This window comes from Pseudonaja textilis, chromosome 1 (genome assembly GCF_049901715.1).
Source record: "Pseudonaja textilis isolate UNSWEBS1 chromosome 1, rPseTex1.2, whole genome shotgun sequence".
NCBI classification, from domain to species: domain Eukaryota; kingdom Metazoa; phylum Chordata; class Lepidosauria; order Squamata; family Elapidae; genus Pseudonaja; species Pseudonaja textilis.
The window spans coordinates 284709099-284770046 of NC_141990.1; the positions used below are offsets into that span (position 1 = coordinate 284709099).

At 38.0% G+C, this 60948-nt stretch overlaps 2 protein-coding genes across 2 annotated transcripts; one reads left to right on the plus strand and one right to left on the minus strand.

Annotated features, from left to right (window-relative positions):
- Positions 1–41038: 41038 nt before the first annotated feature.
- ISCA2 (iron-sulfur cluster assembly 2) lies at positions 41039–47191 on the minus strand. Its single transcript, XM_087921948.1, has 4 exons — positions 47115–47191; positions 43733–43898; positions 42105–42220; positions 41039–41491 (listed from the first exon to the last, which is right to left on the minus strand). Exons 1-4 carry the CDS (start codon positions 47180–47182, stop codon positions 41317–41319), a joined length of 525 nt encoding a protein of 174 aa, XP_087778074.1. The 5' UTR covers positions 47183–47191; the 3' UTR covers positions 41039–41316.
- A 4555-nt stretch (positions 47192–51746) lies between these two features.
- On the plus strand, positions 51747–60631 carry NPC2 (NPC intracellular cholesterol transporter 2). Its single transcript, XM_026711704.2, has 4 exons — positions 51747–51875; positions 58312–58419; positions 59028–59200; positions 59896–60631. Exons 1-4 carry the CDS (start codon positions 51782–51784, stop codon positions 59980–59982), a joined length of 462 nt encoding a protein of 153 aa, XP_026567489.1. The 5' UTR covers positions 51747–51781; the 3' UTR covers positions 59983–60631.
- The last annotated feature ends 317 nt before the right edge of the window (positions 60632–60948 follow it).

Here is a 60948-nt window from a genome sequence, read left to right on the forward strand (position 1 = left end):
CCTCACAAAAGTTCACATTTGCCTTATGGTAAGAATTCCTTCAAGAATGCCATTCTATTTGAATCATAGTGGGGACAATCTATGCAGAGTCTTCAACAACTATATGACAGACATTTGAGTAATATGTTTCCTAAGCTATCTGAAGTGCAACATAATGACTGAATGCAAAGCAAAAAATTGAAGATAGTAAGAGCTTAGGTATATACCGTAAAGTATTTATTATGATAAGGCATTCAGCCTAATTATCAAATATTATGATCAATGTCCCTGAAATGTGAAGAAGCATAGTTGCTTTTCCAATGCTCAAGTATAAATTGATTGAATGGCTCACTCCCCTTTTTTATTGGCTATATGTTCTCAGGATATTTCTGCATAGGATGTAGATAAGTTCAAATACATTTACTGTGCATTAATTAATCTATAATAATCTTATCTTCTCAGAATCATTCATATGATTCAGAACAAAACATTGTATGCAGGTATCACTGAAATGTTATTGTTATCCTGTTTTCAATTTACATATCCTCTGCTTATGTGAAAATAGACTTGATTATTAAGGAAAGGGCTTATTAAAATGTATTCAGTGACTTTGAATGTATGTCAAAATGTATTTAACATATCTAACAACATGGTATCATTCAAAAACGGTACAAAGCTATCATTCTGCCTTTTGATTCTTAAGATGCAATGCATAGCCAAGGGATGCTTGATCTTCAGAGCCCAAAGGATTACCTGAAGTGCCTCCAGTTGTCTGTGTGCCTTGAACCACCAAAAAAATAATTTCTCTGGGTGCTGGAATAAAGAGCATGGAAGCGCATTAGTCACACACTTTTCCAGAGCCATAGTCCTTACATTTCATCATTAATACCTGCTTGTTGCTATGGAAACTATTAAGACAGGAAAAGGGAACTGAATGTCTTCAACAGGATGGATATAGTGTTGCTTCATGACACCATATTGATTTTTGCCATGCAAAATTGCAGAGAATTACACTATGCTTATATTGTTCTTGTTTTCATGGATGCCCTTTGTGACTGGAAGACTGTTGACCTTGAATTTTAGCCTGTTTATGTAAACAGAGGAGCAATATATCTGAATGGAAATAGGTGATTGTGAAAAAAAAATGAGCTTATGTACAGATAACTAAGAATTAACATAGAATATGAACCTCCATGCCTAGTTGGTCCACAAATGGTATAATGGAATAACTTTGTTCTGGTGTCATCTTTTCTTTATGAAGATTAAATTTAAAAAGACACAGACATGTCACCACTTACACTCTTTCTTTTTCTTCCTTTAAAACAGTGGTCACCAACTGGTGGGCTGCGGCCCACTGGTGGGCCATGAGAAAATTTTGGTGGTCTGCAGAGAAATCTCACCCCCAGAGCAACCCCACAAAGCAATTAATCCAGGCTGCGCAGAAACACAAGGCTGCCAAGCCCACATGGCCCACGGGAAGCCCCACCCGCCCACTCACTCCTTACCCAGCAAACTTGCCTGCTAAATTGCTATTTTTCCTTTTTTCGACCATCAGCTGTTCTGCTGTGCTGGGAGATTTAGATTAGCTAGGAAGCAGGAAATGGTTGGATTTCTTGCTTTCTAGCTAGTCTTTAGATCTTCAGCTCTGCTTTTAAGCATAGCCGAACCTCCCTTAGGACTGTAGGTTCTATTATTCAGTGCAGACTCATGGCAAGCAAATTTGAGAGACTGAGCTAGCCGATGGCAGATAGATAGATCACTGAATGATTCTGTGAGCAACTCAATCTGCCTGCCTGCTTTGCCTGACTTGGGGTAAAAGTTGCTCTTTTTATTAAAAAAAATCAATATTTATATAAATATTTATAATATTTACATACAAGCCATGCCCAGCCAGTCACATGACCAGCAAGCCACACCCACAGGCCATGCCCACAGAACCGGTTAGTGGTCCCTGGGATTTAAACTTATGAGTGTGGTGGTCCCTGAGGTCCAAAAGGTTGACGACACCTGCTAACATCAAACAAATGCCTAATGTGACATCCCCGATGACTGGTTATCAAAAGGTAACAGGAGGAAACATGAAATACCAGCAGACTTCACATATTGTGCTAATTTATGTACAGGATTTAATGATCTAACTGAGTCAAAAACTCACAGCCTAAGGCTCCACAGGAGCTCCGTTTGAGTTGCTCAAGTCATTTAAAAGTTTGCCAGCAAATAATAAATTTTAAAATGACAGAACAGAAAAGTTATAGACGGATAGTCCTCCTGTATACTGAATTTAATCATTCGTGTAAGTTTAATTACATTTATGCAAATTACACTAAACAGTCTATTGTTTTGTTACAACTAGTCAACTGAATCGAGATTTCTTTTAGTGTGGCCCCCAACATATCATCCAAAGTCCAAAGAAAATGCTTTCCCCTCCACCTCTCCTCTACAATGGCAGGCTGCATTAAACATAAGCTATCCCCGAAGCAAACAATTACCTTATGACTTGAGCCCTGCTTAGAGATTCACACAATTTCATAGAGTGCTCAAATACAGCCAGAATAAGAGCATGCATGCTGGCTTGCCTCTTTGTTGTGTTCACCAACTTCTGAAAAGAAGCTGTGCTTGTCTTGAATGCATCTACTGCTTCCAGCACACTTCAGAAAGCGGCTTCATTTGGGTCGTAGTTCACATGTAAAACTGTATGCCCATTCAGGACAATGCAAGTAAGGCCATGTGAACAATCTCATTGCTTACCCTGTTTAAGCCCTCTGCATCTTCAGGCAAATACTTGAGTAGGGCTTTAGTATATGCAATGGTACGTAGGAATGACCTTGGGAGATGAGGTGGGAGTAAGGTGGAGAAAGATGTTCCTAGGGAACAGTCAGGTAAAAGAGAGCATAGCTCACAGCTGCATAACAGACAGAGAAAGAAACTCAAAAAGGAACCTCCCTAGCTTCTCAGCCTGTAAAAGAAGCGGCAGGAAATTTGTACTTCAGTATCAGACTCGCAAGATTCTGTACTGTTACAATGAAGTAGAATTAGCTTACTTGTTTCCTGTCTGATCTATCCGGGAAGGCTGACAGTATGTTACGTGTCAAACCTGATCAACTGTTCTGTTATTGTACTTTCGAGCGAGAGTGAAACTATTGATTGAACAAGGACTTAGTTATGTTTGGAACTGTATAGTAATAAACGGTGCAAGCATCCTTGCCTGTGCTTGATGTCTCTGCTTGATTACATGTCACAATGCAACTTCAGGGAAAAAAGACTCATCTTATTCATTCCGTGGGATAAATATTCCCTTTAATATAACCTTTAGGCAGGACTAACAGTTTTACTGAATCAGCTTAAAGATCTGTCTCAGCCTGCTAGTGGCCAAAGATTTTGAGATTTACCATTCTCATAATCTTCAATTAACAAATTTTGAGCGTGGTACTTCTAAAATGTCTGGAGGACATGGGAAAGAATCATTGCCTAGAGCAGTTAGCCAAGTATTTATGATAAGCCCATAATATCACACTTGCCAACTGTCCCAAGTGAATGATATCCACAACTAGGGTTGGGTCATTTTAACAGAAAATTTCAATTTGGGAACCTCTGCAAGAAATTTCCAGGCTAGGACCCTCTCTCATACTCTTCCCCAACCTCCCCCTCCACCTAGCAGAAGAGAAGAAGTAGAAAGGACATTGTAGCCCCAATGGAAGCTTCTATTTATCTACATAGTTTAGAAACATGCTGCTGTGACCACTTGGCATGTCCCTTCCAATTTTGTGGGAAGGGTCTTCCCACAGTCTTCTCAGGTGGTTGCTAACAGTTATATATAACTGTATATAGTTATAACTCCTATAGGAGGTCTCACATGGGAAATCTAACAGGGGCTACAAAGAGCGGTGTAGTTTGCTAGTAGTTAAGCAAGCAGGGCCATCTTTGGGAAGTCTTCAGAGTCAATTAACTCAACAGGTTGATTTATTTACACCTTTTTATCTGAAATGATGAATGGAAGTAGTCTTTTGCTTATTAAAAAAGAGTACAGGATTTTATGCTGAAAGCCAATTTAGGAGGCATAAAGTTACAGGCAGTCCTTGAGTTATGACCACAATTGGGATTGGGATTGTGGTCAGTAAGTGATGTGGTCATAAAGTGCAATGTCACACGAGCGCGTTGCTTAGTGATAGCAATCCAGGCCATTCCTTCAGCTTAACCCCAATACACATGGGTTGTTAAGAGAGAAGGGAAGGGAGGGAAGGGAGGGAAGTGAAGGGAGCGCAGGGTGCCACAGGCAGGTGGGAGAGGTTCTAGAAAGTCCATTGCAGGCCATGCACTAATGGGGAGGGGTGCTGAAATGCCACACGAATTCAGGAGACCGTGGAAAGAGCACATGGGCTGTGTGTCTGAGACGCAGGGGGGCTAAGAAAGAGGGCACTGGTAAATACATGCCTGTTGTGCGAGCACAGAGAGGCCAAGGAGAGAAGGATGCTGGTGGGTGCATGCTTGTGTATGAGGAAGGGAGCCATGGAAGAAGGGCACTGGTAGAGGCAAGTGAGCGAAGAGGGAAGAAAGGCACGGTGCGAGTGATTGAGACACTTACCTGAGCAAACTGTGACCTTCTCTTGCAGCTTCCCCATTGACTTTGCTTGTGAGAAGCCAGCACATTGACCACGTGAGGTAGTGCAACAGCTAGAAATTCAAGAACAGGTCATAAGTTTCTTCAATGTCACTGTAACTTCAATCATAGAACAAATGGTCTGTTGATGAAGATTCCCAGTCATTGGGTAGAGTTATCTGGAAGATGAGTCATGGCCATTGAACTCCTTTTTCTTTTTGGTTTGAAACATTTCACTGTTTATCCAAGTAGCTTCTTCAGCCTGGGCAAATTGTTAGGAGGACCCCATATACTGTATGTCCTTCAGGGTGGCTTCATTTCTCACACACCTATTCAGATAAGATGAGAAATGAAACCATCCTGGAGGACATATATGAGGTTGTTCCTAACCAAGTTGCCTAGACTGAAAAAGCAACTTGGGTAAACAGAGAAACATTTCAAACCAAAAAGAAAATGAAGTCCAGTTGTCATGACTCAACCTGCAGTGAACAAATGGTTATTACTGGAGAACTACCGTAATAGAAAATATTATTTATTTCAAACTTAACAAATCCCAGATATAATATATAGAATCATTTTTTAAATCAGATGTTATATTTTTTAAATAACTGCTCATACGCTCAACTCCTTGCTTAGCCAAAATAAGATTTATTTTCAAAATTGTACTGCTGCACTCTGCCAATCAGCTTTCCAAGTAAAAACACTGTGAAACAATAATTCTTTCTATTCTGTGGAGGGCAGGGAATTTTTAAATCATTCAGAAAAGGAAGCATATTTGCCTTTGAAAAATATCTGCTTATGCCTTCTTAAAGTCAAGTGGTGGAATTCATAATCTAAAGGGGCACAAGGATATTTTCAGGCAGAGGATATAAAATCATTTAAAATATTTCAGGGTACAATACTGATGAGTTTTTGGCCAAATTCTCACAATAGAATGATAGTGTAGTAAAAGGAAAACTACTTGTTCAGATTGTTGTTTTTCTGCAGCACAATTGACCATTTGCAGTGAATGACTAGTTTCAGTAAAGCAATAGGCAGGCCATTTTCTGAGAATAACTAGCTAAAAAGATGCATGTAAAAGACACATAAAGGCTAGAAAGTCACCTTATTGACTGTATTGGTCTGGGCTTCAGGACAAATTACTCCCATGTGGAAAAGGTTGCTTCAATTCCACTCATTATTTAGATGTTTTTGTTTTGAGCTAAGGAAAAGACTACAGTACTTCCACAGTGGTGAACGTTGCTTCTGCCCCAGTTAGCTGATTTTTTTTAATGTGTTTCAGTTTGAATTTAAGGAAGACAGAAAATGGATTGGATGACAGAAAAGGCCTTTTAAAAAAAAATCAAGAAGATTCTCCATTTGGTCTTAGAGAGCAGAGGGGCTCTATCGATATAAGCAATCTCTAAGTCTTCCCACTCACTAGAGAACAGCCTAATGCTGGGATCGATTGAGGGAAAAACAAGGGGGTAACAGACAATGAGGTGGCGGGATGGAGTCACTGAAGCAGTCTGTGTGAGCTTAAATGGACTTCAGGAGGTGGTAGAGGACAGGAAGGCCTGGAGGAACATTGTCCATGGGGTCGCGATGGGTCAGACACAACTTCATGACTAACAACAACAAAAACAAGTCTTCCCCCTTTTATTTGCTTCTTTCTGTTTGCTTTTTAAAAAGAGAAACAACAGTTTTTCTCCTTATAACTAGAGAAGATTGCAACACCAAAAAAAAAATAAAGAAATAAACCTCCATATCATTTTGCTCTCATCTGTTAAGGAAAGAACTCTTCTTATTTGGGCGGAAACTGTTAGTAACCCCTCTCTAAAAATAATAATTAAAAGTGAAAACAAACTTTTAAAAGAAATAATAAAAATCATTAATAAAGAATGATGCCCCCACCACTTTGGGGAGTGAAATCTTCAGTATGCCACACAAACTCTAGTGTGAGCATTGAGTCAGAAGAAGTTGCCTATCCTTAATATTATGGAATTGAGCTATCAAATATTTTAAAAATCAAAACCAAGACTTCAAAACTATATTTAGAAATAAATGGGAATGCAGCCCAAGTAGGATAGTTCTAATATGATTTTAGAGTTGACCACCAGAATATTTCTCTACTGCTTCATTGTAGAAAAAAAATCTATAGACATAATCCCAGTTAGAATATATTGTAATAACAAATTCAGACAAATATAAAAATTACATCATCGTGGATAAAGCTGTCTACTGTGCATGCAGATATGTCCAGAAGTACCTTCAAATGGAAGTTCTACTCTTTCCAAAACAAATTTTTATATTGCCATCTATTTCCTGACCCCATCCATCTTCTCTAAATTCAGTCTCATTTATTGCCTCTTGTACAGTCCATTACCATCTTCAGGCATATTTTCAGAACATCAACAGCTTCCCCTGTAAGACATGATAGGGGAAAAAAAGAAATAGACTTGTCCAAATCTGCTTATTAGTTGCTTCCTCCCCAAAGTTCCATGTACATGTTAAATAAATCAAGTTATTATGAATCCCATAAGCCTATCACCAGGAGATTGGATCTCTTAACATCCATCCCACTTGGAAATTGATCTTGGGGGAAAAACTGGAAACATTATAAGATAATATCTGCAAAGTTTATTTCACCCAGATGGAAATTGTGATCACTAGTATTGAATACCACCTAGAGATCCAAGGGAATCAATCACTACATTATTGTATTTAAATAAGGCAGCCAAGAATAATAGAAGAACTTTATTGTCATTGTACAAGTACAACAAAACTGTGGATGCACCCCGGCAACTGTTCACAATACAATAAAACCAAAGCACTTAAAAATGAAGATAAGAAAAATAGAGTACCCTCATCTCCATTTGCAATTAGAGAGTACAATATCAACGAATATACACAAAATATACATTCAACACTGACTGTAATGCTTAGCCGAGTATAATACACAAGAGATGGATTGTACTGTAATATGTTATTATACATCTGAATGGGGTATTGAGATTTCATATCTTAATAAGGTAGTGACTTTGTGTTTATTTGCGGTTCAGATGGCCCAGGGAAAGAAACTATTTGTTAGTCTAGTGGTGTGGAATTTTATTGACCTAAAATGCCATCCAGATGGCAGCAGGTCAAAAAGATAATTGCCAGGGTATGAGGGGTCTTCTATGATGGCCTTGATTCAGCTTTGGCAGCGGGACCTGGCTAAGTCCCTCCAGGGAGAGCAGAGGGCAACCAATGATCTTTTGAGCTGTGTTTATCACCCTCTATACAGTTTTCCTGTCCTCAGCTGAGGAGCCTGCATACCACACACCCAGACAGTATGTCAGAGTGCTCTATACAGAGCTTAACAGCTTCTTATCCAGATTGTTTTTCCTGAGAACCCACAGGAAGTGCAGCCGCTGCTGAGCCTTCTTCACTATGGCCTTGGTGTTAGGGAACCAAGAGATATCAGCTGAAATATGGATGCCAAGGAATCTGATCGTAGGGACAGTTTCCACTCGTTCTCTGTTGACGATGAGTGGGGCATGGTCCTGTCCATGTTTCCTGAAGTCCATAATCTTTGGTTTTATGGACATTCAGTGACAGATTGTTCTGTGAACACCAGATAGTCAGGTTCTCTACTTCTGCCCTATATGCTGTCTCATCCTCTCCAGAGATGAGACCAATCACGGTCGTGTCATCCGCAAACTTTATGATAGTGTTTGTTGCATGGCTTGGTGAGCAGTTAAAGGTGTACACGGCATATAGCAGGGGCCTCAAGACACAGCCCTGGGGGGAACCAGTACTGAGTGTAATAGTGGAAGAAAGGTGGGGGCCAAGTCTAACAGACTGTGGTCTGTTTGTCAAAAAGTTCTTAATCCAGGAGCACGTGGGGGTGGGGTCCTGGAGATTATACAGTTACTAGTATATCTGGGATGATAGTGCTAAACGCAGGGCTATAGTCCACAAAGAGCATCCTCACATAGCTCTGTTTGTTCTCCAGATGACTCAGCGCTCTATGAAGCGTGATGGCCACAGCATCCTCTGTAGATCGGTTTGCTCTATAAGCAAACTGATGCTGATCAAAGGAGGGCCAGAGGCAGTCTCTGATGTGCTGTGAAACTAGTCACTCAAAAACCTTCATAATGGAGCTTGTTAATGCTATGGGCCTATAGTCATTGAGAGTGTTTATATTTGTTTTTTGGGGAACGGGGATGATGGTTGCAGCCTTTGGACATTGTGGGATGATGGCATGTGTTAAAGATAGATTGAACAGCTCTGTAAGTATTTCTGCCAACTGGTCAGCACACACTTTAACTACTGCACCAGGAATGCCATCAGGCCCTGCAGCTTTCCTGGGATTTACTGCTCTCAGTGTTTTTCTCACCTCATGCACCTGAAGAGAGAGAGGTGCAGCATCGTGGTCTTTGTGAGGCAGTATGTCCAGGTTCTTGGTGGTCTCAAAGCGTGCAAAAAAGCTGTTTAGCTCCTCTGCCAGAGTGCTACTGCTCTCGCTGTTTGTTGGGCCCTGGCCTTTATAGTTGGTCAGGGCCTGTATCCCCCTCCACATCTGCCGTGGGTCACTGTCAGTAAAGTGGCCCTTGACCTTCCTCCTATACATCTCCTTAGCATGTTTGATGGCCCTTCTCAGCTCAGCTCTGACAGTGCTGTACTGTGAGGTGTCACCTGCTCTAAAAGCCAGGTCACGGGCCCTGATCAGAGTCTGGGCTTCACTGGTCTTCCAGGGTTTCCTGTTTGGGAAGGTTCGTATGCGTTTGTCCACAGTGACATTTTCTACACAGGTCTTCATGTAGAAAAGCACAGTCTCTGTGTATAACTCAAAGTCCTGCTGTTTGAAGATGCTCCAATCTGTGCAGGCAAAACAGTCCTGAAGCTGAGAGAGGGCATTTTCAGGCAAACATCTAATAGTTTGACTGCTAGGTTTTGTTCTCTTCCTAAGGGGAGTGTAGGCTGGTAGTAAAAGCAGGGTGAAATGGTCTGATTGTCCTAAGTGGGGAAGAGGTTTTGCTTTATAAGTATGCTTAATATTTGAATACACATGATCAAGTGTGTTTTTCCCCCTGGTTGGGCACTTAACATGTTGGTAAAGTTTGGGGAGCACAGTTTTCAGGCATGCTCTGTTGAAATCCCCAGCAATGATGTGAACGCCCTCAAACACGTCATGGAATTCTTCCATCAGGTCTTTTTCCCAGTCAGTCATGGTGGTGGTGTTGATTCCTGTCATCTTGATCCCGAGCGGTTCGAACCATTCTAAACCGAGCAGGCTGGGCCGATCTCTGTCAACGATGGTTAATGGCAGGATCTTGGTGTGCCTTTTAAAACTTACTTTGAATTGTCCTAGCCCTACTACCGATATTTTGTTACCCTGGTAGTCCTTGATGATTAAGCTTTGCTTCTCAAGTTCTCTGCGTTGTATATCGGGAATTAAGCTTTTTATTGTGTTCCATGACACCATTGATAAATACGAACCGTCTCGCACGGCTCGCCTTCAATCAGGACGTTGATTCTAACCTTCTTAGTGTTTGTTGTTCTGGCCATCCCAATTGTGATAGTTTGGTGCGTTTTTTCCTTTTCATCTTTCTGTTGACCTTTTCCATCACGGTTCCAACAGCTTCCGGTTGTCCTTTCTTTGTTTCTGGAGGGGGTACTGCCCTGTCCCCTTGAATTATAGCTCTTTTTGTTTCGGCATACCCTTGCGATGTGTCCCCGTTTTTCACAATGCCGGCAGGTGGCATCCAGGAATTGACACTCAGATCTCGGGTGGTTTCCGCCGCAACCCGCACATTGGAATTAGGATCTCCTGCTTCGTCTCTCTCTCTGGTTCCTTTCTGAATAGAGTCTGTTCACTTCCTCGTTTTTGTCATCTGAATCAGTTGATGATTCAATGTCCTCATGGTGAGAGGACGTGGCAGTGTGCTTTTGGGTTCCCTCTGTCTTCTTCTCTTTGTTTGTGCTCGGGCTGCCCGCCATATTCATCTGCTTCATTTTTGCTGCAGATTTCTTTGCGGCTTCAGCAGCAGTTGCTTCAGCAATGGCTTCGTTGACGGTGATGTTTGGTCGGTTTAGTAGTTTGCTCTGTGAAGTTGCATCTCTTAGTCCAAGGACTAAGCGATCCCTCATGGCTTCGTCCATGTTGAGGAATTCGCATGCCCCCCCAATGTCTCTTAATGCTGCTACAAAGTCTCCAATGCTCTCACCTTCTAGTTGGTCGTGCTTGTAAAACTCGTGTCTTCTAATTAGGTTGGATACGGCCGGTGCGTAATGGTTCCTCAACATCCAATTCAGGTCTGGCCATGCCATCTGTTTAACATCATTTGGTCTTGCTAACACTTTGGTCATTTTAAAAACAGTCGGACCGCAATGCGTTAGGAATACGGCTCTCTTCCTTTGGTCGGTGATTCCTTGCAGCTCGTTGCTTTCTAAAAACATCAGGACTCTGTCAATGTACGACTCCCAGTCTTCTTCAGCTGGGTTGAATGATGCAGGTGGTGAATTGTTGCCGGCCATCTCGTTGGTCCTTCGGCTGTTGTTGCCACATGATTATGGTCTTTGTCTCTTTTATCCCACCCTCGTTGCCAGTGTTCTGTCACCAGTAAAGAGACTCGCAGACCGGAGTTGAATTCAGCTCTTTAATAATAACAGTAACTTCTTTATAGCGGCTGCTCCATGGCTCGCAACCAATGACATTTAGTTAAACTTCCCGCTGCTATTGGTGGCCAATCGGGTACTAATGTTACTAACTAATTGTATCATTGCTTCTGTTAACCAATAGGAACATCGCCCTAGAAGTCTCTATTTAAATACACTACAGATGGTAACTACTGTTAGCTCCCGTGGCAGATAAAACGGTCTACACTGAACAGTCATGGCCTCTAAATCTGGTGAGCAATGGCTGTTATCTCTTAACAATATAACACCAGTAGTGAAGCTCCTGATATCCTGGTGACAGATCTTACCATGTTCTCTAACTCCTGCTTCATTTTCCTATTACTTTTAGAGTCCTCATTTATGACTATGCCCTTGTTTTTGTTGAGTTATTATATTAATATCTTTCTTCTGAGAGCTCAAGCCAGCACATTTCATTCTCATGTCATCACTGTGAATTAGGCAAGGTTGAGGGATGGTGACATTGAACCAGACACTAAGTTCTATGGCAAAATGGGATTTGAACAATGGTGGGATTCAAATTTTTTGCTACCGGTTCTGTGGGAGTGGTTTGGTGGGTATGGCAGGGGAAGGATACTGCAAAATCTCCATTCCCTCCGCACCCCATTAACCTGCTTTCCAGCTCCGTTCTCCTGTGCAGGGTAACAAAAGAAGACCCAGCTGATCAGCTGGGACTTGGGAGGCAGAGAAGAGATGGGGATGGGACCAGTCAGAGGTGGTATTTGCCGGTTCTCCGAACTACTCAAAATTTCCGCTACCGGTTCTCCAGAACCGGTCAGAACCTGCTGAATACCACCTCTGGATTTGAACCTGAATCTTCCTGGTCTCTATTTCTTTAATCTGCTAAAGTTTCCTTATTGTCTTTAAAACACATAAATGGTTCTTATGTAAATAAATACTTCAAGAAATATCCAAGTGCAAAATTAATAGAGATGCATTTTTAATAACTGCAACCAACTATGTAAGTACTAGTTTCTGAAGATTCATCAAAAGTTATGTGAAAACACTGCAAGATCTATGGGCTATTAAGTATGCTGTTAAGTAATATAGGCTATATTTTGTTTTTGTTAGTTTGGTTTTATGGTTGAAGCATTGATAATTCTTAAAAACTGTTTTTTTTAAATAGTCATTTATAATGCAGAGTATTATTCTAATGTTTTGAATTGCAAAAGTTATGTTTAGTGGTAAGACTAAACTTTCTGGTTTTCCTTCAGGAATTCTTTTTTCCAGAGCTATTCAACTATTATTTTCAAGACTAAGAATGCTGATACTTCAGAAAAATCCAGCCTTAAAGCTGAAAGTAAGTCAGCTGCAATTATTTTTCCTACTGTTTCAGCAGAACATATATGTTTATCTAGAGACTTTTCCTAGACTGGGCTCATTATGATGGAGATTAAACTGTATTATATATGGAAAACATTCGAGTAGTCCCATAATATTTAAACTAAGCCTGTTCTTGTCCCAGTACATCCTCTATAATGATCCAAGTGATTATCTAAGGATACATTCAGATAAGAAGGATAAATGGTGCAGCAGTTAAGGCACTAATCTAAAAAATGGGAGACTGTGAATTCCCACTTTAGGTAAGAAAACTGGGTGAGTCATGGCCAGTCATGCTTTATCAATCCAATTCACTTCACAAGGTTGTTGTTATGAAACTAGGAGGAGGAATGAAAATTAGGTAGATTTGCCAAGTTAAATTATTTATAAAAATAATAAAGGTGGCATATAAATCTACCAGTCAATCAATTTTATACTTTCAACTGGGGAGTTACAATCCATTGTTTGTTATCTTTTGCGGAATAGGGAATTATTCATTGTATATAAACAGAAGTGCAGACTTTTCAAAGAATATGTGGAAATCCATTTTTAGAGCAGATGTGCCATGACTATCATAAAAACTTGCCAAGAAGCAAAAAGTAGAAAATAATTTAATTTTCTTTTTGAATAGAGCTGTTATGGGTGAATGCTCACATGCTGCAAAACCTAATACTAATTATCAGCTACAAATGATCCGTCTGACTCTTTCTCTCTCTTTTATAAATTGCATACAAGCATTGTGGGCAAGAGAACCAACTTACTTTCCTGCAAATAATGACACCCCCTCCCCTTGCCTTTTAAAGATATTGGCTGTTGGTTTCAGGTTATTTCATCTATCCTATGACATATATTAGAAGCCAGTTCTATCAGAAGTTCAGTGTAGGCACTTTAAATATTTTTTCTGTCCTTAACATTTGTGGGATGTGTTTGTATGCAAAGATTTGTGAGGTCTTCAAAAAAGGAGCTAAGAAAAGCCTACTGCTGATTCAGAGAATGTGGTCTTTAAAAAAGCAAAGTATATGAAGATCAAATTAATCCAGTGCTCTGTCCTCAACCATTGTCCATAACATAAAATGGCCAATAGGATAGTTTTCCCAAATAAGATCCCCTGGAGGTGATAACAAGGAGATAGAATAGAGGCAAACCACCAGAGCAGATCAATACCTTGTTAAATAAATGATAATGACATCTTATTTATAATTTTAGCTGGTAATTTATCATCTATTCTAACTTCCCTGTTTGACAGCAGCAACTATCAATCTGAAAGTTGGAAAGTAATAAGGAGATGAGTATCTTGTTCGATGTCACAAAGAGATGCTGAAAGAATTAATAGCTGGTGTGGTCCCTCTGCTGCATGCAAGGCAACCAAGAAGTTAAGAAAAGGATATGATTTGGGTGGTAAGCATCGCAGAAGAGGGCAGATAGAATTATGTAAGAAGAAGAACAAGAAATCAAGGAGACAAATGACAGATTCATTCATTCAATATATTTCTTTTTTTTAATCACTAAACTAATGATAAAGTAAAGTAAAGTAACTGCTGGGATTTTTTTTTAATTTTATGTTGTCCCTTTCTATCTCAGCTAGAACCAATTAAGCAGCACCTCACAGGAAAAGAAAAGATACGGCATGTCAAAGACTACAATTTGAGAGTATTTCACTCTTCTCTACATCCATAAGTTTATGGTTCTGCTCTTGCTAACTCACCACTTCCCCTGTCTTGGAACCTTGCCTCTTTTTGGTTTATGGGCACATTTGAAATGTCCAGGAAATATAATGGATCTCATTAGAAAATGGTTTCCTCAAGGGGCTGTCTACTCATAATGAGAGTGAATGTTATCAGTGCCAAACATTCACTGTACAGAGAGACAAAAAAAGGGGGGGGGAGGGAGGGAAGAAAGGAAGGAAGAATGGAAAATTAAGAACCTGCATGCTTGAAAAATCTGATTTGAAAAATAAATCTGATTTGATTAAGCAATTTAAATTAATTCTGAAATTTGAGCTAATACAGATATCTGGATTGCCAGATCTTATTAACATCATTTCTTTTTTTCAGGCAGGGGTATACTTCTTACAGTCCCCAAATTCTTTGGTGGGGTCCCAGGGCTCTTTCAAAATTGAGCACCAAATTACTAAATGCGTTAGCTAGATTTCATACTGACTGGATTCAATTCAATTTAGTTTAATTTAAATATTATTGTTTTTATGGCTCCACCTTTTTTGAATTACATCATTCTACTTGGCATTCTACTCAAGAGCCAAGTCTCTACCCTTATTCTAAAAGTAAATTGTGCTTCTCTGTTGCAGAATCAGCCTCCCAACCCCAACTTCTTATTCCATAAGTACAGAATGGGACAACTTGCCATGGACAACCCACTGCGACCATCTCACCTAGCTGTAGCCATCTTGCCACAGCAACTCACCATGGGGCAACTTATTGCAGGACAATTCCATGTGGGATAACTCATGATGAATATTATCTGCCACTGTTTCTTTGACAAAAATGGAAATGATGTAGAAGAAACAGTGACACATAACATTTATCATGTTGAGTTATCCCATGTGGATTGCCCCACTGTGAGTTGTCCTGCAGCAAGTTGACTGTGGTAGGATGGCTGTGGTGAGTTGCCCTATACCCCTGCAAAGAGAATCATTCTCCAATCTTCTCCACTTTAGGGCTGGTCTCCTTCCTTCATTCCTTCATTATGCTCAGTTACCAAAGCCCTCCCCAAATTTGAATTCTTATCAGAAAGTAACAAACTGGTTTCTTGCCCTTTGTCTTTGACAAGAACACTCTGAAGTGAAGATTTGACCACTATCCTCTGGAACCCTTAGATATTTCAAGAATAAAAGCAGGTTAATGCTGAAACGGAGCACATTTCAGGCAGTAGAGAGAAAAAGCAAGTTGATTTGAGACATCACCTTGCTCATCTCATCCAAAAAAGGAAGCTCTTTCAGGCAAAATGAAGCATGTCAGCTGGAGAGCTGTGAATTGTACATTACTGCCACAAAATCCATTTAGCTTGAAAATGCTTCCTTGAAGTTGTAATTAGCTCCTGGTTTTCAATCTGAATGAAATAAATGCAAATGGATGGATATTGTGCACATTATTGGAATGCAGAATAAGTTTCTTTGTCGGACAATTAGAATGTTTCATGAGAAGATCACATGCTGCTTTGAAGGCACAGAAAAAAGAATGAAAAGAATTTTCAGCATTAAAGCCTTTCCCATAATGTATTTATTCATTGGATTAGCTTCCGGCATTTCTGTCCAAAATAGAGAGTTAATCAAGAAATGCAGGTAACAAAATTAAAATATGTAGGCAAGTTAAAATAACACCACCTGATTGTTATTAAATACAGCAACAGCTGTTTTTACATGCTAGTTGCTTTTCTGAGCAAAAACAGGTGGACAGAAAATGTAATAACTGAGTGGGAGAAAGCCTAGCCCGCCTGAATGGGAGGTCCGCAACTAGTTCAACATTGTCCTCAAACGTGCTTCAGGCAATGGCAAGACTGACCAAGAACATCTTTCTCTAAACGGTATTGCTTGATGTTTCCCATTACAAAATGAAGCTCAGCGGGTATTCTGCTTTTGTCACAAAAGGAGTTGAGCTCATACTTCTGAGATCAAGAATTCATTTCACTTAAAGAAGAGGCTAAATCGCAAAGCTTGGCTGTGTCGCTGTCTCTTCAGCACACACAAACATTCACACATGTACACATGGAATTATGAACCAAAACAAAGGGAGAAAGAGGAGAGGGGGTGGGAACAGCAATAAGAAAGGGGGTGTCAGTCTTAAGAAGAGGGAGATAATTGGATGCAAGGAACTTGCACTACATTTATCAGCCATAATGCCATCGCTTAGCTGCTGCTCAAGGGCTTGAGTTCTCGCATTTAACATTATAAGGATATAAATTAAGCTGACACTATACTATCATTACCAAGCCCACTTATAATCTATTTATATTCAACCAGTTTTCCATTGGGCCATGAGCGAGCCTTTGATCATTTTTCAGGAAGAGGTTTTGTATCTTACATAGTGGAATGCCCCATCCTGTTAGACCAACCCCCCACCCCCCCCCCCCCCCCCCCCCCCCCTGTGAAAAATATGAAAAAAAAAAAATGTGTGTGTGAGAGAGAGAGTGAAAGAGAGAGAGTGTGTGTTACTTAATAACCTCTAAATGGGAAGACTTACTGAAGCATATTTGTTCCTATCAATTTAAAATGAGTAAGTTGCAGCAGTTTGCTTCAAACTTAAGATAAACAAGTGTTTCTCCCCTCCCCTGCTCCCAAATACATACCCTCCATACAAATGCTTTGTTCAGGAACTGAGGAGTGTAGGGTTATGCTACATGCACATTCTGATCAGTGAAAAGTTTCAGAGGTGCCAGGACTTACTTAGAGATCATGCTTCACAAAGGGAATCATGAGAGACTTATTGCATTTTTGTGATCAAAACACTTTTTTTGCACTTGTATTCAGACTGAGTAGAAGCTGGGATGTACAGCTTTAGCACACTAACAAATTCCAGTTCTTTTTCAGATATCTGGGGAATCCAATATATCCTTGAATTTCTTGCAGAGTGAAATGCAAGGCTTGGCTTCTATTTCAAACCAAATGGCTCCATAAACTATTTTCTTGCTGTAGAATAAGAGGTGAATAAGTTCTTTGCCCTGTTTTCTTGACTATTTAATATGGCTTATATGCTTTATTTCCACAAATGTACAAAGGCAGAATAGAATAGAATACTTTATTGGCCAAGTATGATTGGACACACAAGGAATTTGTCTTGGTGTAAATACTCTCAGTATACATAAAGAAAAGATACATTCGTTAAGAGTCAAGAATCATAATGTACAACACTTAATGATAGTCATAGGGTACAATCAACAATCAAATCATACTAGGAAACAGTCAGTATAAATCGTAAGGATACAAGCAACAAAGTTACAGTCCTACAATCACAAGTGGGAGGGGATGGGTGATAAGAGTGATGAGAAGATTAACAGTAATGGTAGTGCACACTTTGTAAATAATTGAGTATTATAAATAATAATAAATAATAGAGTATTATAAACACTGTATATATTAATCAAAACAATATTTAAAAGATGTTAGCAATATTTAAAAATGGACTAACCATTTCAAAAGGACAGATTATAAAGATGGGCCTTAACTTTGCTCCCAGACAACAAACAGAATGGAACCAATCTTAATTTCAAAGAAAGAAAGTCATTTGGAAACAATACAGGAAAAAAAAATTTTTTTTCAATACCCTGGAAAAAGGGGTTTGTGACCAAATCTTAAAATTTGGATGGAATATGATAAGACAGATAAACTCTCAGGAGCTTTCCCCACTGCTGAGTTGAAGGGCTCTTGAAAATATAATGGAATGACATTTGTCATCCCAAAGGTTGACAAAGACACCCTCTTAAATGGGATGCTGAAATGGGGGTTGTGAGCTTTTCTGTACTTGTGTATGATATCACAACACAACTACAAAATGGGTGGAGTTTTCATCACAACCTGACAATACAAATTTCATTATTTGGTCCCTTCCAAACTCCCTCCATAAACCCTCCTGCCTGGGGTGGGATTCTACTGGTTCGGACCTGTTCTATAGAACTGGTTGTTATGATTCTGCCCAGTTCAGAAAACCGGCAAATCATGCCCCTGGTTGGCCCCGCCCCGCCCCTCTCCACCCACCCCTCCCCTCCCTGCCCAGTCAGTTCTTATCATGTATACTTGACATTGCTGACTGTGTCCCTGTCGCCCAGTACTCCTTAAGGTATTTCTTCCCCCCCGACAATCAGCTGTTCCAATGATCAGCTGTGCTGGGATCCCCCTCGCTGTCTTACTACTTCACCCATGAGGCTTCCCTGAGGCCCAGGAAGACACAAAGGGGCATGTGGGGGATGCTGCCCCCTAGCACTCCAATTTTTGCTTTCCTGGGCCCTAGGGAAGCTTCCCGGGAGCAAAAATGCCCTCAACAGACTTGCCTGAGGCCCAGAAGCCCCAAAAATGGACCGTAGGGAGGTGCTGTGCCCCTCCTATGCTCCATTTTTTTCCTTCCTGGGCCCCAGGGAAGCCTTCTGGGAGCAAAAATGCCCCCCCAGGAGGCTTGCCTGAGGCCCAGGAGGCAAAAAAAACAACAAAAAAACAGGGGTGTGTGCTGGAAAAAAAGAAGCCATGCCCACCCAGTCACATGGCCATGCCCACCTAGCTACACCCACAGAACTGGTTGTTAAAAAATTTGAATCCCACCCCTGCTGCTATCCCTAATGCCTCCAAAGAAGACAATGTAGTCACCTGGCTTCTTTTCCAACCCAAGAAGTGACAATGTCTAGCAATTTTGATATTCCTTGAGGCTATTCTTAGATCAGTGATTAGGATTTTTTTGGATTTGTCATGCTAAAAATTCAGAAAACACCTAATTTGACTACTGGCACTTCACATATACACTGACCCTCCCTCCTTCCAGATAAGTTTAAGTAACCTGTGTCACCTATGCCATAGGTTCACCATTACCATCTTAGATGGCATCAGAATAAATCCAACATCAGACTTCTCCAGCTAAGGGCAAATGAAACCTGTTTCACTCATGGCTTGAGGATAAAATAAAAGCAACGAATGCAGCAGAAGGAAGCTATTGCTGTGCTTGTGCAATAGTTACGTGAAAAGGGGAATATGCCCACACAAAGGCCATCCTAATTTATATGAAGTTAAAATCAAAAGTGTGTACTGATTGCAAAATGATATAATCACATTATTTGGTAACATACAGATTTCACTAAGTGTTAGTCTGGGCCCTTTTCAGTGACAGTCCTTTGCAGTGGTTCTAAAATCAAGGAGCATCCGGAAACAGCAAACCCATTTTTTTTACAAGGAATCCAAGGTTAAATCTATAATCTCTAAACCAGGCTTTCTGGCTAATATATTCATGTAATGCTGCATTCAGTCTCAATTTGTTCACCTTAATCTTGCCTGTTATTCAACCCTGGCAATATTTAAGTGCTTTCTTAGTGTAAGAGAAAAGAACAATAGAAATGAATATTATAAGTATATTTATGGTATCTCACTCTGAAGCTGTAAATTATCCTTATCTTTTAGTACTTTATGCATATTAGTTAATATTGGAAACTGGTTGTGCTACTGCTGGAAAAAAGAACTGGAACCATTGCAACTCAGTAAAATCAAGATAGAAGATGCAATCCCACTAAGAGGGATACCACGACTTACACTAAATTGATAGTATAGACACAGAAATATATAACTGAACTTAGACAGCATTCTATCCATGCAATTCCAATGTAGGTTATCCTTCAAGGCAACTTAAACAAATTCAACCCAAGATCTCTCAAGCTGCAACTATCTCAATCACATTGGCCATGAAGCCAGCATATAATTTCCAAGGTCTGCTGCTTCAATGAATTGACTTTTAAAAAATGAAAATTTTGCTACGGCCTTCTTTAAGCAAGAGGAAACATAGGCATCCCATGTGTCACAAAAGTACAACCTTTTATAGGCAACCTGTCCACAACTTCAAACATCCCCCAGCCAATCAGTAGGTTGTAAGGAACAAATGATTAATTTTCCACAACTAATGAAGGAACTAAGGAAACCATTATCTTGTACAAGAAAGTTGGAAGGAAAGGGGGTGAAGCTTTCTTTTTTTTTCATCCTTATAAACGTTCAAATGTGGTGATCAACGACAATAAAAAAAGGGTGATCTAGGATCAGGTTTATGGACTTCATTGCTTTCCTCATCTTCTACCAATCCTGTTTAAGATCTGCAATATGAAGAATCTAACCTCAGCAGAGTATTTTAGGTCTTTGCACAACTTAATCAGCCAGCAAAGGCCAGCAAAAGAGGTGATAGTTCTACCTGCAAAATCCTGAACTTAGAAATAAAAGTTATTATTTGAAGCCATTGTTAATTCACTTCCTATACCTATAGCTACTGTAAGCTGAGCAAGCACCTCTTGTATTGCATTAAGTGGAGACAAAGGATTCCTTTGTCAGTCCTTCCTCAAACTTTAATTGTACTGCATCAAATGAATCCTATTTTTAACTCAGTCAGCCTTTAACACAGTGTGTGACCCTTCTCACTTTATTTTCAGTATTACCAGTGCTGTTTTTGCCTTAGAAAGGTTTCATATATTTCTTTCACTGTGCTGGTTCTATTTCTGGCCTCAGTTTTTTATCTGGGAATATAGGGCAATGGCGATAATACAAAAATATTTAACACAAAGATATGCCACACAAACCTCTTATTTTCCCTCTCTCCCAAACAAATGCAAAAAGAATACAGGGAGATAATTTCGGTTTTCAAAGGGTAGTATATCACTTTGGTTGTTTTTTTTTCTTTGTTTCCAGGGACAGCTGCAGAAATTTCTCTCTAAATCCCCCTTTCCTTCTACGCATTATTAACATTTCCCTGGTTTTCAATATGATGATTTTACAACAGGCATTAATCTCTTTTATTCAATTTTTTTTTTAAAGAGGCAGAAGAAAAAGGGAGCAGGGGATGAATTTTGCCTCTGAATTTCCTGGGCATGATAGTTTATTGTGCTATCAGCATCAGAGGTATCCCAGGAAACAGACTTGTAAAACCAAACCTGCTTAATTTTATGGAAATTTCTATGCAAACATTCTGAAAAGGCTAACAACACAGAAATGCAGAGCTGGAAAAGTCTGTTTAAATCACTAAGTCCAAACTAAGAATTCCACAACTGATCTCTTGCCATTTCCAGTTTCCATATACCCAATCATATATTTATTTCTAAAGCAGCTCTTCCACATTTACAATATGGTCTCTGCTAAAGTATTCATGCCCACGTATCACTTAAAAATCCTTGCACCAAAACCCCAAACTTCTCAATATTTCCTCAAACCATTTATTCCAAAATGACAGCTGAGGAGAATTATTCCACATTAGGGCAATCTGTCCGTAAAATGAAGGAACTGCTTTTATCCCACACATTTTAGATGTGAAAACATCTAGCGCATTTGGAAAAAATGCTAGAAAAAATGTTTAAAAGTTGTACACTGGTTTGCTGAATCTCAGGGTTCAGTATGACAATTCAGAATATTGGGAAGGATTGGGCCTCAAGCAAAGGATAGAGAATGGGGGGAGAGGCAGGAGGGAACTTCCTTCTGGTTGGTGTGACCATCTTCCATGGTTACTTATATGATCCAACGAATTGGCATCAATTAAATTAATGCTACTTAAGTGACTCATGAAGCAGGTCTTTTCTGCTATGGCACCAACATTCTAGAGTGACTCCTGCCCCCAAGATTGAAACCAACCCCACCCTGATCTTATTTAGACAAGTTGTTAAGGCCTGGCTTTTTCCCCATTAATGTGGGTCGATTATCTGATTTGTGAAATGATTATTGTTTTCTCCAGATGTTATTTTTGTAGATTGTTTTAATTGTTATAATCTTGTAAAGTGTATGTCACTAGAGCTATACTGAAGTTGGGTGGCCTATAAATAAATTAAATTTCTGAAGGCACTAGGCCAGGTAACATTAGGATATTTGCTATTCTACAATGGTCTATGTTAGAGGCTCTCATAATCTTAAAAGAATATTTCTTAAAAACATAAAATCATATAATCCATTTTGTAAACTTATTAATACAAAAATATTAGTAGCCTACTCAGATCAGTTACATTGTGGCTTCAGTTTTGGCATACAGAAATTCTTAGCTCAGTGATGTGTTGATTTTCATCTATGAGCTGACTCTCTATCAATGTCAATGAAACACTGATCAATACTATTTCATGTGGCCAGAATTTAAGAATACATTTAAAAATTGTCTTGAGTAGCTTTTTATGTAATAGAATATGTTTGTGTTTTCTTTTTGGGTATATGTGTGCTTTCAATTTTCCTTTTTATATATTAAAGCAAATCCAAATAAATTAATAATTGGCAAATGAAATTAAAAAGAAACAATATTTAGCTTCGTACATCCTTGAATTTAAAAACTCCTATATCATTTCTAATCATTTTTACTATGTCCTCTGTGTGAGTGGCATTGTATCATATTTCAAATCAGTCTTCCTTGTGTGTATCAGGTTAATAGCTACCATTATCCTCTGCCACCAGAGCCAATAAACTAATTAACTAACATTGTGGGTAATTATTTGAGATTGTAATTCATTGGATTATACAACAGGTTGACACAGGTACATTTAGTTATTTGAGAGAAGGGACACCTTATTCCCCATTACTTAAAAGTATGGGACAGCTTTCGGTTAAGTATCTGGAAAAGGACTGAGGTGAAAATTTCATTTCAATCTTGCTTTACTTGACATTTCATAATTGATTAGATGCTGATGCTGTATAGCATGAGTGTCAGTTTGTTTTAAGAATCATCCAGCTGCCCTTTTATCCTTCTGTTTCTAAAATTCACATCCCACTATAAAATTCTCCAGCTGGTTCTGTTTCCCTAAAGAGCAGTTTTGTGCTCGGTTGAGTGATAAGAGCTTCCCATTTGTTTCTGTGCATAATCCTGAAAACTGGTTGCAATATTTCTAAGTTTAATTTCACATTTTACGGAACTTGCTTCTGTGATTGATTTCATTACACAGGAGAAACAGAAAATACAGAACACAATGATAGAGCTTATCATGTGCTCGTTACTCAAATATGTCATTATCAGACTTCCAGTTTGAAGGGCTTTGGCGACAGACAGGAATCCGCGATTGTGCACAGTTTCTGCCTGGGCTCGCCACTGGAGTACCCCGAGCCAGCTGGTTTCAGGGCTAAGCCACCCTGTAGAGGTGGTGAAGGTGGGGGAGACCGCCAGCAGGGTCGAGGAGAGCCACATCTCTCCTCCTCAGCTGGCCGTTACTCCCTTTCCCGAAGGCGGTAGGAGTGGTGGTCAGAAATGGCCACCTCAAAAAAGAACTCAACCGGAAAAGAATATGCAGGAGGAAGATAAGAAGTGAAAGTTTTGGTTGACTGGGCTAAGTTGAAAAAGCAACAACTAAGGTACCCTGGAATTTAAAAATTACAAGAAATAACATCGCTCCCAAAGAAGAGTCGGAAGCAGTGAAAGAAAGTGAAAAGGGAAAGGTTTGGCTGTTTTTTTCTTCTTCTCTCTCCTTCCTTATATTGACAACTAAGAGACCTAAATAAGAAATTGGAAAAATCCGCTTTGGCATCAATAGGCAATTAAGCTGAAAATATAACTAAATGCCAAAGGGACAATAAATATTTCTGGACATTAAAACCTTTTTCTTCTATAAGCAGGAAGGGAGAGAAAAAAAATAAGGGCAGGATCTGGAAGAGGGAGGAGACTGCCTGGACTTTAAAAGAATCTAAAGTAAAATTTCAATAGGACTTCTAAAAGATACATTTTAACTGAAACTTTGCAACTAAATAGTAACCCCAGGAAGAGAAAGTGGGGAAAAAAAAGAAAGAGCAAAAAGAAACAGCTTGTGTGTATTTGGAATACTTGGTGACTTTTGGATTTTGGGTTATTATATTTGAATGATTAAAATCAATCGGGTGGTTGTTTAAAAATTTCTACAATGGCATCACTTTTGGATGAATTGAAAATGGAACTTAAAAAGTACAAAGAAGATGCACAAGAAGGGAAGGGTTCTTTTGGCTTCATTTTTCAATTCTTAGAAATGGAGATCTGGAACTATGAGAAACAACAAGAAAAGACTGCAAAACAAGAAGACTGGGACAAAGAAGAAGCCATCTTTAATGAACAAGTAACTCTATGTGGGGAAGAAAAAGGAAAGGGGGGAAAGAGAATGGAGAATTTAAGATTTAAAAAAACAACCAAAGAAAAGAAAAATAATTAAAAAAATAAGTATAATACTGGAAAGCAACAGAAAAGGGGAATACAGAAGAGGGAAATAGAGGTAGAGAGACAAAGGGGTAAAAAGGGGAGAGAGAAGAAGAGAGGGAAGAAGGAAAGGAAAAGAAGTTACAAAGGTCCAGAGCAAGGTATAAAGAAACAGGATCTATTTAGAGATAATGGGTGAAAATCTAACTGAAAAAGGGATTCTGTAAAGGTACATAAGATTGTATTGTTATATTTGTAATAGAAATAACTTTAGAAAATTGGAAACAACATATGATTAGAATGAGGGATAAAATAGTGTAATTTAGTGAAATGTTTGTGAATAAATAAAATAAAATAAATGAGAGAATTGAATTGGGAGGGAACGGGTACATTTATATTAGTCAATGTTTTATAAAATATAAGTGAAGGGGGGGGAATTAACTATGGAAAGTTTGTGATTGTTCCCATAGAAGTATGATATTTAATTGAAAAGTAACGTGAAGAATGTTAAGACTTTAATGAATATTAATATTAATGATAGAATCGAATTGGAATGGAATGTTGTTTTAATTATATACATTTATAATTTTTTCTTTTTAAGAATACTGTGTGTAGTTTAAGAATGTACCAAGCAGAATCCAAATGGAAGTTATGTATTATATTGAGTGTTATAACTTTAGGGGAAAGATATAAAGGCGTCATACTCCAATCAGTAACTACAGGAGAAATTTTGTTCAATGAGAAAAGATAATAGACAATTGAAACAGGACAAACAAAAAAATATAAATATAATGATTTGAATTGAGATGAAATAAATAAAACAAAATTGAGAAAATTAAAAGAGGGGAGAAGCCATGTAGAAAATGTAAAATAGTAATAAGATATGGAATAGAATATAAAAATGAGCATGAACCTGAATTTGCACCTGTATGAAGAAATGTAACCCGGGATTGTGCTGCTTTCAAAAAAAATGTTTTATTTGTATTTCTTTTCTTTTGTGAAAACTCAAATAAAATTTACGAAAAAAATATATATGTCATTATCATTGTAAAAGTAATGTGATGTGATGTATGCAATGTGAGGACACAACAAAGCATACTAGCCACAGAAACATTCATAGGCTTGCTTGCCTCCTCCTAACTTGTTTATTCCAAGAAATCAAAATTTGAGTCTTTATGAATTTCCCTCAACAATTCAGCTTTAACTACAAATCATAATGATATTATTTCTGGATTGATATACTATGATATGTTTACTACAGATACAGTAACCATGATTTACTCCATCACAGCTTTAGATGATAGGCTGAACCCACAAGCTAACTTCATAGGCTGGGTTTATAGGATTGGCCAGTTGTGTGTGGTATTATGTGAATCACTGCCTAGAACAGCTCAGTATGAACAACATTGTTCATATGTTTGGCAACTATACCCCCGCATTTGTTTCTTTAGTCAAGTACTAGTACTACCAGTAGGAAAGGTTACAGGATTGTTTAGATGGGTGTTTAGTACTGCCTGTTTAATTAACTTAATCCCCTGGAAAAATCAGTCCCTCTATTCAGCAGGAATTATAACAATGAATAGCTTCAAAACAGTTAAGTTTTTAAAATGTTTTTGGTGGTGTGTTTTCTAATTCATGAAATATAGTCAGGATTATTGAGAAGAAAATAAAAGGCTTTACAGCAAATAAGCTTTCATTTCTTATAAGATCAAGAACGTCTAAGCTGGTGGCTATAGATGAACTCCAATAATGGAAGTTGTGTGTCTTTCAACATTATTTGCTGGGGACCAGAGTGGAAATGAAAGAAGATGCTGCTGGACTCATCTTCGTTTGCAGGCTTTCCAGATGTAATTAGACAGACACCATGGGAACAGAATTTGAGGTCCTTTTTCCCATTGCTGAGTGCTCTTCATCCATCCATATTGAGCAGATTACAAGGGGAACCTAGAGGAAAGTATGCCTCCCAGATCTTCTGGATTGTATGTGGCTTCCTAATATAGCAGTTTCCCTCCAGTGTCTGACTCATGAAGGGGGAATAACAGACGTTGAACCTCCATGATGATCAGGATTGGAAGAGAGACTTCATCATAAAACAAAAGTGGAAAGGTTCCACCCACAGATCAGATTCAAATAAATGGGTAAAGCTACTCCTTCTCCAGCCATTGGTAAAAGCTTATCTCCTCTTCAAGCCTGAGAGGTGCCATCTTCCTAGAGCTAAGACAAAGTGACTGGCTCAAGGTCACTAAGTTGGCTTCACGCTTAAGGTAAGACTAGAACTTACTATCTTTTAGTTTTTAAGGTATCAACCTTAACCACCCAACTGGCTTACAGATCAATAAACTAGTGGTCTACAAGTGCCCATGGAAGATTTAAAGCCACCTCATTCATGAACAACATCATGAGGATAAGGCAGAAAAATATGTTGCTGGATCATCTCTTGATTAAATGTGAGTGGGAAAAGAGTCAGTTGCCTAGTGTAGTTAAGGCACCAGGCCAGAAAGTGAGAGACCGTGAGTTCTAGTCCCACCTTATCTTTGAAAGTCCACTGGGTGACCTCGAGCCAGTCATTCTCACTCAGGCCAACTCATCTCACAGTGTTATTATTGTGGGGAAAAGAGGAGGAAGGTGTGTTGGCATGATCACTGCCTTGACCTATTTCTAAAAATAATGAAGGTACAATACAAATTAAAAAAAATAGCCCTCAAAGTAGTCTTTGTTGATTCAGCATACCTCTTATATTTGTAGGTGAATGATTTGATTTAGAACCAGCCTAGATAATGAGTACAGAATCATTGTATAAAAGATCCAAACCCAAGCAAGCAGATTCTTGAAGGATTCCCGGCACTACATCAAGGCAAACTGTGCTTGCAAATATAGTTTTTTTGTGTGTGATAAGCTAATATGAGAAGTTCCTATTTTAAATGTGGGAAGATTTATCATCACAGTGGGAGTCACAGTGACCACAAGAGTTACTTATTCTGCCTCTATTGGAATAAATTACAGACCATTTTCAAAAAGAAAAGAAAAAAAACTAATCAAAACAGGCCTGACTCAAGAGCCACTAATTAAATCAACACTAATTTCTATGAATTTAGATAGCCTGGTTCTTCAGAATAGCCTATTAGTGTTGCATATTTATGTTTATTTTCTACTGGGAAAAATATACAAAAAGTTATCACTATTTATATTTTATCCATGCTACTCAGTGGAGGGCAGAATCTTATCTTGGAATGGACTTCTAATCAAAATTTCTGCCATCAGTTCAATCTATGTTGAAACAGATAATTTCCAAGCCACTGAATCAGGTGCCAGACCCAAAGTTGTGGTTATTATGCTTCCATCTAATCTACCCATAAACCATTCTCTTCACAAGATCTCTACCTGGGAATTTTAAAATGCCTGTTTGAGTATAGCAGCTATTAAATAAAATGCCAGCAATTTGCACGACCAAGATCATAATGTAATACTGTTGAGAAAGTTCTCAAGATTATTGTTTTTATGCTTCATAAGAAAGAAGAGTTAGAGGTTGTGGAATTTTGTTTCTAAACTTCTCCCTTTCCTTCTCACAGAAGCAAAATAACCTCTATACAGCAGGCTCTAGTGTGCTTTCAGAACCATCCACTGTAGAGATTAAAGGATCTACTGAGAAGAAAATGGTGATTATGATAAGACTTGAGTCATAAAGAATTGCCAGTGAAGTCAATTCAAACAGCTGTTTTCCAGGAAAGGCTGATATATACTGAATAGTATGTCATTGAAGCAACTGTGGACATCAGTGTAGAAACTATAACTCATTTGTATTTTTACCATATCTAAAACATACTTGTGTCTTTTGCAGTGTAAGATCTGTTCTCACCCACCCACCCCCCTTTTGAAGAAATGATTCTAGCAGATAGAAACTGAAGATCATGGTATGTTGCTATGGCAATGTGCATTTAATCTCACTGTTTCCAAGGCAACTGTAATGGCCCATTCTACTCCTTTAAAGGATGTCAAAGGTAAATGAGACCTGATTAGACAAACAGGGACAAGAGTCAAAATACTGATAGGCTACAAAACCTTAGAAACTGTTTTATCATTAAAAAATAAGCTGCCCTAAGACAAGTGATGGGGGCCTGTAAAAAAAAGGCACATTTGATGCAATTAAAATAAACAGAAACTATATCTGAACTACCATAGCATCTTATTGTTATAAGTTCCTAGCTGAGATAAAACATTACACTGACCAAGAAAACTTTATTTTAGAAGATCTAAGAGCAAAAAATGGCACATACACACACCTAGCTGGGAAGAGAGATTGGTTTCCAAGGAAGAGTCTATGCAGGTAACCAGTAATTGTAGAGTTGGTGTCAGGAAATGAAAAGCTCAGAATGACCTGATGTTGACAAAAGATGCCAAGAAGAAAAGGGGCTTATTTAGATGTGTTCCAATGTAAAAGAAAAAGCTAGCTTCCTCATGGACAGCAAAAAGTCACCTTAGCTTGACTTGATCATTTTGCTCTTAGATCACCAATAACAAAGTGTATGTTTCATTACACAATTGCATGACAGGATGGAGAGGTTGAATTGAAGCTTGAGACTTATGAAAAAATGAACAGAGAATACCTTCTCACTCTGAATCAATCTAAATGTTTAGGTCAGATTAACGCACTTTAGAATAGTGAAAGAACTTGCTGATGGTTTGATTGAAATGTTATTTTTGAGAAATGTTGGTGAAGGAGCAAATGATGCTGCTACCTTGAAAAAAGAGGTAAAAGGAAGATTTAGTGCAATTGATTATGCAAACTGGTATAAGTACCAGAGAACATTCTAGAACAGAACATATAGAGACTGATGTAAGCATCATGAAAATGGTATGATCATTATTAGATGTCAGTATGGATTTTTAAGAGCAAGTCTTGTCAGATTAACCATATCTGTTTTTTTATATTTAGTAGGTTAAAGGCATGTGGTAGCTATAATAAATCTTGATTTAATGAAAACATGCACTTCATATTGATGATAATGTTGTCTACCAAAAACAGAGATGAGCCGTAGAGGACTTGCTGCCTTGGATTTGATCCTTACTAACGGGGGATTGAAAGTGTTAAAACAATTGAAACTTTGGGTACAGGTGACCACACTTTGTTAGAATTCAAATAGTTTGGTTAAAAAAATAAAATACAAAGCATGAATTTTAGGAAAACCATTTTTAATAAAGTAGCAGAAATGGTAAGGATATCTACCTTTAAGGAAGATACCTTTAAGAAGAAAGCTTAAAGCCTTGGATATTCTAGCTCGCTGGGACTTCTGGAAAAAGTAATTAAGGATTGCACAATCTCCAAAAACAGTACGGAGGAAGAAAAACAAGAGACATTTCAACACATTGATGTAGTAATTGAATAGACAGTTCATAAAGGAACTGAAACTAAAGAAGAATGTTTATTAGTAAATGAAAGGAAGGGTTTATGATCAAAGAAGCTCTAGCTTTAGCCTAGAAATGTAGGAATGAGGTCAGGAAGGCAAAGGCAGAAAATGAGCTAAGGTTGGCTGAAAAGACAAAATTGAGCAAGAAGGATTTTTCCTCCAACTATGTTAATAAGAAAATGACAACAAAGGTGGTGTGTATCCTGTTTGTTTTGAATGGACAAATGTTAACAGATTACCCAAAAAGGAAAGGAAAGCAAAGAAACCCAACTATTTTGTTTCTGTTTATTTACAAGGAAAGGAAATTGTGATTTGAATAGCGCAGACTAGGAATAAACATACCAGAGAAGGATGAAGATTACTAAAGAAGTAGTAAAAGAGTCCTGGCTCATTGAATGCTTTAAAGGCCTCAAGCCTGGTGAAATATATCCTAGAATAAAGAAGGAACTGCCTAAAGAGCTGTCACATCCCCAGTAAATTATATTAAAAGACTGTTAGAGACCTGGGAAGATGCCAGAGGGCCAGACAGCAAATGAAGTCCCTTCTCTTCAAGAAAGTAAAACAGAGGATTCCTGTAATTACTTAGCCCTGTGTCTAATACTGATTACTAGAAATTTACAGTATGTATTACAATAGACCATTTGTAAGCATCTTGAAGAGAATGCTATGATTGTTAAGAGCCAAAATGGCTTTGTCAAAAATAAGTAAGGTTAAGACAAATCATGTATTTTTCCTTGACAAGGTAACTGCTCTAGTGGACAAGGAAAATGCTGATGTAGTCTACTTTGGTTTCAGCAAAGCTTTTTACAAAGTTCTACATGACATTTTCACTAAGAATCTGTTAACAGTGTCACCTGCAGTAAGGTTGATTCACAATAGTCTGAGTGATCATACTGAATGGAGTCAGCATTCCTGGCTATATATCAGGTTGGGCAGCAGCAATATGTGGAGGTCTACAGGATCAGTTATTGGTCAGTATTACTCAACATTTGTATTAATTACCTGGATGATAGAACTGATGGACCCCTTATCAAATTTGTGGATGCCACAAATGGCATCCACAAGTTGGGATAGTTGGAAGTCAGGTCAATATCCAGGATGACAGAACAAAATTGCAATTTAATCTAGACAGGTTGAAAGATTAGGTTGACAGAACAATATGTTCTTGTTAAATGTAAGGTAGAGAGAGTAAAACATAACAGACATACAAGATGGGGAAGTCATGGCATGGAAACATGACATCTGAAAGAGAACTAAGGAAACAGGTGAATATGAGTCACAGTGTGAGACAGCTGCTAGAAGGGTTAACTTAGTTCTGGGCTGCATCAAAAGTAGTACAATACCAAAGAGACATGAGGTAATTATTCTTCTTTACTAAGCACTGGAGAGGCTCATTCATTCATTCTCCACCATTCAGTCATGTCTGATTCTTGGAAACTTTAAAGACAAGTGCTCTCCATGCTACCCTGTCAAGCACAGCTTCTTTCAGTTGTTGAATATTCATCTTTGTATCAGCTTTGATGGTATCAAACCAACAAGTTCTTTGCTTGCCCCTTCTCTTTTTCCTCTTATTTTTAGTTTATTTATGTGTTAATATTATAAGATACAGAAATACAAAAGAAAGTAGTAGGAAAAATTAAGGGAGGGAAAAGTGTGGGGGAAAGGAAAAAAGAAAAAAAGGCATTGACTTCCGACTACCTATTGTGTAGTACAGGGGTCTCCAAACTTGACAACTTTAAGAATTGTGGACTTCAACTCCCAGAATACATCATTATAGGGAAGACCATTGTTTTAACTAACCTGCCTTTTGTATTTGTATCAGCATCTCTGCTTTTTCGGATCTTATTCATGTTAACCATTGCAGAGCAGACTAAGATTATCCAGAATTTGATTTCAGGAGTAGAACTGCCAGCATATACAACTTTTGATCCAAGGAAGATAAATTCTCCTTGTTGATTTTTAACATCTCATGTCTATTTGCAGCTATTGTTATTATCTTTGTTTTCCTGAAGACTCAGATTTACTTTTTCACTTGAATTAGATGATCTACAAGGTCCCTTCCAACTCTGTTAACCTAATCTACTTTCATCCTCGACTTTCCAATCATTTTTTTCCAGGTCTTCCTTATTTTCAGCCAGTAGTGTTGTATCATCTGCGCACCTCAAATTATTTATGATACTTTCTCCAATCTTTACTCCCAACTCGGGCAGTTCTAGGTCTAATTGTCACATGATTACTCAGTATATAGATTGAACAAAAATGATGATAGAATACATCCCTGTCTAACTGGGGATAGTAGAGTTTAGGGCAATGAACATGATATATGGACTTGAGGAATGTCATATGAGCATAGACTGAAGGAATTTGGGATATTTATTCTGAAGGAAAGACTTGGAGGTGTATGGCAGCAGCCCCCCAGCCTTTTGGGCACTAGGAACCAGTTCCATGGACAGAAGTTTTTCTGCGGACTGGAGGGGGCATGGTTTTCCGTGTTGCCTTCATCTTGTGGATGGGGCTTCACTTGTTTGCATGGCCCAGTTTCTGGCATGCCACAGATTGATAAAAGTCCACGGATCAGGGGTTGAGGACCCCTGGTGCATGGTATCAGTTCAGATTATATAGAGAGAAATTATGGAAGATGGCTGAGAAATATTTTGCATGGCCAAAAAACTAAGACTAGAAATAATTATTATATGTTGCAACTACCAGGATTTTATGAAAATATTAGGAAAAAGTTTTGCCGGTTAAGTTCTGTATTACAGAATAGTCTACCTATGAAGTCTTTGTATTCTACATCTCTGGAGATTTTTAAGAAGTGACTGGATACCCAGATCTAATGAAAGTTTAATTAGATTTATTATTGTTAGCAGGTCGGACTGTAATCCTTGTAGTCCCTTCCAATTTTATATTTCCATGATTCAATGTAATTCTGATTAGGAAGTTATTTAAACTTGTAATTATTACTGTTGATTTATAGTTGCATTAAAAATCATATTCAAAGAGTGCTTATTGACATCAAACTAGAGTGAAATATTAAGTAATATGCTACAAAGTTCAGAACTGGGCCTGGAACTTTTTTAACATTTTTATTAATGACTTGGGTGGGGAGAAGAGTGAAGGGAATGCTTCTCAAATCCACACAAGACAAAATCGGGTAGGACAGCTAATACCTTAAAAGACAGAAGTAAAAATCAAAGTAATCTTGTTACAGTATGCTAGAGATATAAAATAACATAAAAATATTAAAATTAACATAAATACTATAATCCACATTTTATAGCTATTTCTTACATCTTAGTTTAAGCAATAGTCAACATTTTTACACACATGCAAATGCATAATTTTATGTATTTTATTAGTTTTATAGATTGCGTTGATAATTTTGTATCATGTTTTATTTGCATTGAGAACACTGAATTAGTGTATGTATTTTTTATTGCAACAGGGTTTTTTTTTTGCTTAATACTAGTGATTGAAATAATGAATGCTAAATTTTTCACTTAGGAAATGTAACTTCAGATTAATGGAGAATACTTGATTTGGCAATACCACATGTGAAAAGAATATTAGAATAGTAGTTGAATGGGTCAACAGCGTGATCTTGCAAAAAACAACAACAATGGATATGCAGTTGTAACCTGCATCAACAGAAATATAATTGTCAAACCAATAGACATGATACTTTCACTTTATTCAGCTAACCTCAATTATTGGGACCAATTTTGAGCACCACGCTGTAAGGATTCAAAGAAATCAGAACAGGCTCAAAGAAGAGAAAGAAAAATAGTTGGGAATTAGAAGATAAACTATAAGGATAGAGACTGGAAGAATTGCAAATGATCAGCCTTGAGCAGAGAAACGTTCTTCAAATATTTGTTCCAAAGAAGAAGGTGCAAGGACTGGTCTCTGACTCCCAAGGGGCAGGACACAAAACAGTAGTTTTAAGGGTCAAGAAGACTGATGTCAAATGAATGCTAGGGAAATAATAGTAAAAGCATTTAGTGCAACTAATTATCCGGAGGGATTTTGGATTTCTATTCACTGGGTGTATTCAAACCACAGGCTAGTGGGTTATCTCTCATTGGTGTTCTGCCCAGCGTGGGGTTGGAGGATTCCAGAATTTCCCCTTTCAATCGTACAATAATTCAGCTTTATTGTGATGCTTTGTCCTTATATTCAGAAAATTAATTTGAAACAGAACCCATGAATATGCCAAAACATTGCCCTTCAAGAACTTCACTGAATCCTCCCATGAATCTACATGAATGAAAACTACCCGAGTTAAACATACCCCTTCAAGCTGAACCTCCACAGCAGTTTGTATGTGCAATCTCAAGGACCCTGTACAGATAATCCTCGATTTACAATCGCAATTGAGCCCAAAATTTCTGTTGCTAAGTGAAACATTTGTTAAGTGAATGTTGCTTCTCCATTGACTTGACTTGTCAGAAGGTGGCAAAACAGGATCACATGACCCCAGGACACTGCAACCGTCATAAATATGAGTCATTTGGCAAGTGTCTGAATTTTTATCACTTGACCATGGGGATGCCTCAGTGGCTGTACAGAGAAGGGCAACCAAGATGATTAGGGGACTGGAGACTAAAACATATGAAGAACGGTTACAGGAACTGGGCATGGCTAGTCTAGTAAAGAGAAGGACCAGGGGAGACATGATAGCAGTCTTCCAATATTTGAGGGGCTGCCACAGAGAGGAAGGGGTCAATCTATTTTCTAAAGCTCCTGAAGGCCAGACAAGGAATAATGGATGGAAACTGAACAAGAAGAGATTTAACCTGGAAATAAGGATAAACTTTCTGACAGTGAGAACAATCAACCAATGGAACAGCTTACCCTTGGAAGTTGTGGGAGTGCCATCACTTGAGACTTTCAAGAAGAGATTGGACTGCCATTTGTCTGAAATGGTATAGTGTCTCCTGCTTAGGCAGAGGGTTGGACTAGATGACCTACAAGGTCCTTTCCAATTCTGATTATCTGTTATCTGCTGTAAGTTGAAAAATGGTCATAAAGTCACATTTTTGAGTGCCATTGTAACTTTGAGTGGTCACTAAACAAATTGTTATAAGTCAAGAACTGTATTACCATTCTCTCTGTAAAGAACACAAGTTTCCATCATTTCTAATTGCAACAGATCATTTCAATAAATGCTTAGAATAAAAGTAACCTAGCTTTTGAGCTAACATCATGTTTATATATAGTCATCCCTATTGTTTCCTATGATTTGATTGCCTATTGTACCCCATTACCCTATTATTGTACCCTATTAAGTGTTGTCCCTTATGATTCTTGACGAATGTATTTTTTTTTAATGTATACTGAGAGCATATGCACCAAGACAAATTCCTTGTGTGTCCAATCATATTTGGCCAATAAAGAATTCTATCTATCTATCTATCTATCTATCTATCTATCTATCTATCTATCTATCTATCTATCTATCTATCTGGAAGCAAGAGGGCATAGTCTCCGTTTCCTTAAGGAAAAGAGGATAGTGGGCAAGTAGGTAAGGATGCCTTAAAGGGTGGCTGCCACAGAAGTTGCCTAGGAAGAATTTCAAGGTGGATCTGGAGATGTGATGAAATGTAGCCTGGATTCTCAGGAGGGAGTGCATTCCAAAGAAGCAAAAGACAGCAGAGTTTTGTGGGAGAAAGTAAGTTCCTCCCTTGGAGTATATGTCCTTGGAGTATATGTTTATAATGGTGCAAGCAGATTGCTTTATTTCGGCAAGATTTCTGTCACTGCTTAGAAGAACCTCAATGAGGATTTCTGGAGACTGACAAGAGCCTACTCCTCTTCCTCAAGAGGACCTTTCATCCTTTAGATTCTTTCTAAAAAAAATTAAAGGCTAAAGTTCTCCAGGAAAAAATGGAATGGGTATTGAAAGGATGGGGGATGCATTAGTGAGACTCTCTGGAAATGCCTGTTGTCCATGATATCATACTGCTGTTAGTGTAAATAAGATGAAAAACGGAAGACATAGCCTCTGCTTAGAGTCACTGTTGAATTGGATTGTTCTTATTTTTTGCAGATATCCCTTGTGATGGGCCAAGAGAAGGATTTAATCATCTTGCTTTGCTGCCTTCCATCTTCAATATATCCTGAGTTGATGGGAAAGAAACATTCAACTATCACAGCACCAAAGGAAGAAGCGGATGATCTGACTTCAGAACCTGTCTTTTCTCTTTTGGCTGCTTTGTAGACACCTCCCCTTACACCTCTCTTGGTCATAGCGCAAGTTTGATTCAGTGTTGTTGTTATTAAAAAGGAGTTACAAAAAAAAGATAAAGTTGATAACTGCAGTTTTGGGGAGAGGCACCTAGGATTTCTTTCCACTTCCTATTGTTCTGTGATTTCAGCCTTCACAAAATTGGGAAAGACTATAGAGAGTAGAATGTCCTAGCACGTTTGCAGTAATCCAGGTATCCAATGATACATGTCTATGGAGATTCTCAGTCATCCAGGTCATGGCTGTCCCAAATGTGCTTTTTTCAAGAGGTAACTGGGCTTTCTGGTTTTTCTTTGAAGACGTTTCGCTTCTCATCCAAGAAGCTTCTTCCATTCCTTTCCTTCCATTCCCCACTATCCAATGAGAGCTGAAGAAGCTTCTTGGACGAGAAGCGAAATGGTTTCTTCAAAGAAAAACGAGAAAATCCAGTTACTGTCAGGGTTCCGGCAGTTACTCCAATTAAATCATGACCCTTGAATCACACTCCCAAAACTAAAGAGGATTTATTTGAAGCTACCATTCTATGTCCGGCACTAACCTGGCCGTAGCCAACTCTGAGATACGTAATTCACTGTCACCCTTGATCCTGCTTTTCCCCCCACCCCTCTGGGTGTAGAAAAATGTCTATAGCCAAGAGTCATCAGTCATGCTCTCCAATTAGATTTTTTCGCGGCAGAAGCTTCAGCCATCTAATCAGTCTTTGAAGAAAATATGAATGGAATGTATTTTCGATTCCACACTGCTGCCTGTTCTTTGAAACTCCCCCTCTTCTTTCTGTTGTCAACTATAAAACATGTATACAAAATGTTTTATGAGCTGACAGTTACCTCTTGAAAAAGCACATTTGGGTTATCCAATGCTACATTTTTTACATTTTAAAAGTATCCAAGTCTAATTAGAATCCTAGTTACTACAAGTAACCTCGACTTACAACCACAACTGAGCCCAAAATTTATGTTGCTAAGTGAGAAAATTATTAAGTTTTGCCCCATTTCAGAGTTTTGCTCCATTGTATGACTTTTCTTGCCACATTGGCTACTTTGAACAGTCATTAAACTAACTGTTGTAAGTCGAGGAGTACCTGGTATGTACTATGTAGCCTTATTAGCAAAACCACTCAAAAATGCTATATTTTTTCACGTTTCATACACAAAGGTGTGTCCAGCTCAATCAAGAGTTGAGTAAATAAGACTGCAGCTCATGTTCCAGCACTATTGCACAATTCAAGACAAAGCAGGAATCCCTGCTCTGACTTGTATTTTAAAAATAACATAAAGTCTCCAAATTATGCTTGAATCCTGCTAACCACACTGTCGTTTTTGTTTTTTTGGACAACGCACATGCCCTTAGCCAAATGCTTGCTGAAAAGGTTGACTAGAGGGATGCAGATATGGTTCTAGCTGCCTGAAACCACCCAACCAGAATCTTTGTGATCACATCCCTTACCTGACTGCTTCCAAAGTAATGATAGAGAAGAGTAACAGATTGTACCTTAAGGTTGTCCTCAGAAGAGATTGACATCAGGGGGAAACAGTTTAATATAGTCTCACTTGGAGATGGGAAATGAAATTGGAGAAATATCATGCAGGCAAGGGAGGAAATTGCTTTTGTCAAGAAAAAAGTATGCTATGGTTAAATGCAAGGAATATACAGCCATAAATAAGTCTCATACATCACACTTCGCCATCCTATGAATCACCTGGTTTTGGCTCAACATATTGCCCTTATAACGTAACCATATTAAATGGTAGAATTACATGATGGAAAACTATAGCCATGAACCTCATTTTAGCTGCCTCTTCTTTTCTAATATTTGGAGTGGGAAACACATTAAAACTATAGCATAAGTTCTAAAAGAGATATAACAATTTTGTATAGTATTTTGCAAAAGTTGATAATAAATCACCCTAAATTCTTAAAAGTCAATGAAATAATCCTGGTCACATCTATGTGCATATTGTACCACTAAGTTTGTGCCATTCCCCCATCTTTCATGGTTTTCAAATGTCTCAAAAATTACATCCCACCAAATATTAAGTGTAACTTTCAACCACAAAAATGTCCCTTACTTTTTGACTTAGCATGAGGGATTGAATGCAGGCACACAATTAAAATTCAAGAATTCCGAGTCAAGGAGTGTACAGAGGACCTAGAGAATTCACAGCCCTACATCCCTACACTCTTAGTTAGCTCAAGCTGTGTTTACTTCATCAGGATATTTAGAGCTAGTGGGAAGTAATTTTCTTGCAGCTGTACATTTGGGGTTTAAAAATCCTTGCCAATCTACCGTAAATTGATGACTAATTTACTCTCAGACTCAGATCAACCTTCTGCTCAAGTTTAGAACACAGAAAATAATTTGCTTTTGCTCTGGGCTGCTCAACTCCATGTCGGATATAGCAGCAAGAACAGACACATTTTTTTCCTTTGGACTTGCAGGCCAAAGAAGGGGTTAAGATATTTTTAAATCAAAGAGACCATTATACCTGAATAAGTAATAGTGTCTTTAAACTTCAATAATACTTGAACCAAAACCAACCTGAAAATATTCTAAAGGCACAACCTGAAAATCTATTCCTCAGGGTCACTACCCTTTTAAAGCATGAAGACTGCAGACACATCTCTTTTACTGAAGTGTACTTAAATTATAAAAAGGGCATGCGATGTTCAGATTATGGTACACAGCAAAGTAATGTGTATGTACACACATGCATACACACATATAAAATATTTCATGATCCTTTTAACCAGAACAAAATTTGCAAAAGGTATCTAGAATTGAAAATGAGGGAATCTCTGAATGCATTCAGAACTCAATTTGTTAGGTAGCCGAGTTAAATAGCACGTGAATTCACTTCTAATTACCCTGAGAGTCATAAGGTCTACTGCACATTTTATTAGATCTTTTGCTTTTTACTCAGCTTCAGTGTGAACATTTGCATCAGTCTACATCTGCATAAAGAATCACTATAAAGTTGATGTCTTATGTCTGTTTTCTACATTTTGAGAACAGCAACAAATCTAATTAAAATCATGGATTTGCAATATAATTTAAACATTTTTTTTTCTTTCCATTTAGCAAATGGGATAGTCTCAAATATTTAAAGATGTACAAATGCCTTAAAAACAAAAACAAATTGTCTTTACTGCTCTTAGACAATTTGGGAATACTAAAATCAGTTTGTTTTCAGCTTTTCTTTAAAAAAAAATCCTTAGTATTTTTCGATAATAGCTAACATAATTTGCCTCCAGGTTACTTTTTCTGACATTTAACATATGTAGTAATTTTACCTCCATAGTTTTGCATTTGGGGACACCACAGTCACCTTTTAAGCAAGCTCCAGACAAGGCTTTTTCCATGCTGCATTTAGATGAAGAAGTATCTAAGATTTTCCTTGTTAAGACATTGTCTAAACAATGCAACATTCCTTTACTACTTTCTTTTTTTTTTTTGGGGGAGAGACAATACTAGCCCATTTTCTTAGTGCTCTTTGTCCATTTGTATCACAAAGGGTAAGGCTGCCCTCTAGCGAAGCCACCTTGTAACTAAGTGGGTAATATGTATATTTGGGTCTCCTGGGACATTATACTAGAGCACTGAGGAGAATAATACCCTTCTCCATGCTCTTGTAGAAATATCTGAAGTACTATTATGTAAATCAAACTCTGGTTCATTTAATTTTCCCTGACTGAGGGAAATTAACATACTCATCCCCAAATCTTTCAGAAAAAAAGAGTTAGCAGCATTCTTTTCAAATTCCGGATGGAAGTACAGCAGACCAATTCTTTATCTAGATTCTCCCCCCACCTTCAATACTTTTTAAAAGCTTAAATTTCCTTAAAAGAGATTATGTTTCAAGTAAGTATTAAAAACCTTCATTAAATTATTTAGACAGATGCATCAGAAAATTTACCATACAATATGCTTTTTGCATAATGATGTCTGCTTTCTGCAAGCTGATAAAAAAAATAACACACAAAAAGCAAAGCAAAAAATAACTATTAAGTGAACATTTTGAAATGGGGCAGATTCATATCCCTTGAGCAGCTACAATGCTGAATTGTTTCCTGCTGTTTTGAAGTGTGTGCTTATTTGAGTGCTTGTGAGTGACTGTGCCTGCACTCAGAAGTCAGTGTTAACTCCTGCTAACTGTCTGGACAAGACCTTGACTTATCTTGGCAAGACAAGTGCTTTGCCATTGCCTGCTTCCTGGGCTGAGAGGGCATGACTGGCCCAAGGTCACCCAGCAGGCTTCTTGCCTAAGGTGGGACTAGAACTCATGGTCTCCTGGTTTCTGGGCTAGTGCCCAGAACCTAGTGCACCTCTATACCAGAGGTGGCGAACCTTTTTGGTGCGGAGTGCCGAAACAGGAATGCATGGGCACATGCACACGCCAGAAATTGGAAGAGCAGCTCCCTGGCGCACTGCGTAGGAGCCTCAGAAACCAGAAGCTCAGTTTCCCGACGCGCGCATGCATGCCAGCCACCTGGACTTATAGTTTCTAACACACATGTGCATGTGAAGACCAGCTGGCTGGCGCTGGAGTGGAAACACTTAAAAAAATACATAGCAGAAGCAGAAAGGGGTTTCCCTGTGTTACAAGGCGGCTTTCTGGAAAAAAAAAAAATCAACAGATGGGATACCTCAGAATTAGATCAGCCCACACGATTCCATCTTTCAGAGCTAGGATAAAAAAACAACTATATGCTGTTGCCAAATTCTCTTAATAAAGCCAGGTAATAAATACAAAACTAACTAGCTAACGTGTGTGTGTGTGTGTGTGTGTGTGTGTGTGTGTGTGTGGGGATGCTTGTTTTACTGTAATCAAGAATTGGAGTAATATTATGAAGACAACCTGTCCTGTCCCTTCATAAAAACCCTGGTGATATTTCCATACAGGCATATCTATTTATTGTTCAGCCTCAGTTCAACCTCATATGCAAACCACATTCACACAAACCTCATTATATAGCACTGCAAACAACTGGAAGGTTTTAAAATTTTTAAAACAATCGGAAAAGGTTATAATAAATAAATAGTTTATGACATTACAGCAGAAGCTGATTGCTTAGATCTGTCCTCTAAAGCAAAGACTTGGAGACTCACAGATACCAAATGAGATTAATTCATTTCACATTCAGTCTTGGATAAATCAGTTCTTGACTGAATCTTGGCTAAGATAGTTTCTTTCATCATGCAGTACATCAGACTAAACCAGTTGTTCAGTTGAACTGGAGTACAGGAAAAAAAACAAGAAAAGGGATTTTTCCTCATCATTCGGTCCACCTGGAGTAGTTCAATCAGAGTTTAACTGAGAAAGATGACCCACAAGAACAACCTTGTTCTGCCTGTGGATTGTTCACTATTTGGAAGGAGCTGCGAATTAGCTCCTGGTTGAAGTCCACCATTGCTCCTTTCACAAAACTTAAGCTGTCCAAGTCCACCACCACTCTGGCACCACTTTTCTCAAAAACTCTGGAAAAAGAGCATAGACAACACGTCATGGTATTTGCATAAATCCAAAATATTTTAGCTGTCGTTTTAAACTCCAATTCATGTGTAAACAAAACATTCACAGGAGGCTGGACATTTTTTAAGAATCTTGTCCAGTTACCCTAAATTTTGTTTATGATTTGTTGTTGCATTATTTTTAATTGTTTTGAGTCATCTAGAGATACACATTTAGAAATGAGTATTTTATAATAATATAAAGGCTACCTGAATAGAGCGGTGACAAGAGAGCTCAAAACAACTTAAATTGAGTCTCCTCCATCGAATTTTATCGATCAGTCTCACCCTATGAAGTAGAATAGGCTGAGAAAGAACTATTAGCCCAAAGTCAGCCAATGGTGCTCCACAATTGTGTAAGGACTTGGCTCTGGTGTATTCAGGTCCAATACCTCCCCCCCAAAATAATTAAATATATTTTGCTATAAACCCTGGAAATGATATGTATATGTCCAACAGCAGAGAACAGTAAAATATGAATTTTGGGAGGAAATGAATTGTTATTCAACCACCATCCTTCTCTGTCCCACAGTTCTACAGTTCTCTCATCTGTCACATACAGTTTAATCTATGCACTCACCTGTCATCAGAATTGACAACTGTATCCAAGGAAAATTTGTATTGGAAACCTGAACAACCACCTCCTTCTACCTGCAGCCTGAGAAACTCAGACCCTTCTGCAATCTCCAACAGCCTCTGTCAATACAGAAAGGCAAACATTTGTGAGCAATGTTTATTATCCATTTGAATTAAACTATTAATGGTTTCAAAGGAACGATGAGCACATAAACAGAATTCAGGTACAGAATGCCAAGCAAAATTATGTCAATCAGACTGGCAGCATTTTGGTTTTGCCACATGTTCTGCGTGCCTAATCTAGTAAGTGAATGTCTCAATGTAGAAACAAATAGCAGAATCAACCTTTCTAGCTCTTTGTTGCCTTTAACTAAAATCAGACTGAACTTTGTCCTGTTTTATCAGTTGAATTAAACCTTTGTGGTAGTTAAAGCAATTAGGACAAAACAAATGAGGTTTATTGTAGTTTATTCACATATGTCAAGGGATTTTATTTGAGAGAGCAGACTAAGACAAATGTATGGCTTATATTTATACTGTGCAATAAGCAATTATTCTTATATCAAACTAGTCATCCTTGAAGGTTATATTTCCTCAAAGTATTCTTTGATTTCTTGAAGTGTAACAAGATGCCTCTTTATTCTTAAGCATGCAATATAGGTAGTCCTTGACTTACAATCATTCGTTTAATAACCCTTCAAAATTATAACAACACTAAAAAAGTGACTTACAGCCATTTTTCACTATTATGAGTGTTGCAGCGTCCTCATGGTCATGTTACTAAAATCCAGATGCTTGCAAATTGACTCATATTTTTGATGGTTACACTGTCCCAGGTTCGTATGACCACATTTTGAAACTTCTGACAGGCAAAGTCAATGGGAAAGCCAGATTCACTTAACAACTATTGTAGTGGAAACTTAACAACTTGTAACAAAGGTCTTAAAATGGGGCAAAACTCACCTAACTATCTCACTTAGCAACATACATTTTGGGCTCAACGGTGGTCATAAGTCAGGGACTACCTGCATTATATTTAACTTTCTTTTTCTTAACCACTGCTAAAACAAATGTTTTGAAACTTTTGTCCTTAGAGATTATAATTAAGTAACTACATTTTGCCCAGTTATCCCAGTTACGCATAATCAGACCACAGTTCCATATAGTTATGTACACGGTTTATATTGTGGCTATGCTGCAGAGGCATTCCATTCAGCATCTGAAGTGGGTAAGAACACTCTGGATGTGACTTAGGAATATATCTGCTGGCTACTCCTTATGGATCGGTGTCTATGGTGGGGTGGGAGGGGGCATGGTAGCCAGGCAGCTCAGGAAAATAAGTGTTTCTGTTAACCTAAATACACTGCTTTCCTAGAGCTTCTGCTGTCTCAGAATATTACCCTATTAAACTGCTGTGCCCCTGTGAAAATCCAAATAATCCTTGGTGTTTTCAAATATAAATATTACAATTTGTATCCTTTGGATTGAGTCAAACATACATTTATACCTATATTTCTCTATGACAGATTCATAAAATGGTACAATATGTGGGCACAACAATCAGCAGTCTATAGTGTATTCCTGGGGGCATCCAACGGCTACATAGGTCTGGGGATCTCCAGAGAATCATACCTTCACACAGCTCTCACTGAGGTAGATCTGCCCATTACTAGAATAAGTTTGGGTCTCTCCAGAGGCAGAGGATGCTATCCACTGTGTTCTTATCCTTGACATACAAGCTCTGTTTTTAATGGCACAGAACGGACTTCTCATTATCTGCCAGACAGCAAGAGAACAGCTACATGGAAAAGATAAGAATGGAATGCCCTTGTTAGACAAATATTAGACTGATAATACACAAAATTGATGACAGTACAAAAGTCATGAAAAAAGGAGATAAGATAAATATAAACAAGAAGCTTGAAACCTCAGGGTTAGCTAGCAAGCAGAGACTGGAATTGCGAGAACTATGGCCTAAGTACTAAAGCTGTAGACCCTGACACCAAAAGCCTCCCTGACACCATTTTGATGCATAGACATCTGATAAAAAATAAGCTTCACATTACAAACTACAACCTTTTAACTTGCATCCTTTTCTTACAATTTTAATTAGCATTTATTGTAATATAAAATAAAATACAAATGAAAATAAAGATCAGAAGAAAAAGGGAAAAAGCATGCAAGGAAAAAAAAGAAAAAAGAAATGTTCTCCAACTCTTTTCAGTGCAGTAGAATACAAAATACAATCAAAGCCTCCATTTTTTGTTTTACATTTCTAATATTCTATAACTTTTCTATTTACTTGAATCCTGACATCAGATCCAAGTGTCATTTTCACTGTTCTGATGCAAAATGATGCATGATGGATGATATAACATATGTTGTTAAAGGGGGTTTATATGACTTTCTGTTTGAGAAAGAAGGTAGGAAGGAAAGCAAATGACATGAATTCCTTCTTTGCTAGCCATTTATTTAATAGGAAAGGGAAAAGGAATTGAGGTAAGGATCCTTTCACTACGGGTAAAAAAAATAACTGCGATAACTAAACTCTGAGTACATTTTTAAAATCTAAACTGCTGTGTTCAAAGCAGTAGTTAAACATCACCAGGTTTGGGAATAACACATCAAAGGCCTATGTGTATCCTAGGGTGAATTCATTGTATGCATTTCCTTCTGTGTCCTTCCTATATTTATTCTACAAAGACGCCTTCTTCTAACTAAGTATTGGTGAATGTATTTGCTTTGTAAGTAAACTTAGGGGAAGTCATAGCGATCTTTTTTTTCAACAGCTATAAAATTATTGTAATAATATTTGTGATAGAAGGACAAGCTGTTGCCTATAATAATTTCATCACAATTTTAATAGTTTTCCTGAAATAAAGTATATGCCTACGAATATTAGAGAAATAATTGTATACTATTGACTGAAATGAGCAGTGATTTTTGTTTGTTTGTTTTCTCTCACTGGACAATTTCAAATGCAACAAAAACCAAACAACAATCTACAGCTATTTCTTCTACAGGTAGTCCTGTGTTTGTTTAGTGACTGTTCAACATTATGTGACTTATGAACATTTTTTCAAAGTGACAACTTTTGTAGCATCCCCATGGTCATGTGATCAAAATGCTGGTGCTTGACAACTAGTTCATACTTAAGACCTTTGTTGTGTCCCAAGGTCATGGGATCATGATTTGTGACCTTCTGACAAGCAAAGTCAATGGGGAAGCCAGATTCACTTAACAACCAGGTTACTAACTTAGTCACTGTAGTGGTTCACTTAACTACGTGGTGAGAAAAATCATAAAATGGGGCAAAATTCGAATGTCTCACTTAACAAAGTGGTCATAGGTTGAGGAATAACTGTAGTGTGCTGCTGTCATTATCCATATGACTTGAATTTTGCTAGTCTTAGCCTCAATACCATCTCCAGACAGTACAACTTATAAGGTTAATAGTACAAAAGAATGCTGGGTTTCACCTGCTGTGTTTCTATTTTTCTTAAATCTTTTTTGTGCTTCCCCACACTATTTGACGTTTCAAAAACCGTCTTTGAGGAAGTATTATTACAGCGCAGTGTACAGGTAGTCCTTGACTTAAGACCACAATAGAGCCCAAAATTTCTGTTGCTAAGCAAAACATCTGTTAAGTGAATTTTCCTCTACTTTATGGCCTTTTTTGCCAGTTGTTAAGTGTATCATTGCACTTGTTAAGGTAGTAACATGGTTATGAAGCAAATTGGGCTTTCCCATTGACTTTGCCTGTAAGAAGGTCCCAAAAGGTGATCACATGGACCTTGGGACACTGCAACAGTCATGAGACAGTTGCCAAGCCTCTTAATTTTGATCACATGAGCATGGGGACAGAATAGAACAGAATAGAATTCTTTATTGGCCAAGTGTGATTGGACACACAAGGAATTTGTCTTGGTGCAAATGCTCTCAGTGTACATAAAGGAAAAGATACATTCGTCATGATCAAGAATCATAAGGCACAACACTTAATGATAGTTACAGGGTACAATAAGCAATCAAATCATACTAGGAAACAGTCCGTATAATGGTTGTAAGTGTGAAAAACAACCATAAATCATTTTTTCAGTGCTGCTGTAACTCTGAATAGTCACTAAATGAACCGTTGTAAGTTGAGGACTACCTGTATAGTCTTCCAGTGTGTCAGTCCTTTCTGCCATAGATTTAAAATTGCTAATGAATTTGTCTAAAGTGTTGAAATTGAAAGCAGTACAATTCATTTCATTTCATTTTAAAAACCAACAAGCATAGAAAACAGATCCAAAACTAAGTTTTATATAGCTGGAAAACATGAAACATTGTACTGAAAGTACAATACTACTGCATGAACGATACTATTGTTACAAAAAAATTGCAAAATAAGAAGGGGCAAACAATTTTGCATTTGGCTATATTAACCTAACAATGGCTTAACTTCTCAAAGCATTGAATTGGCAGTATGTAAATAAGCAATTAGTTATAATTGGGTTAATATTTTTATCTAAAGTTACATGAGCGACAATTGATTTTTTTTTTAGTATCTTTCAGTCTTATTGCATCTACATTTCACCCCACTTTAATTCATACAGAACCCTGATCTCAAGTCTACTGACTCAATAGCAGAACATACACATCGCACTATAAAAGCTTGGGTCTTCAGGAAGATGCAGCTATTGTAAGCTTTATGGATTTTACATCTGTTGCTTCTATTAAGAAACAAAAGTTTTTTCTATGGTTGAGATCCCACTTCGCCTCCAAGATACTCTTTCGAAGTGAAAAGCCAGATCAATGCACAAATCCTTCCTAGGGCAGCCTTTTTGACTGCTTAAGAACGAATTGTTCTGACTCACGAACTGGGAAGGCTGCTTGCCTACACGATGGGAAATACTGAAAAACAAATTAACTCCCCTCCCTCCCTCCACCCCCCCATCATAACAAGGCTGGAAGGAGTACTGGAGTAAACACATCGACTCCTCACACCAAAAAAACACAAAAAAAATCCCACCTGCTCCGCCCGCAAGAGCTCAGCACTCTAAAGCTACCGAGCACCGCTAGTGCCGCCATCTTCAGCATTTATTTCGCGTCGCTATTGGTGGAAACGCATCGTAAGGCTTAGTCACGCCAAACGCCAATTGGTCCGCGGCACCGGAGAGGCGGCTTCCCTTGGGTCGGAAACAGTGATGAAGGAGGAGGTGGAGTCACGTGGTCAAAAGTGAAGGCAAGGAGAAGTAGGGCGGAAGTAATTGGAAAATGCAATGTTTATCGGCTGTTGCTGATTGCTGTCCAGCATTATCCACTAATTCAGTGAAGATGGTCTTTGTTGTTGCTTTGTTTACCCCTAAAAATTCAATTTAATCCCCTAAGAAAGCAATTTAAATCTATTCAGAACGTTTTTCTATTAAACATTCCTATCAAGATTTTTGCTAATAATTTTCTTTTTTTAGAATTAATGGCAGTCTGAAAATTACTATTGCAGCATTACAAATAGATACTAATTCTATCAATTCAATGCAAGTTCGACTGTCATCAACTGGGATCACTCCTAAGATAATGTAACCTGATAATACTGCACAACTTTATTCTGAGATAAGATTAATGGGAGTTGGGTGGGGTTTTTTTTGAAAGGCCACAGCCTAATATTTCTTTACCAAGGAAGGATAAGTGTGTGTATGTGTCCATGTGCTGTAACTTTTTATGCAAACTTTATACAGCTTTTCAGGCTTCCATTTTTTTCCAACACAAATGATGAATGCCTTTATCTTCAAATCAATTTTTGACTCCTGGCACCTGCTGGACAAGTCCCTGTAGTTTTCTTGCCAAGATTTTAGGGAAGTGGTTTGGCACTGCCTCCTTCCTAAGACTGAGAGAGAGAGCTTAATCCAGAGTCATCTTTCTAGCTTCACGCATAAGGCAGGCGTAGAATTCATGGGTCCTCATTTCTAGCTTAACACTACACAATACGAAACTGCCTCTCACTGTATACAGTGGCTCTCTTGTAAAGCAGGAACATTCTAATGTTCCTGTTTTACAAGAGGTGGAAGTGCACTGTATGTAAAAGACCACTATATTGCTACAGAAATGCATGAAACCAAAGATGAAACCTCCTAGAATGCATATGGGTCAATATAAAAGAAAAAAAGAATGACATGGCCATAGGTGTATATTATAGGCCACCCAATCAAGCAGAAAAAATAAATGTCCTTTTTGCCAACCAACTAACAAAACATATGCAGAAAACACACAACAATAGTTATAGGGGACTTATGTAAAATCATCGAACCGGTAGTTACACTGGTCAGATCCCACCCCTGGTTAAATGTGGTTGACTCAGTGATTTGACAAGCTTAGTCAGCATTACTAATTTATAAAACAATAAATAGTTGCTTAGGCAATTATGTTAATTCAGCCATTTGTGAATTAAGTTTAGTATAGATTAATTTCGGGTACAAATTCAGCTAGTTATGACAAAAACTTTGTCCCAAATTCATCCTTGGCAACTGCACCTTAATTTTGTTCTTACATTCCTTAAGCTCAGTGAAAGCTTTCTTTATCTAGGTGAAAGGGATACGCTGAACATGCAAAGAGAAAATAACCTTAACAATATGCTGCTTCTTGCTGATTTGACAAGGCCAAAACATGGAGACATTTTTTGAATGACCCTCAAATAATCTGGTTATCGTATTTGTGTAAAAGACAGGGCAAGACGCCCATGCCTGTCCAAACAAAGAAGCATTTCTAACCTTGTGAATTAAGCTAAAGGTTTTCAGAAGCTAAACACTGGCAGCAACATCCAAATGACTGACTCAGGACAACCAATGCATTTTAATGGAGACACTGTGTAGTCCAAATCCGTTGAAAGGAGTTCAGAAAAAAACAGATCTGCAATCAAACCACTCATTATGCAAGTCAGCATCACTGGTAATTCCAGCCATGCAACTTCATTCCATGGGTTGCCTTTAGTTGCACCACAGCAGATAATATTGATGTGCCTTTATTCCCAGAACATTTTCTTCAAGTACCAATTTAATCTTATACAGGCAGTCCTCGACTTACGACCACAAATGACCCCCCAAATTTCTGTTGTTAAGTGAGTTTTCCCCCATTTTATGACTTTTCTCTATTGTGGTCTTAAGTTGAGAATGACCTGTACAATGAGCTGTAATTTTACTTCCTCATGGAGACAGTGTTTTGAAACATCGAACAGTGCAGGGAAACACAAAAAAAATTAAGAAAAACAGAAACGCAGCAGGTGAAACCCAGCATTCTTTTGTACTATTAACTTTATAGGTTTCATTGTTTGGAGATGGTATTGAGGCTAAGAGTAGCAAAGTTGAAGTCACATGGAAAATGACAGCAGCACGCTACAGGTAATCCTCGACTTACGACCACAATTGAGCCCAAAATTTCTGTTGTTAAGTGACACATTTGTTAAGTGAGTTTTGCCCCATTTTATGATTTTTTCTTGCCACAGTTGTTAAGTGAATCACTGCAGTTGTTAAGTTAGTAACCTGGTTGTTAAGGGAATCTGGCTTCCCCATTGACTTTGGTTGTCAGAAGGTCACAAACCATGATCCCATGACCTTGGGACACAACAAAGGTCTTAAGTATGAACTAGTTGTCAAGCACCCGCATTTTGATCACGTGACCATGGGGTTGCTACAAAAGTTGTCACTTTGAAAAAATGTTCATAAGTCACATAATGTTGAACAGTCACTAAACAAACACAGGACTACCTGTAGAAGAAATAGCTGTAGATTGTTGTTTGGTTTTTGTTGCATTTGAAATTGTCCAGTGAGAGAAAACAAAAGAAAACACTGCTCATTTCAATCAATAGCATACAATTATTCCTCTAATTTTCATAGGCATCTACTTTGTTTCAGGAAAACTATTAAAATTGTGATGAAATTATTATAGGCAACAGCTTGTCCTTCTATCACAAATATTATTACAATAATTTTATAGCTGTTGAAAAAAAAGATCGCTATGACTTCCCCCAAGTTTACTTACAAAGCAAATACGTTCACTAATACTTAGTTAGAAAAAGGCGTCTTTGTGGAATAAATATAGGAAGGACACAGAAGGAAATGCATACAATGAATTCAGGATACACATAGGCCTTTGATGCATTATTCCCAAACCTGGTGATGTTCAACTACTGCTTTGAACACAGCAGTTTAGATTTTAAAAATGTACTCAAAGTAATTGTGAAAGGGTCATAAGTCACTTTTTTCAGTTCCGCTGTAAGATTGGTCACTAAACAAACTGTTGTAAATCAGGAACTATCTGTAATTTAAAGTAATCTCAAGAAGGAAATTTAGTTGAATCTATGGTAGCAACAATAACAACAAATTCTGATGGCACTTGTGAAATGATGCCTGAACTCTACTTCATAAGCATTCAAGCAATAACATTCGTCCTACTTGATATCACAGGTTGCCCAACCAGCCATGCACTTCTTTGCTTTTTCTCCTCACACTGATACATTTGATACAGACTTTCTGTTCTGATGAGCTTGGAAGTTTCAGGGAATTCCAGGAAAGAAGGAATTCTAATATTAAAATAAAAGGGCACAACACAGCATACCTGAGTTATGCACATTGCCTTCCCTCCCCAGCAGTAAAACTGTGATCAACATGGCAGGAAGACCAGCTGAAGAGCATGTTCAGATACTCTACCCCTCTATTGCATCAGTTTTGGAATGAGTTAGTGGTGTGGAGATTCATGCATTGAAAAGTCAGTCTGTTTAAACAGGTAGTCCTGAAGTTACGACCCACAACTGAGCTCAAAATTTATGTTGCAAAGTGAAACATTTAACTGAGTTTGCCCCACTTTATGACTTTTCTTGCCACAATTGTAAAATGAATCATTGCATTTGTTATGTTAGTAAGATGGTTGTTAAGTGAATCTGGATTCCCCACTGTTTGTAAGGTCCTAAAAGGGGATCCCATGACCCCTAGGATACTGGAACCATCATAATAAATATGAACTAGTTTCCAAGCATCTGAATTTTGATCACATGACCATGGTGACTTTGCAAGGGTTGTAAAATGGTTTTTAAGTCACTTTTTTCAATGCCAGTGTAACTTTGAACGGTCACTATATGAACTGTTGTAAGTCAAGGACTCCCTGTACTTTGAGCATATCTTTTGTAATGCACAAAAGTATATGCCCCATTGGAAACTCCAGTAGTAAGCCAAGAAGTGGTTTGCATGTTTGTAGTTGAGTAAATTCTATGGACTCAAATTTGTGCAGCGTGTTAATAATCTATGGATTATTGTGTTGCCTTAGTACACCCAATATAGATTTGTCAGACAATCTTTTTTTTTAAGACGGTCACGGATTTCTGAAAGGGAAAAATATATGTGAAAGTTTAATGCGAAATGCACGAACACTTGGCACGCAGAAATCCCACATTTGACCCAACAAGATTAAGGCACCTCGGCCACCAGGACGCCTCGTTGACCGCGACCCTTCAGTCCTAATCAGGCGCCAGCCCGCCAAGGCCAAGAGACGACTGGTGAGGAAGATAGGCCGATTCCCATCAGGTGACTGTGGGGGGCGGATTTGGGCTTGGCTTCTTTTCACGTGATCCAGTCGCTGGTTCATATTTTTCCGCCCGTTCATCACCGGCTCCAGCGTAGTTCCTTGTTCCTCGGGTCTGCACAACAGCGGATGAAACACGGAGAAATGTTGGCCGTCACTCTGCTTTTGCTTCTGGCCGTCGGCTCCGGGGTATTGGCCGAACCCGTTAGGTTCCTGGATTGTGGTGAGTAACTCTTTCGCATTGTGATTGTTCTGGATCCTTTAACTTCCAGCACCGCCAGAGAGTTGTCACTCCTGCTCTTAGGGATCACATGGCGCTGTGATGCTTGCAGTGATTTCCCCGGACAGAGAACTCGGGTGGGTGATCTCTGTAGGCGGGTATGAAAGGTGGCGAGAAGCCTTGTGCCTAAAGAGGCAAGGCAACGCCCACCGTCATGTTTTTCGGGTTGTGGCAGCCCCAGAAAAGAGACCAGTTCCCCAAAGCGTCTCTGCTCCAAGTTAACTGGGAATCTTGTGATCAAATTATTTGGGGGTTCATTCTATTGTTAGCAGGAAGAGTTCATGGGGGAGACCAGCTTCTTTCCATCATTCTCCTAAAACCACTTTCACAAGCCAGTTTGCTCCAAGTTAGAGCTACCTGTTGGAGACTTCTTAAAGTACCAGTTTTATTGTATATAACAGTTATGGTTCAGCTTTGGGTGTGTGCAAACTACTTGAAGTATGCATGACCCATTGAATCATGTGGATTAGCGTGGCACAAATGACTAGAGCCTGGTTTTTTGCTCTGTGGGTCATGAATACAAGTAATGGTACTTGAATGCTTATGTGTGAACAAGATCATTCTCTTTTCAGAACAGCCTCTGATGCAGCAAGGGGAGCATTTGTGTTCTGAAACTTAGATATGGTTGGGGGCAGTCACTGATTTTTAATTATAAAATGAAATGATGAGGAAATATGTACAGTGCAACATGAATGAATGGTAACTTTTCTCTTTTTTTCTCCTTTCCCCTTAAGCCTGCTTCTCTCTAGTTTTAGGTTTTATCTTACAGGAATTTCTACCTTGAAGCAAAAGTAGGAAACAAGCAGTTTGATAAAATCCATCTAATGCAGGAAAAACCATTGGTAGTATTTTTATTTGTAACTCACTAATTAAGAGCTAGAAACACTGGGTGGGGGTTAGTTTAGAGTTATTATTTCATATATCTTCTAAAATGTGGAGTTTTTAATCTTTATTCACCTGTTGCCCAGGCTTAATGATAATGGTAGCTCAAACATGTTTGACATTGAAATGACTTGAAATTTTCTAGCAAACACTAATGAAGTTATACTAGAATGTAATTTTAATGTATCAGAAAAAAGTTGTTCTTTGATTGGAACAGGATTTTAAATAGCTACACAATTTCTATGCCTTGGACTTTTTTTTTCATCTCTGATCATAGGAGCTGCATCTGAAATTGTGAGCCCATCTCTGGGTAGAGCCAAGGAATTAGCCCCCATATGAGATTTTGTTGACTAGTGAGGTTCTGACATTCATAGGGAGAAAAAAATATTTTTCAAATAGTACAAGACGTTTTTGATTCTAACCTATTTTCTAAATCTTATCTTTCTTTAAAAAAAAAAAATCTAGCCTTTGGCAGAATTTGAATGCTTATTGTTTCTTAATTATAATTCCCCAAAAGCCATGCCTGATTTCTGCCACAGACAAGACATATACAATGTTTTCCATAGAGATAATATATACATGCAGGAAAATTGTTTTGCAAAGCAGATTTGCATTTCTGTTAGATTTGCTAATATAGTTGCAGGTTTTTCTTTGAGACTGGAAGTGTAGTCAGATTTATTAATTCATTTCATTGTAATTGGCCATTTACCATCCTTTTTATCTTCTAATTTTATTTACTTTTGAGTGGTGATCTTCAGGTCTCTCAGATTCCAAATATAGCTCGCAGCCTGGTAAGCCTGAGTTCCCCATGCATCAGTTTATGCCCCTGTGAATGAATTTTGAATGTGTTAGTGGGAGTTTTTTCTTCTTATTTTCTCCTATTAAGTCCTCTCTAAAGTGTCTTTGAACACTGAGGGAGTTCTCTGAAACCAAAGGGGATTGGTGGGCAGCGCAGAAGGAAGGAGTCAAGCTGATGAGATTCTTCCTGCCTTTCCTAAAGACAAAGCTATTTCATCCAGAGATGGCTGTAATTATCAGATTTATTTTATTTATTTTTATCCTGCCTTTATTTTTACAAATAACTCAAGGTGACAAATATCCATCCCACCTCTGTCCTCTATTTTTCCCACAACAGCAACCCCGTGAGGTGGGTTGGGCTGAGAGAAAGTGATTAGCCCAAAGCCACCTAGCTGGCTTTCATGGTTAGGACAAAACATGAACTCACAATTTCCTGCTTTCTAGTCTCGTGCCTTAACTGCTAAACCAAACTAGCTCTCAGTTTATCAAGTACATTTAGTACTTTAATTCTGAGTAGATTTATGTACAATTTCATTGGAGCCAATGGTGGGATTCAAATTTTTTTACTACTGGTTCTATGGGCGTGGCTTGTGGGCATGGCAGGGGAAGGATACTGTATAATCTCCATTCTCACCCAACTCCTGGAGAAAGATTACTGCAAAATCCCATTCCCTCCCCACCCCACTAACCTGCTTTCCAGTTCCATTCTCTTGTGCAGGGCAACAAAAGAAGACCCAGCTAATCAGCTGGGACTTGGGTGGCAGAGAATGCATGTGGGTGGGGCCAGTCAGAGGTGGTATTTGCTGGTTCTCTGAACTCAATTTCTGCTACCGTTTCTCCAGAACTGGTCAGAACCTGCTTGAATACCACCTCTGATTGGAGCATTGTCCTATAAACCGTTTTCATAGGATGTAAATATCAATGAACACAAGATAATGTTCTGTCCTGAATTAGGAGAGCTCTTTAGACAGTGAGTCATGCCATATCACCTCATGAATGGATTATTGGACTGGGCTGTCCTTGAAGACTACTTTGATAACCATTTGTCTGAAGTGGTGTAGGGTTTCCTGCCTAGGCTTGGACTAGAAGACCTCCAAGGTCCCTTCCAACTCTGTTACTTTATTCTATTCAGATACTACAAGTAGTTCAGAATGTGAATGGGCAATGTTGCCATGCCTTGTTTTGTCTGTGTGACTCCACTGCTTTGTGCATTGCTTACCTGCTTGTGTTCTAGGTGCAGTTCAAAGTCCTGGTTACTACTTATAATACTTTAATACGGTAGTATAGGTCCAGGTTATTTAATGCAGAGATTCCCAGCCTGGGGGCCGCAGTCCACTACTGGGCCATGGACTGCTGACCACTGGGCTGTGTGAGTGGCTGGCCAGTGAGTGTATGCACACGTGCATGCCCCCCACTCATGCTAGCATTACATAGATGCCCTGTTTGCAACACAGGTATGCTCATGGCCCTGTTTGCTTGCTCATGGCCCCTTGTCATGCACGTGTATGCACAAGTAAAGGTACCTGCCCCTTCCTTTTCCTCCCAGCCGCCAACCCGGAAGGATTGGGGAACTCTGATTTAATGGATTGCCTATTTCCAGTTGTTTATGCCACCCTAGTGTGATCAGGCAGAGTGGAAATACTCTGAGCCCCATTACTTAAGCTACATCATCTTGTGAGGTCTAGAAGCAAAGTCTTCTTTATCGCAGTACCTGTTCTCTGGAATAATATCACACCTCCCACCCCCCCGACCCCGATATATATGGCTTCCATCCTGACAACATGCAGAAAGCTATTAAAGACCACTATCATCCTGGGCTGTGGGCAGAATGAAGGATTCTTTATTTCATATGTTTTTTTTCTTTAATTGTAAACCACCCAGAGTAATTGGGAATCAAGCAACCTACAACTTGTATAAATAAAAATTAATAAATAGGACATTTTTGCATAAAAACAAAACTTTAGGGCTGCATCTGATCGGGCTAAAAAATCTACACTTTCAGTATCTTTCATCAGAGAGTTCAAATGGTTTGTATGAGATTTCCCTTAGTATATAATAAGTACCACAAGAATCTTCCAAAGTGGTTTGGGCTGAGAATGACTGGCTCAAAGTCACCAAGTGAGCTCCATGACTTCATAACATCCTCAAGATTATACTACATTCATCTCAACCTTACTGAGCTCACTTATGAGTAGACCTAACAAAGCCCTAAATACGACTGGCCTAATTTATTCTGTTCCTGAATAGGAATATTCTAAAATTATCTGGCAATTCAAATATAAACCCAGCAATTTCCTGTTTCAGCTCTATGCATAGTTGAGGCAAATAACAAAAACAGGCACGGATACATTAGTGATGCATCAGTCATGAGGATAAAAGTCATATTCTGCAGGATACAAACAGCTGATTCACATATTCCTTTCATTTGCTATGGGTATATGCTAGTATATTTAAGACACAGCAAAGTGAAAAGGATTCATTTGCTAAAGGTCACAGTAAGTTAATCTTGATTATCTTTCTTACTTTACTGTTTGGGCTAAAAAGCACCAGGATGGCATCAAACAAGTTCTATATATAAAAAGCCACATTTTTCTATCATTATAGTCTAAAAAAGAACCTGGGCAAAGGCTATGTAGGTGAGGGATATACAGATATAGCAATTGGCATAGTTTCCAATAGCTAAGATCATTGGGGTCAAGGACTTTACTCTAAAAATGTCCTCTTTTTTCCTTATAGTTGTCATTAACATTTACAGGAGAAATGCGAACTTGGGAACATTTGTTAGGGGTGTCCTTGACATATGGTGGCCAAATAATTTTGACAGTAACAGTTCCTTGTAGTGGAAAAATGCACACCATAATAGAGTTGCAGAGTGGGACTAGCAATTAAGAATAAATAAATTCATGCCAAAGAGCAATAGGCCAGCTGGAGATTTGTGGTCATATCTTCCAAGATTTGGTGATTAGTCCTTATCTTAAATAATGCTTACCATTGCCAATCTAGACAAATGGATAGATAGATGAGCTATGGCAAGCCACCAGCATGTTTTTTGAAATGCCAAATAGTCCCAAGATTGAATGCTTTTTGGTCATGTATTTTAAAGGAGCTAACTTAGTACTGTCAGATCCACAGATACTTAATGTCCACATCTCATCTCTTAAAACTCCTGAATGGCCTCCCAATAGGTCTTGCTTGCTGTGAAATGCAGTTTTGGCATATTTCAACAAGCTTGCATTACTTAATTTGTTGAGTTTCTTAATTAGAAAAGTGATGAAAACAGGGAGACACTGTTTGCATGAAGCAAAGTAATATTTATGCAATTCTCCAAGAAACCTGAAGATGAATATCTTGATTTCATATCTCTACTCTGTAAATACTATATGTAAAAACCATATCTGTATGAAATCAGTGTAGATAGACCTTGACTTACAACTCAACCATTCAAAGTTAGAACAGCACTGAAAATGACCTACAACTGTCACAGCATCTCCCATAGTCATGTGATCAAAATTTGTATACTTGGCAACTGGCAGCATCCTGAGGTGATCACCATTTTGCAACCTTCCCAGCTAGCTTCCAATAAGCAAAGTCAAAAGGAGGAAGCTGGATTAACAACCGCGACACAAAAGGTCGCAGAATTGAATGCAACACACTTAACAGCCACTTTTGCTTAGCAATAGAAACTCTGTGTGTAAAATACAAAGAAAATTAAAAATAGGAAATTAAGTGACGGAAAAAGAAAGGGGGAAAAATATGAGGTATAAGGGAAGAAAGCAAATGGCGTTGACTTTCAAATCTTTGTAACGCAGTACAAAATAACAACACTTTTTAGTTGTACATATTTGTATATAACTAGCCATTTCTATAACAACAACTCTATCTAATTGGCAAAACCAAAGTCAACATTTCATTTTTTTTCATCACAAGCACAAAATCCAGAAGTGATACCCAAATAAAAAACATTCTTTTCTTTGAAAAGAACACCATTATCTTCCTTTCTTTGTACTTCATATTTTCTTTTTCCCCTTTCTATTTCCTTCCCTTAATTTCCTAATTTTATTTTTATTTCTATTTTATACATTGATAAAACAATAAAAATTATATATGGATAGCAATAAAAATTCTGGTCCCAATTGTGATTATAAGTCAAAGACAACCTGTATTTGCCCTTCTTGATTTTACTTGTGGGTGTGTTTGTGAGTTTTAAATCACTATACTATTTGTGTTATTCTGTGGCAAGAAGACAGTGCAATAGTGTAATTTTAACAATGAAATTTATTTAAATGTTTTTTTAAAAAATATACTGATTGGGGTGACAGTACCATTGAAAGGTGTGTAGATTATTTGTGCTTATTATTTGGAATAGAGTAATCTATTCTGCATTAATAATATGACATGAACATGGGTAAAATGTATTGTCTTTAACCTTTACCTCTTGCTGGTCCTGATTAATTCTCAAATAACTAGACAGATTTTCCTAAAGTTACTGGGTACAATTTTGAACCATTTTTATTGAATGCCTTGTGATTCTTCTTGTTTCTGCATGCTTCTGAGTCTTCCTATCTCTTAAAGTGACAAGCATGTCAATCAAAAACAAAGGACACTATATAAGAATATGTAAACATTTGTCAGGCTATGTCAGTTATTGTGGAATTTGAGAGTTGCTCCAAGATTATATGGTTCCATTCTTTCTGCACAGGTTCCAAAGATGGAAGTATTTTGGAGGTTAATATTACTCCATGTCCTACACTACCTTGCCTTCTCCACAAAGGAGAGTCTTACAGCGTCAATGTTACATTTTCCAGTAGTAAGTATAACCTATTCATTTTGAAGTACAAGATTGATTTCCCAACTGAAACTTTTCAGGAATGTTTTCAGCATTTACAATGGGGTTGTTTTCATTATTCCAAACATCCTATACATAAATGCATTCATTTACAATATAGTTACATAAAAGCAATTTTATATGAAACAATTTCACTGAGAATCATTATTAGCAATCAGCTATATGTAGTTTTAATGGAGTTCATAAATAAAAATCCATGACAAACATATGTAGAACATGATTTTCAATGTTTCTTTTGTTGTTGTATATATGCTTGGGAAAATTGCAAATGGCTGTGATTGTCTAGTTTATGCAGAACACAAATGAGAACAACCACAGTTTTATATGCAGGGGGTTTTATTTATGGAAGTGTTTTCTCTGTAAAAACCTCAGAAAAAGGAAGTAAAGCAGAAAACTCATCAGTGAGACTTACCAATCTGCAGTGCTATAAATTATAAAGCAGTTGGATTAATGGATAGGAAAGGAGGCAGACTGGATATGGAACATTGAAAACATTTCTTATTGTAAAATGCAATGTTGTAGTCTACGTTCCTTGTCCTATTAAGATTAATCACATTTTTCTTCTGCAGAAATTGAAAGCCAAGGCAGCAAAGCAAAGGTGTTTGGAGAAATAATGTTAGTAGATGTTCCTTTCCCACTTGAACAGCCTGATGGATGCAAGAGTGGGATCAAGTGCCCTATCCTTAATGGTCATTCTTACAGCTACTTGAACAAGCTGCCAGTAAAGAGCGAGTACCCATCTGTGAGTTTCTTAGTAGACTGATCTCTGTACTTGGAGCTACTTTTCATGGTTCTTCATGTCATTTATGAAATAGAATGCACATAATTGACCACTTGGTCCTACTTTGGCTGCTTTTGCAATGGGAAGGTTTAAGTCTGCAGAGATAGGGTTCCATTCTCCAGGGAAAGACCATTAGCTCACATATTTGTCCAACGTGAAAGTACAATTTCTAAATTATACAGATTGTGGAAGATTTCATACGGCACTTCTTCCCACATTTAGAATGTCAGCATATTGGGAGGAAACCTCAATTAGAACAAGGAATTGTTTCTATAACATTTTCAGCTATATTTGCCCTCTGCAGTTTGAAATGATACAGTCCCTGTAATCATATAGCTCATTATATTATGCATATGGAAATGTGACTTCAGGCTTCGCAAAATAACAATCTGTTTTATCCCTCAAATCAAGCAATGCAAAATGTAATAGTTCTAACAAATACTCAAGGACATAAATTTGTTCAGAGAAAGTCATTTGCTATGTTGACAAGGGAGTTATGGGTATGATCCCTACATTGAAACATACATGAGAAAGATGAAACCTATTTCAAGTTCAAGTTAAATTCACATATGGCATTTTGTAATTTTTTCCTCCAATAACCCTAAATCTTAATATCTGAAGATCAATTATTTTCATTATTTTCCTTTTTTTTCTAGATTAAACTTCTTGTCAAGTGGCAGTTATTTGATGACCAAGAAGGATTGCTATTTTGCTGGAAGATTCCGGTTGAAATTACCAGTTAAAAAAGCCATTTAGCCCTCAAGGGTTACAGAGGATGGAAGGCGGGGTTTGATAAAGACAAGTAAAATATTTTGCTACACCAGGCATTTCCTGTTTATCCTATAGTATCTGTGCAATAATTGTTCTCAGAGACATAGTCTTGATGAAGAACAAAATGGATAACTAGAATAAACAGTGGGTTGGTGGATATCTTGCTTAACTTAGAGCAATGTTTGTTATAATTGAAAGAAATTCTGGATTTATATTGCTTGATACAGACATACCTACCACAGAAAATTCTTCTAAAAAAACCTGGCCCAGCAAAATTGATTACTGTGTTTCTGTCTTTTCAGTGCCTCTTGTGGTCAGATGCTGGCTGCAAATTTCCACCTGCTTCCCCCCCACCTTCCTCTTTATATCATAATCTAAACTATTTTTTACAACTGCAGTTGCCACCTGGAGCCAAAACAAGACAGGATAGCCACCTTTGGGGACTAATTCTGTAGATATTACACTCTCAGATGTCAAACCATATGGTACTTGATCTCTATGCAGAAAGAATTTGTGTTAATCATTTTGCACTATCTTGTAAGTCATTTAAAGTTGCTGTGGGGTGTATTTCTAAATACAGTCAGCTTTTGTAACTGTTTCTAATAAACCAGCAGAATTAAACTTAATCTCTTTATTGATGATAGTGAAAATATTTGCTTATGATAGATAAAAAGATTTCTTCAAGGTGATTTTTACATCCAGTAATTACATGAACATCTTGGTAACAATATAGAAATGGTTTGTATTGCCTCCTTCTGAGATGTTCTTTCAATTTTTCAGTCAAGTTTACAGCCCTGAAAAATTAGATGGATCTTCCATCCAAGATTAGCCCTGCTTAGTCTTTTGGTACCAGCCATAGTTAAGTATAGTCTCCTAATACTCTAAAGAGTATCTTACATATATGAATAATGGTATGGTGGTGCTGGGACTGCAAGCTG

Bases quoted from the DNA above. Each gene is read 5' to 3' on its own strand.
- ISCA2 (XM_087921948.1), bottom strand. From the start codon at position 47,182: ATGCTGAAGATGGCGGCACTAGCGGTGCTCGGTAGCTTTAGAGTGCTG. The intron at 43,899-47,114 runs GTGGGATTTTTT...TTTTCCATGTAG, and splicing joins AGCTCTTGCGGGCGGAGCAG to CTGTTCTCTTGCTGTCTGGC. The intron at 42,221-43,732 runs GTATGATTCTCT...CTGTATTGACAG, and splicing joins TCAGTGAGAGCTGTGTGAAG to AGGCTGTTGGAGATTGCAGA.
- NPC2 (XM_026711704.2), top strand. From the start codon at position 51,782: ATGAAACACGGAGAAATGTTGGCCGTCACTCTGCTTTTGCTTCTGGCC. The intron at 51,876-58,311 runs GTGAGTAACTCT...CTTTCTGCACAG, and splicing joins CGTTAGGTTCCTGGATTGTG to GTTCCAAAGATGGAAGTATT. The intron at 58,420-59,027 runs GTAAGTATAACC...TTTCTTCTGCAG, and splicing joins CAATGTTACATTTTCCAGTA to AAATTGAAAGCCAAGGCAGC.